The 72,089-nt window shown below is 40.8% G+C and overlaps 4 protein-coding genes across 4 annotated transcripts in view; all 4 read left to right on the forward strand.

Moving 5' to 3' along the window:
- TERB2 (telomere repeat binding bouquet formation protein 2) overlaps positions 1-951 on the forward strand; it is a 6,508-nt gene extending 5,557 nt beyond the window's left edge. The window contains exon 7 of the mRNA XM_053463730.1: positions 772-951. Coding sequence (XP_053319705.1) covers positions 772-878 — 107 coding nt within the window. The 3' untranslated portion in view covers positions 879-951. The remainder of the gene's footprint in view (positions 1-771) is intronic.
- A 22,820-nt stretch (positions 952-23,771) lies between these two features.
- Positions 23,772-31,272, forward strand: SCAMP5 (secretory carrier membrane protein 5). Its single transcript, XM_053464763.1, has 6 exons — positions 23,772-23,830; positions 24,206-24,334; positions 25,835-25,991; positions 26,717-26,818; positions 28,334-28,451; positions 30,714-31,272. The coding sequence occupies exons 1-6, from the start codon at positions 23,824-23,826 to the stop codon at positions 30,906-30,908; spliced, it is 708 nt and encodes a 235-aa protein (XP_053320738.1). The 5' UTR covers positions 23,772-23,823; the 3' UTR covers positions 30,909-31,272.
- A 3,202-nt stretch (positions 31,273-34,474) lies between these two features.
- Positions 34,475-47,866, forward strand: PPCDC (phosphopantothenoylcysteine decarboxylase). Its single transcript, XM_053464764.1, has 6 exons — positions 34,475-34,550; positions 35,589-35,772; positions 35,921-36,016; positions 36,334-36,462; positions 46,828-46,996; positions 47,395-47,866. The coding sequence occupies exons 2-6, from the start codon at positions 35,599-35,601 to the stop codon at positions 47,490-47,492; spliced, it is 666 nt and encodes a 221-aa protein (XP_053320739.1). The 5' UTR covers positions 34,475-34,550; positions 35,589-35,598; the 3' UTR covers positions 47,493-47,866.
- A 22,301-nt stretch (positions 47,867-70,167) lies between these two features.
- The window catches only part of C4H15orf39 (chromosome 4 C15orf39 homolog), a 7,016-nt gene continuing 5,094 nt past the window's right edge, over positions 70,168-72,089 (forward strand). Inside the window, exon 1 of the mRNA XM_053463731.1 lies at positions 70,168-72,089. This exon is cut by the window's right edge and continues 1,379 nt beyond it. Coding sequence (XP_053319706.1) covers positions 70,168-72,089 — 1,922 coding nt within the window.

Raw genomic sequence — 72,089 nt, forward strand, 5'->3', positions numbered from 1 at the left:
TACATTTAACCTACATTTAACACTTCCTCTATTTCCATCCTTGACCCTCGACATGGCTCTCTCTCCTGGCTAAAATCCAACCTCTCTGTAGTCACCTTTTCTGGCACTTACTCTTCTCCTTTACCACTTCTGTTGCTCAGCCTTAGTTCTGGGGCCCCTACACTCTACTAACTACTCATCCGCTCTAAGAAAACTAATCTCTTCTTTTGGTTTTCAGTACCACCTCCATGACAATGCCATGCTAATTTACCATTTCTTTCCTGAAGTCTTGTAACTCACCTCAAAGTCACTCTGAAGCTTGCTTCCTGGATGGCACCTCACTACCTGAAGCTCAACATCTCCAAGACTGAGCTTTGAGTTATTCCCTACTTTCACTTATTCTCTGGAAAATCCTACCCTGTTCTGTTAGACTCTATCCTACTTATTCTAATGTTAAGCTCTGTTAGGCATACAGCCTAGCCTCCCCAACGTGAAGATTTCTACATGACATGCCGAAGCAGTCACATCTTTTCTTTCATTCCACTCAACATCTTAATAGATTACAAACTCACAAGAGCAAGGCCCTCTTCTCCTACTGTACCTGTATACTGTATTTGGTATATTGTCAGTTTAAATGTTAGTTAATTTTTACTCTCTCCCATTGTACCAGCACTAAATAATCTCCTGTAATTTAATGTCACAGTTTACCTGGTGGCTTCCCATTTTGCACCTTTGCCCGATATGGTAGTGCTATATATATATATGAACTAATAATAATAATTTTCTCAGCAGGTTATGTGTCCATTGATGAAATGGAAAAGTTCACAGGGGAATTGCTTGATTTTATACCCAACGGTTCTGAGTACCTGGCATTCTGTGTTCATGATTTCTGTGGTTAGGAATAAGAACAACAAATAACTAAATTGATGTTGTGTTACAAAATATGAACAAGAAATAAATTCTAGTTCTGTTTGTGGTTGGTGTATGTAGGAATCAGAAATTTCATATGGTCTCCTTTGATATTTGATTATATATTTATATTATATAGCTTATCTATTGTATTTACACTCACATAGAATATAAAAGCTTAAAGGGGAAGTTTCAGTCCCTGCCTGCTGGCAACATAAGAGCTGCTGGAAACTGCCATCTTTTACAGAGTACATTGTTTTCCATACAGACCACTCTATGGACATGTCTGTGAGAATAGGGAGTCATGCAAAGAGATTGAGTGAATGCAAGACTGAAAATGTACAAGATACAGATATAAATACAAAGCAAATGGAAAGACATACACATAAACAGAGTGGAAGGGACACAAACAGAAGTAGCAGATGGCACTGATAACAGTTTTCAGGTTTTGTGCAATATGTTCTGCTGTCACTGTCGAGACTACTATGCAAAAAAAAAAAGTGCCATAAAACCGTCTATTATTAAACAGTATTTATTGTATTGGGCCAGTATATACACAGCTTACACGGTTTGTTCAACTGCCCACAACAACTGTAATTGAAATAGCCTTTTAAGTGCCTGTTTGACGGTACCAACATGCCAAAATACCGTAAGACTGCTCTTACAAGTACTGATGTACACTGCCTCCTAGTGTCGGCTATTGCTGTGAAACGGCAGGTTACATGCATGCAACTGTGGTGGAGATGGGGAATCTTGGAAATACTGCCTTCCATACAAATTCCTAGCTACTAATAGGCAGTGCTACCCATCTTTCTGGTTGTAAGCACTTTCTGTACATTTCCTTTTTAAAGCTACAGTTAAGTCAATAGAAATGTATGCTGTTACATTTTTAATATCATTTGCACGTATTTTCAGGATCATTTATTAACATTTTTAAGCTTGTAAGCATATATAACTAAATAAATTTTTATAACAGTAAATATGGCCATCAATATAAATAATACAACTCCAACTTCACAAATCATATTTTGTGTAATAACCTGATTTTTTCCCGGCGTATAGTGGCAGTACCAGAGGGTTTGCTCTTTCGCCGGGACAAACACTAAAAAGAAAACGAAGGGTTAAACTCCGCCCCCCCCTTACCCTATAACCGCCCGTAGCGGCATGGAGAATCAGTTCTTTTTTGTCCCGCAGGGACGAACACTTGGCTCCGGCTTCTCCGGTTGAAGTTTTCAACCGGCACACGGGTTGTGCCGGCCAAGGGGGTCGGGCAGTCCGTTCGCTCCCCGGGTGGGAGCTCGGCTGCCGCTCAGCTACTCCGCGTTACAGACGGGTTCTGTAGCGGAGGTTTTACAAACGCCAGGAGGAGGAGCATGCGCAGTTCAGTGGAACGCACGCCCGGGTGGCTATGCGTTCCACTGATGATCCGGCCGTGCTACAACGCATGCGCGGTTCGGATCATCCGGATTTGGCGCCAAATTCAAATTTTGGCTGCCTATAAAAGCTGTGCAAACCGGTCTGACCACAAGAGTGTGTGTCAGGACAGGTTTTGGCCGTGTTGTTTGACCCCCACACGGTTTTTTTGGTGATCTTGCTTTTGATACACCAAAGATTATGTTAACCCCTTCATCTCCAGAGAAGGACAAAATGCCTTCTGCTCCTCCTAAAAAGGCTTCATGTAAGTCTAAACATTTGGCGTGCCTTGAATGTAATACTCCTCTCCCAGACGGCTACAAGAGGAAGACGTGTCAGCCGTGTTTAGCAGATATCCTGGCTAAAGAAAAACAAAAGGATATGCAGTCTTTTCTATCCTGGTTCCAGGATAATTTGTCCCAAACATTCCAAGCATTTAAGGAGGCGGCCAAGCCAACAGTATATGACAAGCCAAGTAAGAAACGCAGGAGAGATAGTCCATCTACTTCGGAATTGTCATCTGGGGAATGTTCACGTTCATCCAGGGATGTATCCAGTTCGGAAGAATCTGAATCAGAATCCGGTTTTCCCCCTCAAGAGCTGGGAAAATTCATTAAAGAAGTAAATCATGTTTTACTGAATCCAGACACTAAGAAAAAGGGTTTTCCTGTTTTGCCTCATCTTATGGAGTTTGTACAGCGTGAATGGAAGCATCCTAGTAAGCGAGCTTTTGTTTCTAAGCACTTCAAACAACTGTTTAAGCTTCAGGATGACAGCATATGGGAAGAGCTTCCTAAAGTTGATGTCCAGGTCGCGCAGCTATCAAAAAAGACTACATTGCCAATTGGAGAAGTTTCTGGCCTAAAAGACGCTATGGACAAGAGAGCAGAGACTGCTAATAGAAGAATCTTCCAAGCAGCAGGACTTCAAAGTAAAGCAGCATCAGCTGGAGCAGCAGTAGCGAGAGCTCAAGGCTTATGGCTCCAGAAATTAGAAAACCACGTTCTGGAGGATGCAGATAAGGATCTTTCTCAACTCCTTAAAAATTTGAAACTCTCTAATGATTTTTTGATTGATACGGTAGAAGAATTAGTCAAGCTATCCGCCCGTAATATGGGTCTGTCTACGGTTGCCAGGAGAGCTGTCTGGCTTAGATCCTGGAACGCTGATTCGGCATCTAAATCTTCATTGTGTGATTTACCGTTTGAAAGAAAAAAGCTTTTTGGGTCTCCTCTTGAAGAGCTGTTGAGACAAATGTCAGACACCAAGAAGGCACTGCCTCAAGATATTAAGCCCAAATGGAACCGCAGGTATCCCTTTAATAAACAGAGATATTCCAGACCATCGGAGAAGTCTTCCTTTCGGAAACAAAATAAAGACACCAGATTTCGCCCTAAAGGAGCCAGACAAGATAGGGCAAGACGGTTCTGACAAAGTGGGAGGACGCCTTCGGATGTTTCGGGATACATGGTTCCAGACTACCAGCAACCCTTGGATCCGTCGGATCATTTCAGAAGGCTACACCATAATGTTTTGCAGACCTCCTCACAATGTTTTTCTAGTCTCCTCTTACCGGTCAGTAACCAAGAACACGGCATTGATTATGGCAGCGTCAAAACTCCTCAGTCAGGGAGTTATAGAAAAGGTTCCAAAGTCTCAGTTTTTTCAGGGGGTTTATTCCCGGTTGTTCCTAGTCCCGAAACCAGGTGGCACCTTTCGTCCAGTATTGGATTTGAAGTTTGTCAACCAACACATTCCTTACCAACACTTTCGTATGGAGACCATCTCTTCAGTTACCCAGCTGATTCAGAGAGGGGATTATATGGCCTCCCTAGACCTTCAGGATGCTTACCTTCATGTGCCTATAGCCGTAAAGTCAAGAAGATTTTTAAGATTTGCAGTGAACACAAGCCGAGGTCTCCTCCACTTTCAATTCAAAGCACTACCCTTCGGCCTTTCCACTGCGCCAAGAGTCTTTACCAAGATTCTCACCCCTTTGGCGGCGGAATTAAGATTACAGGGGATATCGGTGGTCCCTTACCTGGACGACTGGTTGATAAAAGCCTCATCAGCTGCACAACTTTTAATAGATCTTCAAGTGACAATCAATCTCCTAAAAAACCATGGTTGGCTTCTGAATGTGGCCAAATCAAACTTAATTCCAACAACAGAGATCAAGTTTCTGGGTTTTCATGTAAACTCAAACTCTCTTCGTCTTGTTCTTCCGAAAGACAAAGCCACACACATTCGGCTAAAAGTCACGGATCTCCAGGCATATCCCATATGCTCCATCAGAAAGGTTATGAGCATTTTGGGACTTATGACTTCCACCATACCGGCAGTAGCCTGGGCGCAGGCAAGAATGAGGCCTCTTCAATGGCACATCCTGTCCCACTGGTCCAGAAAAGACGAGGACCTGGACAAAGAGATTTTGATATCTCAAGAAGTGTTGCAGCAACTAGAATGGTGGAAGATCAAGAAAAATTTGACAAGCGGCCTGTCATTCCAGCCCAAACAGTGGCTGATAGTTACCACAGATGCATCCCAGACTGGTTGGGGAGCTCATTTCCAATCTCACTCGGCACAAGGAGAGTGGTCAACGCAGGAAGCTCGTCAATCTTCAAACTTCCGGGAACTACAGGCTGTCTTCAGGGCCCTAGTCTCCTTCAAGCCATGGATAGTAGGCAGATCAGTAAAGATTCAATCAGACAACGCCACAACAGTGGCTTATATAAACAGACAAGGGGGTACGAGAGTAGCCAGTCTTCAATCGTTATGCACCGACATCATGCGATGGGCACAAAAGCATCTGGAAGCTATCTCAGCGGTTCACATCAGAGGGCAGTACAATGCCCTAGCAGACGACCTCAGCAGAAACAGATGCTCTCAAGCAGAATGGTCCCTTCATCCGACTATATTTCAAAAATTGGTGGCATTAGTGGGCTTGCCGGAAGTGGATCTTATGGCAACACGACTGAACCGAAAGGTCCCTCTTTTTGCTTCCCTGTACAGTATGGATTACCCACCCTTTCTGGATGGATTGGGGATCAAGTGGCAATTCAGCCTAGCCTACATCTTTCCTCCGGTGGCGATGATTCCCCGAGTCTTGCTCAAAGTCAAGATGGACAAGGCAAGAGTACTAGCAGTTCTCCCGTTTTGGCCGAATCGGAGCTGGTTTTCGGACCTGTGCCAGCTAGCAGTAGCTTCTTGGGAGCTTCCGTTGTCCTCAGTAGTTTTGGAAACGAAAGGAATTCCCCTTCACATCCTTCGAATGTACAGACTGACGGCCTGGCTGCTGCAAGGCTAATCCTGAAAAATCAAGGGATAGAACCTATTATGACTGATCTCCTCTTGAATTCAGTCAGACGGTCTACATCAAGAATTTATCTGAGAACATGGAGAAAATTTTTGGAATGGTGTCAGTCTCTAGATCTGCAGTCTTCTCCTCCGTCCGTTCCGGTCATTTTGCGCTTCTTGCATATGGGATTTACAGCAGGCCTCAAAGTATCTACCCTTAAAGGTCAAGTGTCGGCTCTCAGTCATTTCCTGCTACTCGATCTGGCGTCAGATCGCTTAATTCGGAGATTTTTTAAGGCCATCACTATTAAAAGACCTCCGGTTAAATCATTTTTTCCACCCTGGGATCTTACCATGGTTCTCAAAGCTCTGTGTTTATCCCCGTTTGAACCTCTCCAGGAAGTGTCACTAAAATTTCTCTCCCTAAAGACAGCGTTTTTAGTGGCTATCACGTCGGCACGGCGCATTGGGGAACTCCAGGCGCTCTCAGCCTCTAAGGAATTTCTAGTTTTTCATCAAGATAAAGTGGTCATGTACCCGAGACCGTCATTTCTGCCTAAGGTATTATCCCAGGTCAATATTAACCAGCCTATTATCCTGCCTACTTTTTATCCGGATCCTACGACACCAGAAGAAAATGAATGGCACTCGTTGGATGTTAAAAGAGCTCTTACCATATATTTGGAACGTACCTCTTCTTTTCGTTCCTCTGACCACCTGTTTCTACAATTCCAGGGAAGATCTGCAGGGCAAGCAGTGTCAAAATCTACGTTATCTAGATGGCTCACAGATACAATCCGTCTGGCATACGACTCCTGTGGGGCCACAGTTCCTCCTCATATTACGGCTCACTCTACGAGAGCCGTCTCAGTCTCCTGGGCTTCCAGGTCTTCAGTCTCTCCGGAGGACATTTGTAAAGCAGCAACGTGGTCCTCATGGAATACTTTTATCAAACATTATAGACTGGACATTTCCTCTGCTTCAGCGGCTGAGTTTGGACGTCAGGTCCTTCACGCAGTCAAGCTCTAACTCCCTCCCCTTTTTTTGAGGGGGATCTTGCTACATCCCTCTGGTACTGCCACTATACGCCGGGAAAAACAGTAATTTTACTCACCGTAAATTCTCTTTTCCCAAGTATAGTGGCAGTACGGATCTCCCTCCCAATTTGGTATTAATACAGATAATTGTTTTCCATCCTTTGGTCCTCTTGTTAGTTAACTGATTCTCCATGCCGCTACGGGCGGTTATAGGGTAAGGGGGGGGCGGAGTTTAACCCTTCGTTTTCTTTTTAGTGTTTGTCCCGGCGAAAGAGCAAACCCTCTGGTACTGCCACTATATTTGGGAAAAGAGAATTTACGGTGAGTAAAATTACTGTTTTTCCATACTTTAATACAAATATATTTTAATACATGGATGTTTGGAAATTGATATAAGCAAAAATGTCAAAAATATGAGTAGGTAAATATTTTATTTGATGTTGAAATGGACCTTCTGGCAGTCCTATATAGGCAACAAAAACTCTTATGTCTTTAGTGACATAAAAAAAAACATTTGTAAGCCACACAGAGTAAAAATGTTTACAATAGTACTCAGTGTCATGCCAACTTGTGTAGTGCATACACGGACGTGCTACCCGGTAGAGATGGTATGGCCAATTTCAGTATCAGAGCGGTTAATTCGATTGTATAGGCATGTGGTGCCAAAAGGTCTTTTAAGATAAATTTGTCTTTTGAAGCTTGGACTCCAACCAGGGCCCTCTGCAAGGTGTGAAATCATACAGTGGAGGTGCTTCTATGTCTACTTGATCCACCATTTGCCTGTATCCCCTCATAGATACTGGATTCTTTGATATGCTAAATGACCACTAGCAGCCAGGAAAGCCATTTCATATCCAGGTCATATCCAACACATACGTCAATAATAACCCATAGATTCATAATCATACCTCCTTTTGTGCATATCTAGAACAGGGAAAGTGCACCCTACAAAAAGAATACAAATATTGTGGCACACCTTAAACTGTTTGGAAGGAATTGTGAAGTCTGTGATATTCAGTCAAGTAGCAAGTGTGACATATCTACGGACTTCAAAATTTACAAGAAATTCATAAATGCAAGAATTATTGCTGTGGCGAGCACAGGAGGGACGATAAAATGAAAATAAGTTATTTTGACTGATATGTTTTCACAACACAAGGGGGAGGTCACTTATGGTTCCTATAGGTACACCTTCCCTCCGCTTACACCACCTCTGGACGGGCTTGGAAACTCGAGATGAACTGCAAAAGGTATAAAGTTAATGGGAGGAAATTGGTCAGTGTGCTTACTAGGGGTCAAGATCAAATTTTGAGTAAGTTGCCATCTACGGACAGAAAAACTGTTACTTTACCATTCAAATGAGTAGTTTGGTTTTCTGTAATCCCTCCTTTTTTTTTAATCTGGTGTAAATAATCTGTTTATCATCTTTTTTGTATGCACCGTGACTATTTTTTGTTCATAATGAATATTCCCTTATTAAGTTCTGCCTTTGGTAAAGACGTTACCCGATTAGACCAATTTATTGGTAATTTGAAATCACAGAATTATTGTGTTAAAGTATATTGTGTGGGTTTTTAGTCAAATTCGCTTGGGGGACCAAGGCATCCCATTTATAAATTGCCTTGGTGGTGGCAGCGTTATGATATTAGTTATATCATTATAGTTAATTGCGGGTGGTATTAAGGGTGGAAATTTTTATTTTTATCACTACTTCCGGTCTAGGGCAGACAGATTTTTACCACCATAACCAAGTCACGCACACGCTTGGAGTAGGGTGCATTTGTGACACTCAGTTCCTCAAAAAAACAGGAGACAGGCCAGTACATCAGGAGACGTGGAGGAGGCCGTAGGAGGGCAACAACCCAGCAGCAGGACTGCTACCTCCGCCTTTGTGCAAGGAGGAGCACTGCCAGAGCCCTGCAATATGACCTCCAGCAGGCCACAAATATGCATGTGTGCACTCAAACGGTCAGAAACAGACTCAATGAGGGTGGTATGAGGGCCCGACGTCCACAGGTGGGGGTTGTGCTTACAGCCCAACACAGTGCAGGACGTTTAGCATTTGCCAGAGAACATCAGGATTGGTATATTTGCCACTGGGCCCTGTGCTCTTCACAGATGAAAGTAGGTTCACACTGAGCGCATGTAACAGACGTGACAGAGTCTGGAGACGCTGTGAAGAACGTTCTGCTGCCTGCAATATCATCCAGCATGACCGGTTTGGCGGTGGGTCAGTAATGGTGTGGGGTGGCATTTCTTTGGGGGGCCGCACAGCCCTCCATGTGCTTGCCAGAGGTAGCCTGACTGCCATTAGGTACCGAGATGAGATCCTCAGACCCCTTGTGAGACTATATGCTGGTGTGGTTGGCCCTGGGTTCCTCCTAATGCAAGACAATGCTAGACCTCATGTGGCTGGAGTGTGTCAGCAGTTCCTGCAAGAGGAAGGCATTGATGCTATGGACTGGCCTGCCCGTTCCCCAGACCTGAATCCGATTGAGCACATCTGGGACATCATGTCTCGCTCCATCCACCAACGCCACGTTGCACCACAGACTGTCCAGGAGTTGGCGGATGCTTTAGTCCAGGTCTGGGAGGACATCCCTCAGGAGACCATCCGCAACCTCATCAGGAGCATGCCCAGGCGTTGTAGGGAGGTCATACGGGCACGTGGAGGCCACACACTACTGAGCCTCGTTGTGACTTGTTTTAAGGACATTACATCAAAGTTGGATCAGCCTGTAGTGTGGTTTTCCATTTTGATTTTGAGTGTGACTCCATATCCAGACCTCCATGGGTTGATAAATTTGATTTCCATTGAGAATGTAAAGACGAAAGTATGTCATACGTTTAGTGCATTCATTCAGATCTAGGATGTGTAATCTTAGTGTTCCCTTTAATTTTTGGAGCAGTGTATTTCAGCCTTTCGGTTTTGGGTGCTATAATCCACCATGTGCAATGTTTTGAGTGTAGCTAGCTGAGATCTTTGTGGAAATGTCCTATTGCAATTATTAGAAGAGTATGGTCTTTCTCCAAGAAACTGTACTTAAAGGTTTTGCCACATTCTTTCAGAAGCATAGGGCCTGTCATGTGTGGAATCTTTGGTAGGTGATGAGTAAAGTCTTTGCCATATTCAGGACATATGCATGGCTTCTCCCCTGTGTGTAACCGAAGATGTATAATGAGTGCAAAAGTATTGTGTGAAAGTTTTCCCACACTCATTGCAAGTGAAGGGCCTCTCTCCTGTATGGGTCCTTTGATGGATGATAAGATATGAACTGATGCTGAATTGGTTACCTGTGTGGATTCTCTGATGTTTAAGCGGAGCTTTGAGTAAAGCATTTTGTGCACTCACTGCAGATGTAAGGCTTTTCTCCTGTATGAATTACTTGATTTCCCTTTAACAATGATTTCCCACATTCAGAGCAGTTGGTGATTCATTAGCTAAGAATGGAAAACAAAGCTTTTACCACACTCTTTGCATGTGTATAAGTATTTATTGGTGTTACTGCATCATAATTTAACTTCTTTGCCCAAAGAAGCCAACTTGCTCTCCAAGTATACAGTTGTGGCCAAAAGTTTTGAGAATGACAAATATTAATTTTCACAAAGTCTGCTACCTCAGTTTAGATGATTGCAATTTGCATATACTCCAGAATGTTATGAAGAGTGATCAGATGAATTGCAATCAATCGCAATTATTTGCCTTGAAAATTAATTTAATCCCAAAAAACATTTCCAAGGTATTTCAGCCCTGCCCCAAAAGGACCAGCTGACATAATGTGCTAAAATTATCGCTGTATCTTCCCAGAGTTAAAATAAAAGCATTTCAAATACCCAAGGGGTGTCTAATTTAAAAAAATGAATTGTTTGATGGGGTAAATTGGAGTGTCCGAGTTAGAAGATAGCACACTTCCCAAATGTGGCCTTTTAGCCCCCAAACACCAGACAAACCCATGCATAGGTGGTATGACTGTAAACAAAGGATGTTGCTTAACACATATGGGGGGGGGGCTTGACAGTGACATGTACCAGGAGATGTAAATTCACACCTGAAGTACAATTTGTGTGATAAAAAATAAAATACTACCTGGTAGTAAAATGAGTGCATGGAAAGGGTTAAAATACCACATTTTGAAATACCCGTGTGTATCACTGTACTCAGGAGATATTGCTGCACATATTGGGGTGTTTGATATTTACCTGGAGCTATAAATATATACCTGAAGTACAATTTGTGTGAAAAAATACAAAAAAGATTACTGTAACAAACTGACAAAGGCTGGTGGTAGCATCTCATGCATGGAAAGGGTTAAAATACTAGCATTTGAAATACCTTGGGGTGTCTAGTTTTCAAAAATATATGGTTTGACGGGGTAAATTCAAATATATAGCTTTATCGATGGCCCTATTAGTACATGGTGGCAGTAGGCAAAGATGTCAAAGTTCCAAGTAAAAAGATGCACACTTCCGAAATGTGGCATTTTACCTCCTAACAAACCCATGCATGTGGGGTATCACTGTACTCGGGAGATGTTGCTAAACACATATTGGGGTCTTCTTTGAAAGTGACGTATACCAGGAGCTGTAAATCCATACCTGAATAAAATAAAACACATTACTACCACAAAGGGTGGCAGTAGAATTAGTGCTTGGAAAGGGTTGAAATAACTTGAGGTGTCTAGTATGGTTTGATGGGGTAAGTTGCATTGGCCGGCTTTAAAGATACCCGAAATAGCACATGCGGCGGAACGACCAGATTTGGAAAAACATTGGTTTTGAAATAGCAAACTGCTACTTGTACTTATTGCCCAATAACTTGCAGAAAAAAACATTGGGTATTTCTAAACTCAGGACAAATAGTAGAAGCTATATAGCAGGTTGAGTAAAAGATTTTTCAAATAAAATTGGGAAAAAGTTTTTTTTTTCTTTTCAATTTTTCATCATGTTTTATTATTATTTTTTTTTCAGAAGTTATTTTATTGATACAGGAGATGTGTTCCAAAAATGCAATAAATGACAGGCATGGCACAAGGAATGCAGGAAATACATACTAAACATGCAGCTCACACTGTTAGTGTACATAGGCCCGACACCAGCAAATCTGTGGCCCAAAACGCAGAACAGAGGACCGTGAGCATACAGAAGTTATTGGATCTTATTGTAAAAACCATTCATAGCCAATGGGAAGCATCTCCAAGAAAATAGAGGAAAAATAGGAGAGAATGAGGGAGGGGGAGAGAGGAAGGGAGAGAGAGAAGAAAGAAAGAGAAGAATAGAGAGAAGAGAAACAAGGAAGAAGAAGAAGAGAGGGGGTAAGAAAGAAAAAAAAAAAAAAAAGGTACGAGGATCAGCAATGCCCCCCGGCCGTGGCCAGCCGAGCAAGGCAAAATCTCCCAGGACCCACTCCCTCAAATCCATGGCGGAACAGTAGCAGACGACGCAAACTTCTCCAGCCAGGGTTCCCAGGTGGCGAGGAACAGATGCTATGTATCACGTAAGTATGCCGTAATCTTTTCCAGCTTCAGCATAGTCCATATTTTAGCTTCAATATCGGGGATTGAAGGTGTACCAGATTTCCAGATCCTGGCGATAGTAAGGCGGACTGCCGTACAGATACGGAATATGAGACGATGTGCAGCTGCGGTCAATGAGTCCAAAGGGTAACGCCTGCAAAGAAGAGCCGTCCAAGGCTCTGGTTGTATGGGCTCCCCAAGTGCCTCACTCAACAGGTGGAAGAAGTGAGACCAGATCGGCACTAGCTTAGGACACGTCCACCAAATATGCAATGGTGTCCCCTCATCATCACATCCCCTGAAGCAAAGAGGAGAGTGCGTTGGAAACATGTGGTGCAGTCGTGAAGGTGTGAGGTGCCAGCGAGACAGCACCTAAAAACAGTTCTCCTGTACAAGTGTGCAAGCCGTGACCCTCCATACATTCTCATATATCTCCCCCCATTCAGAGGAGTCAAGGGAATGACCCAGGTCGGCTTCCCACCACTGTTCAAAGGATGGTGGTGATGAGAACTTGACCCCCAGGATGTGAAAATATAATTGTGAGATCGCTCCCCTGGGCTTAGTAGATTGACGACTTGCCCGTTCATAAAATGTAGATATATGGTCAGGATGGCGTCTAATAAACGATTGAATAAAATGGAGGAGTTGGTGATAGCGGAAGATTTCCATAGCAGGGATCCCCTGGAGCGATTGCAAGTGCTGGAGGGAGTAGGGGGCGGTTATGGAACAGCAGACCCCCCACTGTAACGAGGCCTTTAGCGACCCACCACTGGAACGGGCGAACCTGGAGGCCCATGGGGAAATCACGGTTCTGGAAAAGCGGAGTCATTCTGTGAGTCGATACCGACGTCTGACCTGGTACCATAAGGTAAGTGAGTGGAGGAGGGTGGGGCAGTGCTGAACTTGAAGCCTGTCAAAGGAGGAATGCCACATAAACCAGTTTAAACGTGTCCCTGAACAGAGATCCGATTCCAGCTGGACCCAACGTGCAGGTGAGGGACTCACTGAAAGAGATAGGAGCATCGCCAACTGAGCTGCGACAAAATACTCATAAAGGAGGGGAGCTGACAGTCCTCCGGCAGTCTTTGGTCTATAAAGGGTGGACTTGGCTAACCGGCTTCTGCGACCTTTCCAAACGAACCTCTCAATAGCACCTTGAAGGCTAGTGATGTCTTTCCGCCGGATTGGTAGAGAGATGGAGTGGAAAATAATGTCATTTTTACCATGTAAATTCTTCCCACAAAAGACAGAGAGTAAGAGGACCACGTGGACAGATCACGCTTAAGAGTCAAAACTAACTGTGGGTAGTTAGCGACATACATTTGCTCCAGGGAGGGGGTGATGTTAATGCCTAGGGATCGCAGAGATTCGTGCCGTCATTTGAAATCAAAATTAAGGGAGAGGAGCTTTACCATGGGGCATGGAAGGGACACATTCAAAGCCTCGCACTTATCAGAGTTAATCTTATGACCCGAGAACTCCCCAAACCGCCCCAGCAAACTATAAAAATTAGGCACAGAGGTAAGGGGTGACGTCAAGGAAAGCAGAACGTCGTCCGCAAATAGACTAAGCTTATATGTATGGTCACCAACCGTGAGACCCATGATGTCTGGATGCAGGCGTATGGCCTGAGCTAAGGGTTCAATGGCCAGCGCAAATAATAAGGGCGATAAGGGGCACCCCTGGCAGGTGCCTCCCTTGATATCAAAGGGTTTGGAGCGGAAAGTGCCAATATCCACAACAGCTGAGGGATGGGTATAAAGGGCCTGTACACCCCTCAGAAAAGCTCCGGTAAAACCAAAAGCCCGCAAAGTGGACCACAAATATCCCCAATCCACTCGGTCGAAGGCCTTCTCAGCATTCAGGGATAGAAGCATCATAGGCGTTCCGGTCCTCCGACACGAGTGGAGCAGGTTCAACGTGCGTCTAATATTATCCGGGGCCTCCCTGCCCGGGATGAAGCCCACTTGATCAGGATGAACCAAGCCGACAATAACCACATTGAGGCGAAGGGCCAGGACCTTAGCAAATAATTTCAGATCTATGTTGATAAGGGAGATGGGCCTATAGCTGGTACATAGGGACGGGTCCTTGCCCTCTTTCGGAATCATCACTATCTTAGCTCTCTGCATATCTGGGGATGGGCACGCCTCACCAGTAAGGAACGCGTTCAATAAATTAGTCAGATGTGGGAGAAGACACGCGGCAAAAGACTTATAATACTTGGCAGTGAAGCCATCAGGGCCCGGAGCCTTAGGATTCTTAAAATGTTTCAGGGCGGCCGATACTTTATCCACTGTGATGGGATCATTAAGAGTAGCAATTGCCGATGGAGCAAGTGAAGAAAGCTTGCAATCTGAGAGGAATTGTCGCAATTCAGACTGGAGGGATGACGATGAGGACGTTTTTTGCCATCGTATAGGAGAGAATAATATTCAGCAAAGCGGCCAGCGATAGCTTCGGGGTCAGACGTCGGGCAACCAGACCTAGTTTTAATGCTACGTATAGTCCGGGAGCGAGTGAGATTCGCCAATCTCCTTGCCATCATAGTGTCAGGCTTGTTGGCCTTCTCAAAGAACTTCTGCTTGGTACGAAGAATCGCCTTTACAGAGTCTGTGGATAGCAACATATTCAGTTGACCCCTAGTTGAGATGATTTCCCGGAGAAGACGTGGGTCCCCAGATTTCTTATGGGCAGCTTGTAAGGTAGTCAGTGTGGCTGTAAGAGCTTGAATTTGCGAGTGGAGCTGTTTCTACTTGGCAGAAGTCAAGGCGATGAATTGGCCCCGGAGAACTGCCTTATGTGCATCCCAGACAGTTCCCATAGTCGGCGAGAGATTGAGTCACGGTTTCTTTGACAGCTGGATCGAGAAGTAATGAATCATTTAGTTGCCAGAAGGGTCGCAAATTGGGAGGACGAAAGTCAGCTAGCGATATCTCCACCATGGCGTGGTCCGACCATGAAATCTCGTGGATTGTGGCGCTGAGAAGCGAAGGGAGGAGACACTGATTGAGAAAAAAATAGTCCAGTCTAGAATACATGGTATGAGGGTGCGAATAAAATGAATAATCTCTGGTAGCGGGATGGAGGAGTCTCCAAGCATCAAATAGTCCAAGGGACGTAACAAATCTTTGCAGAGGCTTTAAGAGAAGTTTCGGACAGGTCAGGGCTGAAGATAGCGTCCTATCCATATATGGATTCATCACAGAGTTAAAATCACCTCCAAGGACAAGGCCCCCTGGGGGAACCGTGAGGAGGGATTGTGTGAGCTTGTCGAAAAACGCGGAAGTCGGGGGGCTGGGAGCATATATGTTGACTATCGTTACTGGTTGGTCATTGATCAGTCCATCCAATCTAAGAAATCTGCCATCTGAATCGGAGAATGAGTGAAGGAGGCGGAAAGGAAGCCTTTTATGTATGAGGATGGATACTCCATTATGCTTATCCAGAGCCGCTGAGTGGAAATGCACAGGAAACCGAGGATCCCAATATTTGGGAATACATGTTTTGCGGAAGTGAGTTTCCTGCAGAAGAACAATATCCGCATTTGATCTGATGTAGTGACGCATCGCCATTCATCGCTTCTGCAGTGAAAGCAGCCCCTTTACATTGTGGGACATGATCCGCAGCCCCAATGAAGAAGCCATTTCTCAAGGAAGTGGGCCTGAGAGAAAAATGTAAAAAAAAAAAGGGGGGGGGGAGAAAGGAGCAGAGAACAGAAGAGAGGAAAGAACTCCGGCGGGAAAGACCACCAGGAAAAGAGTAATTCAACGTATAGGTAATAGATGGAACACCAGTACGTCTATTGGAGAGAAACACAGGGGAACCTGGTTGGAGGGATGGAGAAGACGCACTCCCAGCAACCGTCTAACAATCACATAATATCCATTTAACACGAAACAATGATGTTTTATTATTTTTATATGAAATTAGATGATATGCTCAAATAATATCTGAAAAAAGCTCTTCTTGTCCTGAAAGCAGTGCTTAATACAATACATATATTCAAGGGGTATGACAAGACAAGATAATTGACAGACTAAGACAAACCGATACATTAGGTGGAGAGAGCCCTGCTCGCAAGCTTACAATCTTGAGGGAATGGGATGACAAACATAAGGCACAGATAAAGGATGAGAGGTAGTGTAATGGTTGTATCAATGACAAGGAAGTTCTAGCAGCTAAGATGGTATGCTTCTCTGAAGAAGTGAGTTTTGAGATGTTTCTTGAATGTTGGGAGGGAGGTTGAATGCTGAAGATTCGGTGGAAGTAGATTCCAGAGATATGGAGCAGCCCAAGTGAATACTTGTAGACGGGAAAAGGAAGAGGTGATAAGTGAGGAGGAGAGCGTTAGCCCGTGGGAAGAACGTAAGGAACGAGTAGAAAAGTATTTGCTTATGAAGGCAGAAATGTATGGAGGAGCAGTGTTACGGAGGGCCTTATATACAACTTGTGTGGGTACACTAAATGGGTCAGGAGAAAATTACTAAACACTATCTAAATCTAAACACAAAAAAGTGTTAAAACCGCCTTGGTCCCAAAGGGAAAATGAAAAAACAGCCTGATCCTTAAGGGGTTAAAACGAGGGTTGTGCTTGCTTGAAATCATTGGATCAAAGGATTTTGCTGCTAGTAAGAGTGCATCTAAAGATTGCATCTAAATCAAACCTTTCATGGACATGGCATTTCAGCAGGATAATGCGCATTGCCACAAAAGCAAAAATGTTTCTGGGATAGTTTGAGGAACACAACAACAAGTTCAAGGTGTTGACTTGGTCTCCAAACCCACCAGATCTCAATCCAATCGAGCATCTGTGGGATGTGCTGGACAAAGAACTCCAATCCATGGAGGTCCATCTTCACAACTTACCTGCTGCTTATAACTTGGTGCCAGATACCACAGCACACCTTCAGAGGTCTAGTGGAGTCTATGCCTTGACGTCAGGGCTATTTTGGTGGCAAAAGGTGGACTTACATCATATTAGGCAGGTGGTCATAATATTATGGCTGATTGGAGTATGGTATCATCATTTTGTTAATTTGTGGGTCCTTCTTTACACAAAAAATATTGTTACTAAGGCAATTATTATAGTGAAACAGTGATATTACCTTTTTATGTCACCACCATTCATAAAGGCTTGAAGGAGTGGCTTTTTTTAAAGAGTTTTCAGTGATGGAGAACATCTAGGCTCTTTTGCTGTGGCAGGGAAATCTACAGATGAACAAATGGGTAGAGAGACCCAGGAAGGTTTGCCTGAAGGATTCCCCATGCTAGCAGTACACAGGTACTGTGATCAGCAGCACAGTGCTATAGAGCCCTGCTTTGCTGACCACTGTTTGATCAGTACAGAGGAGATCCAGGGGAAAAGCTTACTGCTTGTCCAATGGCTGTGCTGCATCTTTCAAAAAAAAAGCAGGCTAGTAATGAGGAGAGCCTGCAGCTGCAGGGGACCTGGATCCTCCTGTATAACCAACCCCCCCCCCGCCCCACTTACCGGTGCTTCTGAGCCCCCGGAGTATAGCCTGGGCAGTGTGTAGATGTCTACGCGATTCTCGTAGACAACTTACGCTGCAGCCGGAAGGAGGTGTGCCTAACAGCGGGGGTTGTCTGCGTCCATCGCGACCTTCCCCGGCTGTCAGAGATCAGAGTTCCCCGCACCGGTGCGGGGAACTCTGTCGCGTACACATCTACACGCTGCCCCGGCTGCATGACAGGGGAGTCAGAAGCACCGGTAAGTTTGGGGGGGGTGTTAAATGGGGGGCATAAGGCATTTCTGGAGGCAGAGTGTTCTATGAAATGCCTTTTAACTCCCTTAATGCCACTCTGCCTCCAGAAAAGCCTTTTTAACTCTCTATACGCCACTCTGCCTCCTGAAATGCCTTAAACCTCCCTAAATGCCACTCTGCCCTATAATATGCCTTTTAACTCCCTTAATGCCAGAGTGACATATAAGGGTATAAGGCATTTCTGGAGGCAGAGTGGCACATAGGGGGTCAAAAGGCATATCATGGGGCACAGTGGCATATAGGGTTAAAAGGCATATCATGGGGCACAGTGGCATATAGGGGATATAAGGCATTTCTGGGGCAGATGTGGAAAATAGAAGGAAATAAAACCAAAATATTTTTCTCAATCATAGCTTTTATTAAAAAAATAGTTTACATGAATAAACATTTACTGGTAAAACTTTTTTCCTATAGGGTCGTCTTATATTCAGGCTTTTTCTTTTTTCCTAAATTAATATTCACATTTGCGGGGTCGTCTTCTAATCGAGCAAATACGGTAAATCGATCTAGAGCTTTACTTCTGGAAGTGTGGGTCTATTTTGCATGCAACTGTTTTAACAGCAACAGATTACCTTTAATTGCTCATTGCTTGAACATGTCTTCCCTCTGCTGGAGTTCCTGCATCTTTTACCCAGATGAGGCTCAAATATCATTGAGGAGTTCAACAGGACTATTCAGAGATCTTTTACATCTCTTTAAACTAAAACAATTTAGAAGCTGCAAGATTAAAATAGTTTTGGTAAGTTACATATCATAGAAATCGTCCACTGCATTAACATTATTTCAACATCAATATATACAAAAGCTGTGTTGCCATTCATTGTCTGTAAAGCTGACGTTACAGCTTCGCATAGAGCGGCAATAGGTGCAGACGTGGACCTCACCGTGTGCTTCCTTGGCTTGAGCTCTTCTGGTGACCTCTCTCACCCCTGCACTGTATAATTTTAATTACTGGCACATCATCTAGTAATTTCCATCACCCTATGTCGTAACAATTAACAAACAAGCAATACCCTGGTGACAGAAAACAATCAAAAACCAGTAAGGCCGTCAGAAAAGCAACAGATAATACGCATAGGACTTACCAGAACTTCAATACATTACCATGATGTTATTTTAATTTGTTTATTCTCCTCATTTAACTCACCTCACATTGTTTATTTGTCTAAACATATATATATATATATATATATATATATGTGAATTTTTCTTACAATGCCATTATCACTCCCTCTACCCCCCAAATTAGCTAAACTAATTTACAACCACCGTAAACTGCTTTGATTTATCCCTTATCAGTTCTTATCATTCTCCTTAACCTCTATACTGTTGCCCATGGCTTTTTTTTAGATATCTGTGGTTTGTATTGCTTTTGACATTATAAAAAAAATCAAAAGCGTGTCCTTTAAATGCAATGTTAATCCAATAAACGGGTATTGTTTTATATTGCAATACTCATTATATATATATATATATATATGCCAATCAACAGAAATTGGGGCGCACATACATATGGGAAAAAAATGAAAAAATAATAGTGTAATATTGTAAATAAATACAGAATGTTGTGTGAAATATCACTCACAAACAACCGTAGAAAATCAGGCCCATCAGAGTATTCCGATAAAATGTGCGTCCCAATTTCTGTTGATTGGCATTTTTAAATATCTCGAGGAGTGTTCTCTCTCTCTCTATATAAACACACCAAGGTTATTTAAGTACTCAGTCATATACATTTTTGTTATATTGGTCCATTAATTTGAGTAGCATCTCCAATTCAGTTATATGATCTCCCCTGCGTTCAATCATTAATGAATTTGCAAATATATTACAGCAGGGCCCTCCTCACTCATTGTTTCTGTATGTCATCTTGTTAAGTTATATACTAATTGTTATTCCCTGTCTACCCATTGTACAGCGCTACGGAATTTGATGGTGCTATATAAAACAACAAATAATAATAATATTAGTTTGATGATTAAATATATTTGGTGGGAAGTACCTTTGTCACCTTTTAACTGTAATAAAGTTTTGTGTAACACTTGTACCATATTGTTTGTGGATTTTTTCCCAGTTAGTATTTTCAGCTTTGACATATGTTGCACTCAGATTCCTCTGCCTTACACTGTAAATACCCCCTTCCCTGGTTTCATTCACAGTGATCCAATTATGGTCTTAAACACATAATGCACAAGCAAATACACAGCGCCAATCTGTTAATCCAATGGAAAGCAGTTAGACGTTATTATCGCAAACATTTTTGGATATAACAAAAAGCTGTGCAAAGTGCGGATCATTTGAGTTGCTTGTGGCCTTTGGTTGTGTGATAGGATGTACAAACACACACAAAAGTCAAATTGAAGCACAATGTGTGGTGGAAGGCCCTTAAAAACCAGAGTGATCTGCACACTTTGATCTGCCAACCCCAAGGGTTCTGCTGCATTGCGCAATAGCGTTCATGCCATTAACCTAACAGTGTAACGTACTTTAACAGTTGGTGCTTTTAATTGTATAACTATGATGCATGCATGTTTTAGGACACAAGATTTTAGCAGCAGTTGTAACCAATATAAATTATCATATATTCAATGGGGTCTTAGTTAACAAAACTTTATCCAACACTATTCTAGCTGTAACCCTCAATCATCAGACACCAGGGATAGAACATTTGCATCTATAAGTGCCAGGTAGCATATGTGAATGTGTAAATATATATATATATATATATATATATATATATATATATATATACATACATGTCAATGATTCTGCGAACAGACGGGTATGCAGTGTATTTCAGTTATGTATTTAGTTTTTGATTACAAAACGTTTTGGATGTGTAATTCTCATGGTGCACTTTAATATAGGTAGCCTCCTATTTAATTACAGTCATGCACACACCTAGGCGGTTGTGTTCTACGTCACCCAATACAAAATAAAATAATCCACCGAGGAAATATGGGACATGTATGCCAGGAACGAGAACATATAGACGCTAGAACACTGTAAACCCTCATCTGAAAGAATGAGCCAACGATTGGTCACAGCAATACCCAATCACAAAGCGCCCAAGAATGCTCAGCGATGGTTGCATTCGAGAGCAGTAAATAGTTCTAAACACTAGAGACTGAAACACCTTTTTACGTTTGTCCCCGTGTGGTATTTGACTGCGTGCGAGACAATTTTAGTAACCTTTAACTATTTTGCCGCCGCCAGTATCTCTAGCAAATTACAGTAATTTCAGCATATAGGTCATCTCATTAGATGCAGCATTGTGGCTTTTAAAATAGATTGTATTGGGGGGTGGCATTAAATCTGGGCGTATAAGCGTTTCTCATACTATGTTTTCGTCAAATACAGACCATCACAGACTTTTCAAGCTGTCTCTATGATCAAATCAATGTATAAATTATTTCTTAAAATGGTGAAATATACGTGAATACATTTATTTCACTTTTACTTTTTAATTTGAGGTTTAAATATGTATTTTCAAAAATAACAAGCATTTCATCACATGACACTCACATACAGATACGCTTCTACATTTTTTTTTAAGGCCAACTTTATTGATAATTTCACAAAGCACAATGTGACATAACGCCGTCCTCCTCCTTATCCTCGCGAGGTTAGATCCGGTAGAGGTCCAGGAGCAGAGACGATAGTCGTAGCGAGAGGGAGAGGTTCTTCGGGACACCGATAAAGACGTCACCGGTATGGCGTCATGTGATATATGCTTTCAGAAAGATGTGTGCTTTTGAGTTGAAAGGCGGTGGAGGGGATATATAATAATTGGGTTATTGCCGTGAGAAGCTATTTACTGCTAGCTGTTCGTATTATAGCCTGAGGTTTCCGTGCTGTGTGGGTGGGGGATTCTGTCACGATGTGCGGAATGCTGTATACTGTATAAGGGCACCGTATGTCATTTTGTTATGTATTGTGATGATGTGGCAGCCGATGATGTGATGACCAGAATGCAGTCTATTTCAGCCTGTGCTGGTGCTGTGTCTTCTCACGATATAAATAGCAGAGCGTTATGATGGGATCTCCGTTACCGATATTTGTCATGATAATGCTCTGACACGTACAAGCGATATATTGAGTCATCTGATTATTTGAGATATGAAGGATCTGTCATCAAGGTCACCGTTCTCATAACAAGGCAAAAAATGGGGAAAAAACAGCGAGAAACACACAGTACAGTATGTGACCTTCATGGCCTGGTGTGATAGAAACCTTTTATAATAAAAAGAGCATTTCAGTTATCTGATTGAGAAATACACCGAAACAGTGTTATCTGCTACTGTTCTTCCTTTTAACCCCGTGTGCGGAGCATTACTTCCCAGCCGGAGCAGGACCCGATGCTAGCGTTGTATATTGTTGAATTAGATCAGTGTAGTCCAACTTAGTTGGCATGGCTGGCCAGATTTTGTTGGATGGAACCAGACCCGTGAATACCAACACGAGTATTCGTGCATGCGTGTTACTAGTAGTTCAGGAAGACACAGTAAAAGGTAGTGGATATGTAGAAGAGCCTTTCAGTGGAAGTAGGGCAGGCAAAACACATTATCGTTACATAGGCTGAAAAAAGACACCCATCAAGTTCAGCCTTTCCCACAACTGTTAATTACTGTTGATCAAAATTTTTTTTGCAACAAACTAGGGATAAAAAATCCTTCTTGACCCCATAATGGCAGTCAGATCTCTCCTTGGATCAAGAAGCTATTTATAGTATGATAGTAAGGTGATATAAATTCACAAAATTAGTATAGAAATGTAATTAAACAATGCATAAAATCACACATTTCCATATACACACTCACTCTAACCTTCACATCTTCACAGCCTTTCCTTACATTGTGTTACGTGACCGTACTGTCCTCCTGCCCACCCCAGGCCAGACTCTCCCTGCTGCTGGGTGCCTCGTGCCACAAACAAGCGCATGGCAGGCTGGGTGCAGCCCATGGGCCACCACATGCAGCTCTGTTTAAGATCTTTACACATTACATGGTCAGTGAACACTGATGCAGAATGCTACCTTACAATTTGCTATTCAGTATACAGACTCTTGTTAGCGGTAGTGTTGTTAACCAGCACATTGGCCCGTTATTCAGTGGGCAGTATGGACATTTGCTCAGAGACCACCATCAAAGGGGGACCAACTGTTGAGGCCATATGTAAGGAAAATTGTCCAAACATTTGCACAGGGTGTTACGCTTTCCCTTCCCTGTTCATTCTTTTTTTTATGAGTTAATGGGAGGAGGAACTAATAAGAACTCACGTTTCGTTGTATCTGCTTAAAAATATTTAATCTGCATCATATTCTGATATGAATGCAGTGTTCTTATTCAACCTCATATGAGGTTCTAGGTATAAAAGGTGAACTTTTTCTGCTTTGGCCAGTGCCAGAGCCTGGCAATTATTTAATTTATCTGTAAAGGTGTAGTATTGAATGCTGGTATTTTTTCCTCTTTTACTGTGATGTATATTTAAATAGATGAAAATAAGGCTTTCAAGTAATTTATGTAGTTTAACCACCTTGTCTCCATACACAGCCTAATAAAGGGGGGCTCTCTACCATATGTTCAAGAGGGAGGTCTGTGCAGCACCTTGTTGTGTTTGCGTGGCATCATGCCGTAGAGCGTGTTGTCTATGAGACCCCTTATGCCCTAGGCGGTGCCTTAGGCCTAAATTATTATGTGTTCCAGTATATGTTAGTTGTGGAAATGTTAAAATTGGAATTTGTGGCACAGTGGAGTTGAACGCCATTGTTTTATTGTGTTAATATGTAACTATGCCATAATAAGTTAATCTTTTTTTTTTTTTTTTTTAAAGGATATTGAGACACAGAAACATTTACATCTTGAGCCTTTCTTGGAATCTCCAGTGACCATGTCAGGTGAGCCATGATTACTACAGCTAGTGTTGCCTCAATCACATATTTGATATTTTTTTCCCTTTTACAGCTTTTCATGGACAGGGAAGATAAATATTTCATGGTTATGCAATAATACTTACCATTGCCATTGCATACTTTTTAGTTTCAAAACACTGGTATTGTTTATGTTTTCTTTTAAGCAGAAACACAAAACTAGTGAGAACTTGGCTAAACACATCCCCTACTTGCTGGTGTCCACTGCCAGCCTACTCCATTTCTTTTTCACACGGGAGCTTCAAGGGGTTTCTTATATCTTAGTTACTCGCTGCCATGTTGAGCTCTGTATCCCTCCCAAAAACTGGTGTATGTTTCAAATCTGTTTTGCTCTTTGTGCAGAGAAACAGAATAACTTCCCCCCTCTGCCTCGCTTCATACCACTCAAACCATGCTTCTACCAAGACTTTGAGACGGATATTCCAGATGGGCACCGACCTTTGACCAAACGCCTCTACTATCTATGGATGCGTAAGTATAGGTCTTAAATTGTCAGCGTTAGGCAGAAATCTGTTCATCCACAACCTGGAAATACAGGATTGGCAACTACAATAAAACAGATGCCAGGACATGCCGCCTGAGGATTAGGAGAGTGATTTCATAGGGGCATTCGTTTTTGGAAACGCTCATTTTCTTACAAGTGTAACTGGATTTGAAAACATTTTTAATTGTGGCTTCACTTTTTGGACCCTTACTCCTGCATGTTCTTCATTTCCCTTATCGTATTTCATATTTTCTATTTTGTTGACCATTTGGTTTTTTTATGAATCTTCTCCATGTCCCCATTTCTTTTCTATTTACAGTACGCTTTCATACCATTCCTTCTTTGGATTTTTGCTTAGCTCCATTAGCCGTCATTTCTGCCTTTGCCTTCTGGTTTATTTTCCATGTCTTTAAGTTGTTGGTTTGCGTTCAGCACATTTGTCTCCCTCCCTTGTTTTTTCTATTTACCTTTCCATTGCCATCCTATTTCTTCTCTGCTGCATCGTAACTGACATTCCACTGGGGCGTGATTTTTGTTTTACATCCTGGCAGCTGCTTTTCCACCCCCTCTTCCCATCTCATATATCATTATACACCATTGACCCTTTCACTTACTTTTTTTAAAATCCTTTTTTCACATGCATGTGGTCAATTTCCTTTTAAGGATTTAAAAGCAATATTACATTAACCCTTGATATTTTAGCTACACTTCTTTCATGGAAAGACTTTTGTTTATAACAGCCACATTCTTGGGTAAACAGCACTTTTTATTTATTTTTTAAACAAGCCCTGCATTGTAAAGAAATCAGAGGCTCAGAGTTCCAGACTAATAAAGATGAAAAAGTTGGCATATTTAAACTGCAAACTGAACTATGCATGGCTTCTTGGTGTCTCCAGCCATGTAGGGATGAGAACAAAGTTTACTAGGAAAGGGGCTTATTAAGTACATCGTAGATAAGCATCAGAACTTGAGGGATGGCATACATTAAAGTTAGTAGTTACCTAGAATAGACTTTCAATGGAAGTAGTACAGACAAACCCAGTAAAGAACTCAAGAAAGTTTGGGGTGTGTGTAAGTACTCATAGTGATGCAATCTATTATTTCTAGGAGTGAGTTACAGAGGTCTCTGCTCTGATTTCTCCTTTCTCCTTCACTCTCCCTTAGGACTGTGAGAAACAAAAGATCTAAGAGGTCATTTACTAATAATGTATACGATTAACTACATGAATCTGTTTTTTCTTCATGGTCTCAGGATGTTCAGCATTTCATATTTATACCATTTTCCTTACTTTGCATTGGAAGCTGAGAGGCCCATTTTATGATAACTGTGTTCTCAGTGTATTGGTAGCTTCAGACCTTAGAAAGAGATACAGGAAAGGGGAGTATATATCCCTGTTCCTTGGGCCTGTCCCCAACCTCACTCATCTTTGGCTCTCTTCTCCTTGCTGCATGCGTGTGCCTCTGCGTGTCCCCGTGTGTGCGTGCAGTGAACAGCATCACGCTTGCGGTGAATCTGATTGGCTGCCTGGCGTGGCTAATTGGAGGAGGTGGAGCTGTTAATTTCGGCCTTGCGTTCCTGTGGCTCATCCTCTTTACTCCCTGCTCCTATGTGTGCTGGTTCAGACCTATTTACAAAGCTTTCAAGTAAGTATCTGTCTATCTAATTCACATACTCTGTCCTTTTCTGCACTCTTTTTTTTTTTTTTTAGCTCTATAGCCTTTATTTCCCTTTCTCCTTAATTTCTTATCTTTCTTATCACTCCCTTATATTCACATCTGTTTGCTATTCTCATGTCAACTAGGAAACATTTCATTTAAATTATAGAGAAACAAGGTAACAAAATGATTGCTCTCATTTGTGACCATATTAACATCTTTACCGTTCTTTGTATGAGAATAACCACTGCATAATTCGTAGAATCCTTTTGGGGATCTGTTAATGACTAAAATGGCAACTGAAAAAAATCAGCTATTTATACATTAACGTGACTGCAACAAGACTCAGTAATTGAACTTGTAGTATCACTCAACAAGATCTCTGTTTATCCTCAATTAATAAGATGGTCTTTATTGGACCAACTGAGACTCTCAGTTCATGATAACGAACTGGATCAACCGGTTTTATAGTATTTCTTTTTATACGGATAGTTATTTCCCTTTGGCAGTACATGCTTTGCGACCTGGCATATTAAATTCCACAGTGCAGATTTAGAGGATATCAGTCCGGTTGATCTAAAAGTAGATTTTCACTGTTTTAGACAAAATAAAATGCTGATGGGGGGGTCTAGCATTTCAGTTTAATGTTTTATGTAAATGTTGCCTAGAGAATAAGATAGATCTCTGTGACATGTAGCATTCTGATCTGACAGGACGGACAGCTCCTTTAACTTCATGGCGTTCTTCTTCATATTCTGGATTCAGCTGGTGATCAGTGTAATCCAAGCAGTTGGCATCCCGGGATGGGGAGTCTGGTGAGTATGTGTCTTCTGTTATGTTCCTTACTGCATGGTAACTGGAGTAAACTATTACTCCTCACTGCAGCATAATCATATTAAATGCAAAACTAGTTTTATAACAAAACAATGTGTAATCAATGGCTTGAGAGTTGAGATATCTGTAGGCTCATCTGGTTTTATTTCAAATTTGTTGAATATGGCTTTCTGTTAGAACCCATTTTCCATCTATGTAAGAGTTGTTGGGTGTACCGCTTCCAAATTTTGAAAATTGAGACTATAACATGTTACGTTCTTTTCTACTTTAGATTTTGTGAATTCTGTTTTTGAGCTTTTTCTCTGACGCCATTCATTTTTATTTAAACTGTTTAAATAACCTTACTCATAGCAGGAAGTTACATAAAATAAGTGCCCTATGAACTTGTTTTTCTTGCATGTCTTGGCTTCTGTTTAATCTCTGATCTGTGCACACCTGTGTAGAATTTAAGATACACTGAGGAGTCAAATTGATGGCAAGCTGTTCAGGCACAGAGGCCGCAAAGCAACCCTGAATCATGATCCTTCTTGCACCATACTTCACCATTGGGATGATATTTTCATGTGGATATGCTGTGCCCTACTGATGCCATATGTAGCACTGTGTTTATCCTGAATCAACCTCAGTTTCATCAGCCCATAAAAAATTTTTCCCAGTAGTTTTGTGGAGTGCCAAGATGCTCTTTGGCGTACTTCAAGTGAACAGCGATGTTAAATTGGAGAACAGCGGCTTTCTCTGCAGTGTCCTGCCATGGACACTATGCTTGTTCAATGTTTTGTGTATGGTAGACTCATGAACAGAGATGTTAACCAGTTCCAATGATTCCTTCAAGCCTTTAGCTGCTACACAAGGGTTCTTTTTTTACCTCATTGAGCATTCTGTGTTGTGCCCTTGGAGTCATCTTGGCTGGATGCCTACTTTTGTGAGGGTAGCCACAGTAGTAGTATCCATTTATAAACAATTTGTCTAACTGTGGAGTGATCAATATGTAAACTCATTGAGATTACTTTGTAGTGTTAGGGATATTAATGGTATTACATTGGCAAAACCAATATCCTATCACATATGCAAACTGCGTTTGTTCATTATTCTAACATAGATTAAAATCATATCATATTTTAAGACACGTCTATACATAAATTCTAATGGTTCAAATTGTTCACTTACTTTTTCTTGCCACTGTATATGGTTATCCTTTTAAAATTGTTTAACTCTTTACACTTACTATTTGGTATTGGAGGCATGAGATAAACAATACAAGGGGAAGGTAGAGGAGCATTCTGTCAGCTAAAACAGCGCTGGGAAATGAGTGTTCTTGGCTCCCAAATCTTTAATGCACCATGCTGTTGTATGTGTACGAACACATATATATATATATATATATATATATATATATATATATATAAATATTTAATGTATATATAAACAGCATTATTTATACTGATTCTTCTTCCCTCTCTCTTCCTTGCCCACACTTTGTTTCTCTTGTACCTCAGCGGATGGATTGCAACAATCAGCTTCTTCGGTACAAATGTAGGATCCGCAGTGGTGATGCTGATCCCCACCATCATGTTCACAGCAATGGCTGTGTTATGCTTTGTAGCCTTGACAAAGGTAACGTAGTGGAAAGTTGGAATATGTTTTGTTAGTGGGAGTTATTGATTGCGTAACATAGAACTAGTAATGTGTAGTGAGATTTAAATAAATTAGATGCATGGATAAGTATTTGAAATACATTTATCAGTAAGTAAGCGTTAGGCATTTACAGCTGTTTCACGATGGCATAAAAAAATATTTCTTTTAATTTGTTTGTCTAGCACTTTGCCCCCATACAATGCATACCATATATGCATAATACATTTACTTTACCAACTTTGCATTCAAGGTACTGTGACAAACCCTGTTGCATGAGGGCCATACGTGTCACTTTTAGTGGTCCTAAGCACAGTCCTCTAGGGCAATCAGAGTCGGGAACACCAGCTTGTAACAAAACAGCGCTTTATTTTTAATTGCTTAACCCCTTCAATCCCAGGTGGTTTTGGTACCTCAAAGCCCAGAGCAATTTTGCCACTTTTGGGGTATGTCGGTTTAGCGATTATTCTCTGTTCCTGTGAATAGTGTACCCATGTAAACTATATATTGTTTTTTCAAGGAGAGATAGAGCTTTCGTTTGATACCATAGTTGGATGATTAGCTGAAAATTTAGAATGAGAAATTTAGTAAAAACTAGCGAAGATTAGAAAAATAAACTAATTTTTTTTTACATTTTCCCTCTGAATCCTCACAAAATTAGGTAAAGTGATGGAAAATCCGCTCCAATTTTATTAATTCAGGTGTCCTGATTTCAGAAATACCTAATTTATATAGATTTTCCAGACTTTCCCAGCACCAGGGAGCATACTATAAGGTGTACAATTTTGTATAATTTTTATGCCTATGGCTTAACGGGTTTGGGGGTTGTGAACGGGGGCAGGAGGGTTACACTGGGTAGATGTTATGCTAGGGCTATGGGATGTAAGGTTTTTTTAAGAATTTTTTTATTATCTTTTTTTATATATTTTTTATTAATTTTTTTTATTTTAATATTTTTTTCATTTTTTTGTATTTTTTATATATTTTTTTTTTACACAGTAATGGTAAGAGGTCCTCCTAGGGACCTCCTGAACATGCCAGTGATGTCACAATGACATCACAGCTCACATTATAATTTTTTTGTGTATTATTTATATTATTATTTTAATGATATTTTTAATATTATTTTTTAAATTAATTAACTTTTTTTTTCCAGCTTTTCTGTTACTGGACGGGAGGGGGAGTGAGAGAGATGGTTTCCCACTCCCCTCCCCGCGATCCCCCTGCACCGATCACACTGTGATCTCTATGCAGGTCCCCACAGACCTGCATAGAGATCGCAGCGTCTCTGTGCCTCATCGGAGGGCAGGATATCCCCACAGGGGATATCCTGTCCTCCAATGACCTTCCGGGTTATGTCAGCAGTGACGCAACCCGGAAGGGAATGCCCGATCGCGCGTTTGCAACTGCGCGATCGCGCGATCGGGCAGTTTACAGTGTAACAGCTTACCGGCTTTCATGCCGGAAGCTGTTACAGGCGATCGGACAGCAGAAAGCCGGCAAAGCCGGCTTCTGCTGTCAGTGGGGAGTCCAGGCTGTCAAACGACAGCCTGGTCTCCCGTGCAGCGGCAGGGATGTGTCCCTGACGCTGCACGAAGGGCTGGACGTACCGGGACGTCCATAGGGGTTTCTTTGTGGGCGTTTTTTGGACGTCCCGGTACGTCTATAGGGGAACGAAGGGGTTAAACCCCAAAACCAAATCATAAAAAGAAAACCCAGCTCCCAATTGGAGCCCTCTCTACCTAAACTATGCTGGTCCAGACTGCCCAGCCTAATTACCCACTACCTCAACCTCCCAGCCAGGCCCAGCTATGCCAGGCTCTGGTAAACCTCCCCCAGACAGCACACAAAAGGTCTAGGCAGGTATTGCCTCACTTGGCTCAGGGATGGTCTTCTTCAGGGCCTCTCCTTGCCCTGGGAGCACAGGGAAAGCTTCCTCTTCCCCCAACAGTCTCTCTGATTATCAGGCTCCAGGGGTTTTTAATGTCCAGCACCTGTGCCTGATGCCGGCTCCATAGGAATCCTGGACCGGATCCTGCAGACTTCTAGCCTGGAAAAGCCGGCATGGATTTTCCACAGAATGGGGGAACGGAGCATTTATCTTCCTTATGCTTTTGACATGACTTACACAAGAGAGACAAAATATTGTCAATCTGCGTGTAGGAATAGCTGGTTTTGGACTGAATGGTTCGATACACGAAGAATATGTATTTAAAATGAATGCTCACAAATGTTTCCTGACAGGTACATAAATTTTACCGCGGCTCAGGGGGCAGTCTGAGCAAAGCACAAGAGGAGTGGACTACAGGTGCGTGGAAGAATCCTCATGTGCAGAACGCAGCCCAGCAGGCGGCCCTTGGAGCTGCGCAAGGTGCAATGACACAGAATGAACCTCAGTACTCAGCCACACCAAACTACGGTTATACCAACCAAATGTGAAGAGGTCAACAGGCTTTAGGAAGTACAGTCCCGTGGGTCTGAAAGTACCCTGTCCTCTAGTAGTTCAGTTGTCTCATCAAATCTTACATCTTTTTTTTCTCTTTGATATGGTGCATTATGATTGTGGTGTGTATGTTGTTGTCCAGAGAGAAGCCACACCCTGGTTAAATTATAATAGCTCTGTGCAGGTTCTGCCATCATTTTGTGCCCTCAAACCAATGTATTCTGCCCTTCAGCTGCTATGTTTTACAGCCATTATTTAATTGTAGAGTTGTACTAAAAGGCAGTTTAGTAACAGCTAATGTCTGGTTGTTTCCAATTCAGAGTGGGCATAGAGAGTCAGGAATTTGCGACACAGTCAAAACATCTTTTGGACAGGTTATTATCCAGATTATGCACTCGTTTCCCCTCCTGAAAGTGTCCTGCTGCCAATTAACCCCCTAGTTATTCTCTAGCAATAGGCTACTATAGTCTCTTCAGATCCATGTTTGGGGGTCAGACATCATGGGGTTGTTCTCCTCTAGATGTGTGTTTTAAAATGAGCATTACGAGTGCAAAATCCTCCTGTTGTGAAATTCAGCCATTCAGGTTGTATTGGGTCTATTACATGAAACGTTGGCAAAATATTTATACAACATATTTTTGCACCGGCTTTTATACATGTAGAAGTTCTTGGCTCTAAAGACAAACATTCCACGCTAGCACAGGGGTGATGCCTGTTTTCTACACTCCAATAAAAGCCAACATTTTCTGTTTTCTTTTAAATAAGGGTATTTGAAAAAGTATTGACTGAGCAAAAGAAAGTTAGTTGGTGTAGTGTTTGAATGAAAGTTTCCTACTAACAAAAATCTAGGAATTGTACAGAATGTAATCGCATTATATAGCATTATAACAGGGGTGCTGGGATCATGCTAAATGTTACTGTATATTGTTTTTACCCTCTCTGGATATTATAATGTTTAATATATGTTAACTTTTCTGTTAAAGGACCAACTTAGAACTGGCTGTATCATTTAATACGTGGTTTTGTATGAAACAGTGGAACTTAAATGTATATTATAGGCAGCTTAATGGGGACAAAAGATCATGATCCCCTCCTCAAAGATGAAAAGAACTGGACACCAGTTGTTGAAGTAAGAATATAATTAGGTGCTACCTGCTGCAGATGTTTACAGTAGTGGTGTGTTAAAATAAATTGGCAAAGTAGGATCTCCAGTGAGAGACAGAAACAGCTGGAGTATTGCTCTCTGCAGTCTGAGTCTGCAGTTTTACAGTATTACCGCTGTAGGGGTATTCTCTTGACAGCGTGCAACCATATTTTTACAAGGTAGATTATGAGTGAGAAATGCAGTAAAACACCAAAGGTAATCTGTAATCATGAAGAACTGCGCCTTTTTCTGGCTAGTGTTGAGAGCCACACCACACCATCATCTCTGCAGTATGGAATGGACACCTCACCACTAATGTAAATACTGATGATTTTGGTTCTCGGATGTGGTATTTAAGAAAAAAAAAAGTGTATTTCATAACTTCTTAACTAATGAAATTATCATTCCTTTGTGTCTTCATCTCAACCTCTGTCTTCGTAATGGAATCCAGGAAAGATACGGAGGAGTGTTGGTCTGACTGTAGGAGAAACGTTGGCTTGAGCACTAGAATAGCACTCCTGGAGTTTAAAGGAGACAGGGAATCCAGGTTGGAGGCACATTTGTTATTAATTCAAGGATTCTGCCATTAGGTTAATTATGTTGTAACTCTGTGTCTAGTTCCTCTTAAACCTATTGACATCTTGTGAGAAAAATGTGGAAATGAAGTGTGTGATTTAAATAAAGAGAAATTTCAAAGTTCTGCTTACAGCTGATTTCATTAATGAAGACCTTATAGCAGTGGTTACGTTCTCAAAGTGATATTTCCGTTCACTGTGTAATGAGGGAATTGAACAGTTGGTTGAGAACTGGCGGTAACCTTGAAGGGTACTAGAAATATGGATTGCCCTGATAATGACTATTTTTGGATTTCACTCACTATAGAGAAGGCATTTTTTTAAAAACTGGAGATAGTTTTGTACTGTGTGCTACAGCTGTTCTATATCACTTATACCTTTTTTAGGCATCTTGCAGTAAAGATCTTCCACTCTTCTTTCAGCTGCACATATACAGACATGTGATGCCAATTCATCACAATTCATATGATTTCAGAGGTTGCCCAAATTAAATAAATAACTTGCCATAAAATAGAGAGTTCTAATATCAAACCATTTAACCCAAACGCCCCATTTTAATTTCTTAAACATAATGGAAATTGACTGATGCCACAACAAAGTTTATATATTTTAAGGTTTTACAAATACAGATGGAGGCTTTGGTAGCCACCTGAATTACTTCAGTTATAGGAAAAACCCAAATGTATTATTATTTATTGTTTATAGTATATCACGTCCAACTGTCTTCCACAACTTAAATATAGAACATGATACTCAAACTCATATCAGCAGGCTGCAGGGTTGGACTAAAAAAATGTGGCAATATGTGACTTGGGATGGACCTGTACATCCTGCCGGTATCTTTGATGCTTCCCCTGCTGTTTGATCATGCACAACAAAGTTTCTCCCTCTTCCAAAAACAAATGGAAATATATATAGATTATAAAGAATAAATGAAATGTGAAGTGAAATATAAATGAAAAAACTTTCATGAAGTGCACTGGGAATAGGGAACAAAAAAAAAATGAAAAAACTGACACCCTTAAACCAGAAGTAAAACGGGATAATGCGTAAAGGATGTGGCCCTCTAGTCTATCTAAGCTATGTAAATAGAGTATGACTAATCAGTGGATGCGGCCAGGTTTGATAAAAAAAAGACATCGGGAGAAGTGAACAAGGAAAGAAGACAGAAGAAGCAAGAGAAGAAACAGCTGCGGCAAAGGAGACACGGAAGCAGTCGGCAGATATAGTGTGGGAATGAGCGTGTGAGAGAGAATGAGAGGAAATGTATTAATCATGATATAACATAATGGATATGGGGTGGCTTTTGGGGGACAACATCTCATCCTTGGACCTTAGGCCGACCCTGAAAGGGTTAAGAACTGAGCTGCCATCCTTCGGTTCATATAAAACCAAAAGGATTCAACAAAACAGGCGCTCACTACATTACACTACATTACTCATGCCCCCCATATTTAATAAAGAGCGAAGGCTGGGGCAATTGCCCATTAATAAAGGGGTAGGAGACCCTGAAACGTTGGTGTAAGAGTTCGGACTCTTAAGTAAGTCAGTGACACGAATGCACCAATGTAATGACGGTATGGACTACGAGCTTAACTGAATGTTATCATCCAAGTGTTCATCTAATTCACGGCAGCTAGCGGGTATGTAGCCTGTCGTGTACCTTTAAGGAGCCTCACATTCGATTCTGTATCCATCCCTCTGGATAAAGGAGAGTACAAATAATGCTGAACACTGGCAGTAAATAAATACATTCATAAAACCGTACATTGCCTTACAACTCCTGAACCCTCGCCGCACAGAATGCTGGGTAGTGTAGTCCTGGACGCAAAGGACGCCGGGTAATTCTTCCGTATTCCGCCACTTCCGGTTTGGTGACAGTTTCAAGAGGAACGTGTTTGGTTTCTACACGCTCGGAGGTTGCCGTACATAAAATATATATATGTATAATTGCATAACATATATTTATATATAATATGTAATATTTGCATTTTAATACACTATACCGCAAAATGTACAAATCGTTGGACCTAACCACCTTATGACCCGCCCGGGCATCCCATGTTAGGTTAAGCCTAAATGCGCAGTATCCGTGCGCAGCGGCTATTAGTGTTTCAATTACGATGTAAGGGTTCATGGTTGTAGTCACAGGGAAATAACTGACTCCTATGCAGTGCCAGCTGTCAATCATCTCAGTCATATATGTTTTCTCCATATAGGTGGCTGCTATAGATTTATAAAACTTTATAAAGTTGCTGGCAGCTATCAGGAGCTTAAAGTATTGGGTGCCAGATTTATTCTGAATCAAATTATTATTTTGATCCTTCTCTTTCATACAATAAGCAGCGTTATTTCTTTGTGCAAAGCAAAACTTTTGGGATCAAGGTGAAAAATTCAGTTTAATATTATATTAAGAAACGCTACGTGTCTAACATGCCTAGTGCTTAAATGAAAGTAGTTTTATTTTGTTAATGGTCATGCCTAGGAATGGCTGAAATATTTACTCCTTTTGTTATAAAAGCAAACTATACACAAATAAATAATCCATTTTTAATCACCTGATGACCTGCAAAGTGTTTTTTAATAGCAACATAAAAAGAAGGTTACAGGGAGCAGTATATTAGAAAATGTATTTTAATAAATGTACATGCAGTGCGGGAGATGAGATGGGAGATCACTGGTATGGGTTAAGATCTTGTTCATGCGACATTTTTTATGACCTGTGCTACCGCAGAAATACACATCCATCAATATCCTGTATATTAGCAAAAAACATCCATCAAACCAATCAAGATGGCGCCTTCGAGAAACATTACTTTACAAGTTTGATTAATTTGTACAAAACCGTTTAAACAGAGTTTGCCGACAAAACATGCTGGAGATTTTATTAAGCCTTTAATGCTATGCATGTATTTTTTCTATACTGCATCTAACGTTTTCTGTCTTTTCCTGTACAGGTTTTATGTAATGGATGTTCTTGCCAGCTGTGCCGATACGGGCCAGGATGGTTCTCGGACTTCCCACACGCTTCCTGGGAATTCAATCCCACCTTTTGAAGCCCATGTACTTGTGGGAGTTACAGGCAGTGTGGCTGCATTGAAACTGCCAAATCTAGTTTCTGGTCTTCTGGAAATACCTGGGGTAGGTCCTGTATTAATGTAAATTTTGTCTTACTGGTTGTTTTTGTAATATTATAACTTGCTACTTTTCTCCATCTCATGTTCTGCAAATTATCTCATTGTTAACACCATAGTGTTAAATATATATATATTTATTATTTTTTTTACAGGTGCAAGTACAGGTAGTAAGCACAGAAAGGGCTAAGCATTTCTACAATGTGAACGATGTATCTGTGCCGCTGTATAGTGAACAAGATGAGTGGGAAGTAAGTTTTTATTTATTTATTATTAAAGCCCAGCTCAAAAACAGTGGCAAAATGCCAGGGGTGTCATGTGGCAAACTCTATGAGTACTAGAGCCACATTGGACAATTGGGTTCCAGTAGAATCAGCCCTGTGGTCCCCGATACTATGTAGGTTCCAGTGGCCCTCCGTTCTTACCCAGCCAGAAGGCCAGGCAAGAGGGTTTGGTTTTTGGTCCCCTTCCAAAAATGAAAACCACCAACATTTCTCTGCTTGCTGTATTGTCTCTCACGGAACATGTATTTTTGTCTGTACAAACCAAACTTTCTCTTTATTCACAGATGTGGAAGCAGCGTTCTGACCCTGTACTGCACATTGAGCTTCGTCGCTGGGCTGACCTCATGCTTCTCGCTCCTCTGGATGCCAACACCTTGGGGAAAATTGCCAGCGGCATCTGCGATAATTTGCTGGTGAGAAATATAGCATATACATAAAAACTCTATTCTGTATTGTTAACTCTAAACTTCACAGTAAGTAATATATGACTGTGTATCAGAAAGGATGGAGCTGTACATATACGATATACTTCCTTGAAATTATATTGACATTGAAATGATATTGACATATCTAGTTTTTGGTCTTCTGGAATAACCATGGGTTGGCCCATGTACTTCTGACAAATAGTAGAAATGACATCCTGGTTTCCCCTCTGACAGCTCGTGCCAAAATTTGTGGCCCCAAAGTGGCGGATTGAATGTGATGGAGCTGTAATGGAGCCATTACATTCAAAAGGGATTTAAATGCCCAAACAGAAACTAGGGAATCCCTGTCATGCGGCAGAGACCTGCAGGATCTGTAGAGACCCCGATCATGCCTTCTGCCACAATACATACCCTGCAATGTATATGTAATATGCAATCAGGTAGTGTGGGTGTGTGTATGCTGAACATTCAATGACACGGCTGTCATGGTGCTGCCAACAGCAATCAGAGGGCTCCCCATGTGATTGCTGTATAGGGGAACCCTACTGAGGAACCTTCTGACTGCTTTACCAGGGAAGTCTATTGGTGATGCCACTCCTGACATCACATGGATTCCCCTGTGCTAAGAGAGATAGGTGGTGTCGTAAAAGGCCCTTAGTGGACATCTATACATTGTCCACTATTCTCTTATAGACTAAAATAAATGTAAATATATATCCATTGAAGTTTTTTTTTTTTTTTTTTTTTTATAAAAATCCCGTCTTATCTGTCCCTGCAAGAAATTTTAAAAAAGAAGGAAAAAAATATCCAATGAATGTTTTATAAAGAAAATAATTCAATCCAGCCACTGACGTGTGTGTGTGTGTGTGTGTGTGTGTGTGTGTGTGTGTGTGTATACATGCATAAATATAACTATACATAAGCAGTTCAAGTCAGTATTTAGCTGCATGTATTGGTACTATGTTAAGATTCTCAAGGAAATCCTCATTCTTCAGTAAAAAAAATAAACAGCATAATTACCTTGACAATATTTTGTATAATGCCAATAAATTCTCCCATAAACCTTTGTCAGCGTTCTTTAACCTTAATTAATGGATGGTCTGCTATTAACTGTAATGTGTTACTCTTTTTTAAATATCATTAATTTACATAACATATCTATAAATATTTCATGGCACCCTCCTTTGTGTATCAAATTGAAGTGTGATATTTCACCGTTACTTTTAAATGTCAGTGTAGTATTGATTGAGATATGTAATATCAGCTTCCTTCTCTGTATGCTGGCATTATGTTTGTGTGTAGTTAATGTATATAATCAAATGGGGCGTAAGGATTTATGGTCAAATGGCAACCAGGTCATCAATTTGTCATAACTGACATATTGTGTAATAAGATGATTATTCAACTTTTGTTATCCTGGCACCCGTATTTGCTCGATTATAAGACAAGGTTTTTTTCAGAGCAAAGCCTCTGGGGGCCTCTATGAAGGAGCATCTGCATCACATGACCTTCCGGTGCTCCTCCATAGAAGCCCCGGCGGAGGTGCCGGCAGCAGCGGAAGTTGTCTTTGCGCATCCCGCATCTGGTGAACGTTTGCGGGGTATGCACAGACAACCTCCACTGCTGTCGGCGGTAGTATTGGCCGGCAGCAGCGGGGGACTGCATCGCACGGATCTCCACCGGCTGCCCCACTAGACACCAGGGAGTATGAAGCACAGGTCACAAGTAAAGGAATGCACTGGTAAGTCGGGCGGGGGGTGAAAGTGGCATGGGGGGGTTCAATGGTTTTCTGGAGGCATATCAGGGAGGCAGAGTTGAATATAGGGGTTAAAAGACATATCAGGGAGGCAGAGTGGAATATAGGGGGTTAAAAGGCCAATCTGAGGGAGAGTGGCAAATAGGGGGTTAAAATACATGTCAGGGAGGCGGAGTGGCATGTATGTGTGTATAAGGCATATCTGGGGGGCAGAGTGGTAAATAAGGGGTTAAAAGGCATATATGAGTGCAGAGTGGCATATAGGGGGTATAAGGAATATCTGGAAGGCAGATGTGCATAACTGGAGTAGAGTGGCAAATAAAAGGAAATAAAAAGTCATCGTTTTTATTAAATATGAACAAAAATAGTTTACATGTGAATCAATATTTATAGAGCTGAAACAACGAATCGATAAAATCGATAATAATCGATAACGGAAATCATCGATAACGATTTCCGTTATCGATTAATCGAGTGATCAATTCGTTGTTGGAGCACTCGGCTCCTTTTACTTACCTCCGCGAGCGTTCCCCGCTTCTGCTACACGCTCTGCAGTCTCCGCCTTCTTTTAGCTACGTGACGGATGTGACGCGTTCCGGAGGTAAGTATTCTTCATGTCTATGTGCACGGATCGCACAGAGCGAATCGCTCTGTGCGAATGGAGCCACTCGCACAGAGCGGTTCGCTCTGTGCGAGTGGCTCCACTCGCACAGAGCGGTTCGCTCTGTGCGAGTGGCTCCACTCGCACAGAGCGGTTCGCTCTGTGCGAGTGGCTCCACTCGCACAGAGCGGTTCGCTCTGTGCGAGTGGCTCCATTCGCACAGAGCGGTTCGCTCTGTGCGAGTGGCTCCATTCGCACAGAGCGGTTCGCTCTGTGCGAGTGGCTCCATTCGCACAGAGCGGTTCGCTCTGTGCGAGTGGCTCCATTCGCACAGAGCGGTTCGCTCTGTGCGAGTGGCTCCATTCGCACAGAGCGGTTCGCTCTGTGCGAGTGGCTCCATTCGCACAGAGCGGTTCGTGAGTGTGGGTGCAGGGCAGAGTGGGGGTGGGGGTGCAGGGCAGAGTGGGGGTGGGGGTGCAGGGCAGAGTGGGGGTGGGGGGTGCAGGGCAGGAGACTGGGTGCAGGGCAGAGTGGGGGTGGGGATGCAGGGTGTGAGTGTGGGTGCAGAGCAGAGTGGGAGACTGGGTGCAGGGCAGAGTGGGGGTGGGGATGCAGGGCAGGGTGTGAGTGTGGGTGCAGGGCAGAGTGGGTGCAGGGCAGAGTGTGAGTGTGGGGGCAGGGCAGAATGTGGGGGCAGGGCTGGGTGCAGGGCAGAGTTAGAGACTGGGTGCAGGGGCACAGTGCAAAGTGCTGGGTGCAAAGTGCCAGTGCTGGGTGCAAAGTGCCAGGGCTGGGTGCAAAGTGCTGGGTGCAAAGTGCCAGGGCTGGGTGCAAAGTGCAAAGTGCTGGTGCAAAGTGCTGAATGCTGGGTGCAAAGTGCTGGATGCAAAGTGCCAGGGCTGGGGCAAAGTGCTGGGTGCAAAGTGCTGGGTGCAAAGTGCCAGGGCTGGGTGCAAAGTGCTGGGTGCAAAGTGCTGGGTGCAAAGTGCAAAGTGCTGGGGCAAAGTTTCTTGAACAGTAATAGTCCACCTCTTTTCAGAATGTTTGGGGTTATTTTGTTTCATAAATATTGTGTTTGGGTTCTTGTACTTTGAAAATATTGTTTTTTATTACATCATAACAAAATAAGAATGTTAATGTAAATTTTAAGTTGTTTTTTAACATCCAGTTCATTAAATTCTTTTAAATAAACGAAAAATTTGCATATTGTTTTTTTTTATCCGATTAATCGATTAATCGAAAAAATAATCGGCCGATTAATCGATTATTAAAATAATCGTTAGTTGCAGCCCTAAATATTTACTAGAAAAACTAGAAGCAGGAAAAATGTGCAAGCGTAAGGATCTGAGCGACTTTGACAAGGGCCAACTTGCGATGGCTAGACGACTGGGCCAGAGCATCTCCAAAACTGCAGCTCTAGTGGGGTCTTCCCAGTGTGTAGTGGTCCAAGGAAGGAAAAGTGGTGAACCGACGACAGGGTCATAAGCAGCAAAAACTTATTGATGGACGTGGGGGGCAAAGGCCGGCCGGATTGCTGAAAAAGTTAATGCTGTTCTGATAGAAAGAACACAGTGCATCGCAGTTTATTGCATTTGGGGCTGCTTAGCGGCAGACTAGTCAGGGTGCCCAATGGGCACATGAGAATAACGACTGGATCAAGGAGCAATGAAAGAAGGTGGTCTGATGAATCACGTTTTATTTTACACCACGTGGATGGCCGGGTGTTTCCCTTACCTGGAGAACACATGACACCAGGAAACATCCATGGAGGCTTACAGGACGTAAGGGATCTGCTGCTATGTCTTTAGTGTCTAGTGGAGTCCATGCCTCGATGGGACCGTGCTCTTTTGGCAGTAAAAGGAGGACCTACAAATTATTAGGCAGGTGGTCATAATGTTATGGCTGATTGGTGCATTTTGCTAATTTGTTTAAGGTTAAAGGATACTAAACTTTGACCTGAGCATATTTTCTTTCTTAAATTCTGAGAACAAATTAACTGTAGTATTAGCGTATTAACTTTAAATTGTCAACTGGCACACCAAAACAGCCAAGGGAGGGCTTGAATTACATTACAGAGAGCCACCAGATTTAGTGAATTGGACAATGTTAACCCCTTGATGACAATTGATGGTCCAGGCACGTCACGCAAAAACAGACAATTGGCGTGCCAGGACCATCATCACTTTAAACAGGTGTGGAAAGCGATGTCGAGGCATTCAGCAACACTGAGCTCAGCATCAGGGGCCATATCTGGCCCCTCCCAGGGGAATCAATGTCCGCCATGGTGGCGGACATCCGTTTTAAAAGAGTTTCAATGGTGTCGCTGAAATGCGTCAATAGCGAGGCATTTAGCACTTCTGGCCACTCGCGCCTCCTTTAAAAAAAGTAAGTTTCCAAGAGGGTCTCTCCAGACCCTTCTGAGAACTCTGGTTCCCCTTGTAGGTTGAATACAGGTACTGCATTCAACCATGCAAGTCAATGGAGCCCACCTTTCTAATCACAATGTGATTGGTAAAATTTTAAAAAGAAATGGTAACATGTAACAATAATCTCCATTGATGTCACCATCAGGGGAACCTTTCAGGTCCAAAAAATTTAAAATATATAAAATATATTAAAATAAAAAAATCTATATTAAAAAAAAAGTTAATTATAGTTCTAAAATGAGGGCTATATCGTCAAACAATTCTCACATGGAAAGTGTTAAAATACTGGCATGTTAATTGCCCATGGGGTGTCTACTTTGAAAAATGTATGATTTGATGGGAAATTGAGCTGTAAATTCATACCTAAAGTACAACGTGTGTGGGAAAAATACACACAAAAAATTACTACTGCAAACTTTAACAAAGGCTGGTGGTAAAATGTGTGCATGGAAAGAGTTGATATACTAACATTTGAAATACCCTGGGGTGTCTGTTTTTCAAAAATATATAGTTTTATCGGGCACATTGAATTGGCCAGACTCAAAGATGTACCAAATAGGGCATGAGCACAAGATCACCAAATGTCAAAGTTCAACTGTAAATTACTACCTGAAGTAAAATGTGTGTGGGAAACACCTCAAAAGAATGACTACTACAAAGCTTGAAAAAGACTGGTGGTAGAATAAGTGCATGGAAAGAGTTAAAATACTAGCATTTGAAATATCCTGGGGTGTCTAGTCTTCCAAAATATATGGTTTGATGGGGTAAATTGCATTGGCCGGCTTCAAAGATACCTGAAATGGCACATGGAGGAAGAATTACTAGATTTGGAAAAAATGGCAAAACGCTACTTGTAATTATTGCCCCATAACATGCAGAAAAAGCAAAAAAAAAACATAAAAACATTGGGCATTTCTAAACTCCGGACAAATAGTAGAATCTATTTCACAGTTTTTTTTCATTAGTTTTTATAGAGCCTTTTTTTTTCTCAATTTTTCAACATGTTTTATACTTTTTTATAGTAAACATGATAAATCAAATAATGACATCTAAAGAAAGCCCTTCTTGTCCCCCAAAAAACAATATATAACTTGTGTGGATTCAGTAAATCGGAAAAAAAAATTACAGCTACACCCACGCTCCGCAGAAATGTTATAACAACAATTGTCACAAAGGGTACAAAAAATAAAACCAGCCGTTGTCACGAAGGGGTTAAGATTGACTGTATGCAAAATAGACAATAATATCAAGATAAGATATTTGTACAGACATATTTTTTGGGTTGTGCGGTAGCACCCATAATAAAGTTATAAGATCCTTGCCCTTAAATATATACATAAATAGTCAAGTGAGAGTACTCACGGGACTTAAATAAATAAATACTTTTTTTTGTACATAATCATGAGATCAGTGTGTCCTTGTTTTCAACTATTTCATCTTGAAACTTTAAATATGTTTTTTTTCAGTGTTATTGCTCAGTGCAAAGACAAAAACAAGTTAATCTAACCCCTTAGAGCCACATGGATATGTATGTGCCGTTTTGTGCCTTGGTGCTGTAATTACCAAGTTCTTATTGTGGCGTGTGTTCGGTAGTATGTACTGTGTTGTGGTTATGCTTGTCCCCCTTTTTATTATTTTCTACCTTTCACGTGAGAGGTTATTACATTACATTTATTTATAAAGTGCAAGCTTGCAATCTAGTCAGTGGTTGAGGAGAATGAGACAATAGGAGAGGACTGCTTGGATGGGGATGAGTTTTTCTGGTTCCGTTGATGTGTTGTAGCCGCTTTCTGCAGTGGTACTTGGTATGTGGTTTCCCTCCAGTGTAACTCTTAAATACCCACTTATGATGAGGCCACAGCAGCTACATATTCAAGCAAGCTTGTTTCCAAGTGAGGCCTAGGAATTTATAGGGCTGCCTCACAAGTGGTCAGATAAGGTAATTGCATACAGGAGGCAGATGTTTCACACCTTGGCTGGCAAATGCAATTTAGCTAGACTAGAGGGCACCACATTTAACCATTTGATAGCAGCAGGGTATGGACACAGGCAGGATACAGACATACCGGGTGGAAAACAGGGGTAACAGCAGGAGATGAGGGGTTCAAATGAAATATGGGATATTTGTATCTGTAAGAGAAGGAGATATGGCAGTGATTGCCAGAGGAGTAGTTGGATGAAAGCATGAAGATCCGGAAGTCCAGTGTAACTCTTAAATAGCCACTTATGATGAGGCCACTTGTGGATAGGTCACAGCAGCTACATTGCCAAGCAAGCTTTGGACCTTGTATCATGTTCATAAAGGTTTATTTCAAAATCACAAACTACTTCCCAGCTGAGGTGTACTTTTTATCATCCAAATTCCGCACATAAAAAATAACCCTGATGTAAAAGAAAAAGAAAAAAAAAAACTGTTTTACTCCAATATATGTTTAAAATGACTTTTACTTAATTTAAATACAATCTCTATGTAATTGATTATTGGTGGGTTAAAACTGGTTCTCAATCTGTGCTTGGCACATGCCGACTTTTTTTTTAATGTGTGCAAAAATTATTGCATTTGTGGTTAATAATGGGATGCCTGTTGATTTCATGGTTGTGGTTGACACAAATAATGCCACTCGATACCATGGCTGCTAAAATATGTGAATAACCACTAGATGGCCTTCCAATAAAGAGATACTAAAAATGAACTGCTGCCGGTATCAGCGAATATTCGTCATTGAATGCACAAGTTCCTCCTGCCTTTTGCATAGTTATATTGGCGAGGTGTTTTAAGTAAATCTGGCCTCGTGCATTATGCAGGACCGGCATTGTCTTTCATGCAGGAGGAAAGTAAAGCTTACTAATATCTGGGATCAGAGGACGATTTAATATTGATACATTTTGCGTTATATTACTACTTTGTTCAACACACAAGAAACTACAAATAACAGCATACAGAAAAAATGTTTCTTTCTTAAAGTGAGCCTTTCATTTGCATATTACTTGGCTTTACTTTAAAAGCACAGGTTTGGTTTACACATAGAACTAGCTAGAGTGCCTACCCTAGATCTCTGTGTGTGTGTGTGTGTGTGTGTGTGTGTGTGTGTGTGTGTGTGTGTGTGTGTGTGTGTGTGTAGGGGGGGGTGATTTAGAAGCCTGGATAAGGCAAAGGTCTATGGTGCATTTTAAGCCAAATAAGATAGAAAACACAGAACAGAAAGCAGATACATCAATAAATAGCAATACATGGTTACACCCTGTTAGCATAGTAACATCTCTGAAACACAATCCAGGGGAGTTGTGTAAAGTGGTGCTTGAATCATAAAAAGGATTGAGGCTGAGTAGTGTAAGAATGAAGAGATCTAAAGTTTTGGGACACCTGACCATTACATCAACAGGGACTTTAATGACATTGCATTCTAAATACATAGACAAAATCTATAAAGATATGGATGAGTTTGGGGTGGAAGAACTTGACTGGCCCACACAAATGCCTGACCTTAACCCCACCGAACAGCTTTGGGATGAACTAGAACCGAGATTGCAAGCCAGGCCTTTTCGTCCAACATCAATGCCTGACCTCACAAAAGCTCTACTAAATGAATGGGCACAAATTGCTGCAGAACACTCCAAAATCTTGTAGAAAGCCTTCCCAGAAGAGTGGAAGCTGTTATAGCGGCAAAAGGGGGAGCAACTACATATTAATGTCTATGTATGTGGAAAGAATAAAAGTCTATGACGTGATGTAAGTTGTCACTGTATGGATTTCACAATGCTTGGCACATTGTAGTGAAAAGTAATACTAACTGCAAGTGTTTAGTTTTGCTAACTGTGCATCTTTCCTGTGGGACTTCAACAACAAAGGGTATATTTAAGAGCAGTGTCAACCAAAATTAAGTGCGTTGTGGTGTACACAAAAATGTTAGCTGTAAGGAATATATTGTTTTAGGACAAGCTCTGTGATTTTGTCAGCATAATTTCTAAATGTCAGTTGGAGAGTGAAAAGGCAAGATGAGAAGCCACAGAGAAAGGTGGAGAGGATAAAAGTGACACAAACAAACCGAGCCAAAAATAATGTTTAGGTATGGAGAGTGGCAAAGCCGAGCAGGGTGGGCGGGTGAGAGAGCCTCACGGGAAAGCCTTATAATTATAGCTGGTAATGTGTTGGGGAGCGAGGATCCGTATTATGTCCTATTTCTAGTGTGACTTGTTTTTACCAATCTACCTGTTTTTGTGCTTTAAAAAATTGCCATTGAAACACTTCGGAAAGACACAGAAAACCAGCAAAATATTTGTGTTAAATCCTTTTAGTGGTTGGTGCTGAGAACATGTCCCATTGGAAGATTAACACATCTTTCAAAAGACAAACACTTAGAGTGGACCTGTCACCTCAAATAAACCTGACATTAATCAGTGAAGTGTAAAAACTGCTTACATTATGTTTCATTTTTTAATCACACCATTTGGCAGTTTGTGTGATATAGGCTTATATTTCCTCGCTCTACTGCAGTATGTAACTGAACCCTACCTTCCTGATTGGCTACTCAAGTAACTTTCCTTTTACTTGATGCAGGAAACAGGAAACAGAAGGTGGTTTTAGATAAATACCTGAAAAGCAACAGGTAGGACAAACTATTTCATTACAAACTTCCATATGATATATTAAATGACGTAAAAAAGTCAAGGGGCAGTTTTTATGCTCTAGATTATTGTTAGAATTATTTTTGGTGATAGGTAAACCTTAACTCTTTTTACTTTGCCTCATTTGTCTTTTATAATAGTACGGATTAGTGATTTATATCCTGGCACCCTTATCAGTTTTTATATTGTGTTGCATTAATATTGTGATTTAATTGGCGATTTAAAGGTATAGCCATTTAGGAGCGATATGCCGTAGACATGCAAAGAGTCTGATTGTACGGGCAAAGAGTCTGATTGTACGGGCAAAGGGTCTGATTGTACGGGCAAAGAGTCTGATTGTACAGGCAAAGAGTCTGATTGTATGGGCAAAGAGTCTGTATAACGGACTCTTTTGCCTGTCCAAGGCATATCGCTCCTCAAGTCACGTGAGAGCCCCAGAGAGCTGGTGGTTTTGAGGGACCAAAAAGTGTTACAACTCTGTAACTAAATTAGTAGCAACATAAACTTTGTCAGCCCTAGCAATGGGCTGCAAGTTGGCCTAGCTCTTCCCAGAAAAAATCTGTTAATCATGTAATATTGTAAAATTATTGTCTCATTCATAAACTTTCATGGAGAGCTTGGTTGCCATAAGACACAAAAACTGACTTTAATAGTTACAGGCTGATCACCCACAGAAATACAAGCATTTCCAGTTCAGTAAGTTCCTCCATTCAGTCCCACAAAACCACCAGCTCTCTGGGGATCTCAAGGTACTTGACGAGCTCTGTACAACAGACTCTTTGCCTGCCTATGGCATATTGCTCCTTTACGGCTTGTCTAACTGGCACTAAGTCTAGAATGTAATTACTTACAGGGTAAGGGTTTGATTTTTAACATCATCCTATTTAAAGTAAAAAGGATGGAAATGATGATGGTAATAATTTTACATTTTCGGTCATTTGTAGACTTGCGTTGTACGGGCATGGGACCTTCAGAAGCCACTTCTGTTCTGCCCAGCTATGAACACAGCAATGTGGAATCATCCGATCACAAAACAGCAGATAGCACAGCTTCATGGTTTTGGTTACACTGAAATTCCCTGCATTGCAAAGCAGCTTGTATGTGGAGATGAAGGTGAGTACATATGGAGACATTGTACATATATTAATATACATACAGTAAAGCAGTCTTTGGATCCTAAACTTGCTCATGTGGCCTTTATTGACTGCGTGTCAATCTTACCATATGGTCATGCCGCTTTATACATTGCAGTATTCTGACAATATCAGATCAACTATGAAAAATGAGGAACATGGACAGAAGCAACCAACCCTATAAATAATTTGTGAATGTCACACAATTTTTGTTACCATTTCTGTACATCCCTAATGTATGAGTTGATCCATTGGTAATGTGATGCTTATCCATCTGACCTTCAAAAGGTTACAACATATAACTTTGATAAATGTAATCAGGATGTTCCTGTGCAATGCAATATCAGTATATAAGCAATTGTTTGTTATATCCCACAGGACTTGGAGCAATGGCTGAGGTAGACACAATCCTTAACAAGGTCAAGCAAGTTCTTTCAGAGCATCCGCTGATGCAACCATGCCCAGGAGGAGTGTAGCAGTGGACACGGTGTCTTTGGATGGAAGAATCCATTTTCCGCCTATGAACAGGTCCCTTGGAAACCCAAAAATGGTTAAAAAAAAAAACAGTTAAAAGTTTTCTATGTATGATAAATGACAGCAATTATATCATCTTAAAATAAACACATAACTTTATTGTGTTTAAGAGCCTGAAGGCAATCTGGAGGCTTTCACTCAGAACTTTTATGAATATCAGCCAAATCATCATTACCGCAGCTTACAATGTAAATAAAGCTTGCAGCTTGGGTCATATAGTGTAACAATGTGATGCTTTGTGCGGTGGGAAAACTTGTATGCCGTACTTTTTGTGACAAAAACATGTTACATAAAAGGATTGCAATGCTCCAATGTATGAATATTTGTATATTATATATATTTTAATATATTCTGGTACTATAGGTAAATATACAAATCTCCTTATAATATTAATACCAATCAATAGAACATTCGGCTGCTTATATATTACGACATTTAATCCAGTATATATTAAAAAAAACAACAGGATAATAAACCAATTCAGTTTCACATTGATTGGTGCTTCTTCATGTTGTTTATGCTGCATAGAGAAACAGCATTAATAACTGCATTTTGTGTTCTGTTTTGCCCTCATTTCTTTTGTAAATGTCTTTAAAACTCCATTATAAACCCCAAGGAGAAATGTTAATCGAATATGGTAATTAAAGTGCATTTTATATAACCCTGTGTGCACGCTTCTTTCCTGAAACCTAAAGTTAGGTTGGTTTTTAAATGTGCCCCACCAATGGCCTAATTTCACATGCCATGTAGCCATGACACCTCACATCTTGCAACCTCAAACTATTGATCTATTTGGATTCTTCCTAATCCTACGACAAAACTTTTTAGGTTCTGCATAAAAATGTTCTGCTTAATCCGTGTCCCACACGGATTAAGAATTGATGTGGATATAAACCAAGCCTAATAATGATAATTTTGGCATCAGATCCAGGATATAGATGGCTGATATTCTGGGAAACGCACATATATTTCAGGACGTTTGGCACAGGAGTAGATACAGGCTCCTCAAAGGCAAACATTACATAAGCAGGTAGCCCTTAGGCATGGAACGGTGGATACAAGAAGCCAATTTAGTATATATGAGAATATACCCAAGTCTTTTATAGCTGACAGCAGTACAGGAAATAATGATTTATGTTTCTGTAGTACAGTAAACATGTTACAAACATTACTCAGATAGCCCTGGGCCTTGATGTATATTGGTCTTGCCATCTGCATGAGACATTCATTGGGGACATGGTCTTTTTTGTACATTTTGTACATTATATTGTACTAGGAAATGTACAGGAAACTTTCTATACCACAAGTGCTGTGGCTCAGTGAGAACAACTGGGTATTTTCTTTTATAATATTTAACAAAAGAAAACTCCTTTGTTCTGGAATAATCACGGTGTGTATAAAAGCAACATATTACTTCTATAGCCAGAAGAGATTGTTAAAATACAACCGTTCCAGAACAGGCCAGTCATTGTCTTTAAAGTCAAGAGTCCATAATCACAACGCAAACTTTATGTACCGTATTTGCTCGATTATAAGACGAGGTTTTTTTCAGAGCAAATGCTCTGAAAAATACCCCTCGTCTTCTAATCGGGGTCGTCTTCTAATCAGACCTCAAATAGAGGTCTGATTAGGAGACTAAGATCCAGATCCCCCGCACCGCTGCAGGGGACCTGGATCCTCCTGTCTCACCCCCCCCCAATCATACACACACTTACCGGTGCTTCCTGCTGTGTTGCCGGGGCAGCGGGTTGACGTCTACGCGATCCGCGTAGACAACGTCCGCTGCAGCCGGAAGGAGGTGTGGCTAGCAGCGGGGGTTGTCTGCGTCCGTCGCATAGACCTTCCCCGACTGTCAGAGATCAGAGTTCCCCGCACCGGTGCGGGGAACTCTGATCTCTGACAGCCGGGGAAAGTATACGCGACGGACGCATACAAACCCCCGCTGCTAGCCACACCTCCTTCCGGCTGCAGCAGAAGGCGACGTCAACCCGCTGCCCCGGCTGGAAGCACCGGTAAGAGAGGGGGAAGGGGGGTGAGAGAGGGGGGGAGAGAGAGAGAGTGTGTGTGTGTGTGTGTGTGTGTGTTAGTTAGTTAGTTAAATGGGGGTATAGGGTGTGTGTGTGTGTGTTAAATGGGGGCATAGGGCATTTCTGGAGTGGCGTTAAGGGGGCATTTAATAGAGCACTCTGCCTCCTGAAATGCCTTATACCTCCCTATATGCCACTCTGCCCCATAATATGCCTTTTAACCCCCTAAATGCCAGAGTGGCATATAGGGGTATAAGGCATTTCTGGAGGCAGAGTGCTCTATACAATGCCTTTTAACTCCCTTAATGCCACTCTGCCTCCTGAAATGCCTTATACCTCCCTATATGCCACTCTGCCCCATAATATGCATTTTAACCCCCTAAATGCCAGAATGGGATATAGGGGTATAAGGCATTTCTGGAGGCAGAGTGGCACATAGGGGGTCAAAAGGCATACCATGGGGCACAGTGGCATATAGAGGGTTAAAAGGCATATCATGGGCCACAGTGCCATATTGGAGTGGCAAGCCTGGGGGCAGATGTGCGTAACTGGGGGACAGGTTGGAAAATACAAGAAATAAAAACAAAAAAAAATATTTTTCTCAATCATAGCTTTTATTAAAAAAAATAGTTTACATGAATTAACATTTACTGGTAAAACTTTTTTCCTTTGGGGTCGTCTTATATTCAGGCTTTTTCTTTTTTTCCTAAGTTAATATTCAGATTTTGGGGGGTCGTCTTATAATCAGGGTCGTCTTATAATCGAGCAAATACGGTATTTGCGATCTTATGTAACGCTGTTAGTTCACAGGACAGCATGTATCTGTCAAGATTTTTTTCTTCAGAGAAAAACCATGTTACGATATGTGAAAAGTACATGCATGTGAGCCCAAATGATTTAACGTAAAACATTTAAGCAAGTACAGTATAACAAGATAAAGTAAAAAAAAAAATGTCTGATAATTTGTGATGGTTTATATATGTGTCACAATTTTTATACATAAACCCCTTCTTTACCGGAACAAACTTAAAATCAAAGATATATACCATCATATAAAAAAGTATTTTGGACACCAATTACTGCCTAAGTTACCCATGATATACATTTTCCCTATTTCTTTTTCCAAATCACTTTCATTGGCGTGTGTATTGTTACCCTTAATGTATTTAGCATGTATTTCTCAAATTAGTATTTATTGCTGTGTACCAGTCTGCATTGTTCTGTAATCTTAAGATCCTCTTACATCATTTGTCTCATTAGGTTGTAAGCTTGCTCTGTGTATCCCCTGGGCTTCTTGCCTGCAGGATCCAAATAGGGATACCTCCAGGGATATACAGACAAAATGTTTTGTTATCCTCTCTTACTACTGTAGGGGCCATAGTAGATATGACACGATCATGAAAGATTCAAGGCATACCAATGGCACATTTGCATACTCTCATTTCTTAGTAAAACTACTCCAGAGACTTGACATCAACTTAAGTGTGAACTCTACTAACTCTTCCACTTTTAGTTATACCATACATATATTTGTTTCTTAAATTTCTTCTTTATAAAGCAATTGTCAACGACAGACCAAATATCCTTCTAAGAAATCATGATATACAGACATAGCTATATTTCATTTGCCTAGCCAAAGCTCATAATAAACATTTTGTTATGTCAACTAATATTTACCCGGAGGTTTAACAAAAGCAATTTATAGTTGTGGCATGTGATCCATTACTGAGCAGACATGGGAATTATTTTTTTTCTATGCTTAAAAGACTTTACACTCAATATATGTCTCCTGTCGTGTAGTTTATTTCTTTTAGAAGAACTTACGTATATGTATGCTTTGTGTGTGTGTATATATAGAGGGACCTGATCTTGCAAGCTTACAATGAATTAGCACAGGTGTGTATAGTGTGCGGAGAAAAGTTGACAATCTATATATACAGAAAAGGGGAGTTATTATAAATCTGACTGCTGCGTCCTGTTCAGGCACACACTGCTTAATTTTAGTCTGTTCATTGATAATAAGCCTAAGGTGTTAATGAGGAGAGAAGCAGATCCCAGTGGGCAAAGTGATGGCTGATGAAACCACCAGCAGCTTTCTGAGGCAATAGCCAAGCCAATTACAGCACTTCAGACAGACGACAGATTTACATGATTGGGAGTAGATGGATATCTGTCCTATAGACAGAATAGGAAAGAGTCTGTAGTGTTCTGTTCTGAATGGGGAAAAGAAAAAATGTAGGTGCGCTAAGCTAGTCACAGGCTCAAATAATACAAATGTGTAATACGAGGCCTACCAAACAGGTGTAAGCATGCTGCAAAAACAGTGTATTGGCTGTACAATGTATACAAAAAACAAAAACTGTCTGCGCTTCTCACCCTAATAAAGTTGGCAACAAATATATAAACATAATATAAATGAGAGGTTTTGGTTATATGAATTGGCCAAAGCAAAATTAAGCTCACCCGCCACGTCAAGGCACACTCTCAATAGGATGAGAACCTCCTCTCACCTCCTATATAGTGGGCACTGTGTTCTGAATGCACAGAGGAGAGCGGATCCAACAGTTTATGTGAGGTTACAGAGCAAAACAAACAAAACCTTACAGTCAATATCTACAAGCATGACCGAGATATACAGTATATCAAGGAAAAGAAACAGATTCACAGTGGATAAGAACCATTTAACCCATCTAGTTATTCCATTTTCCTAAACTAAGGTATTCATACCCCTATCAGCTCTTGGTCTGGTCCTATAGATTTATGTCTATTCCATGCATGCTTAAATTCCCTTACTGAATTAGCCCCCACCACTTCTGTGCTGGGAGACTGTTTCATCTATCTACTACTCTTTTGGTAAAATAGAACTTCCTTACATTACATCTAAGCTCCTGACCCTCTAGTTTTAGGTTATTACCATCTCCAACAATATACTGACACATTGGATGGAGTTCAAAGGAGGGCCACAAAAAGTGATTTGTAGCATAACAATTATCAGTAAATAGAAAAGGGAGAGAGAAAGAGGAGGGACAATAAAGAAAAAGGGTGGGGGGTAAAGATAACAGGGATGCAAAAGGGCAGAGATCAGATATACTAATAGATGATCAAAGAGAATGAGGAGAGATAAAGATAAAATGGCAGAGATAATAAAGAGGAGGCTCATAGAGACGCAGAGAAATAAAGGGGAGGGATAAATGGGGTAGAGATGGACAGAAAGAGGAGAATGAGAAAGAGAGAGAGTGTGTTTTGAAAGTGTATGTTAGGGTAAGTATGCCTAAAATCAAGGGGATACAAGGTCAAGTGTAAACCAGGATGTTTATGTGTTAGGGCAAGGGTGAATGCGCGTGTGTATGTTTGTGTGTGTATGGGCACGCATTTGTAAAGGTAGTGTATATGTGTGTATTTTAACAACCTATCACCTTTTTTGGGCCTAAAGGGTATATAATGATCCACTCTTATACATTTGGACCCAGGGGCACTATTTCGTATTGTTTTAATAAATAATAAATAAATAGTATCCTTTGCTGATTCCAGCAACTGTGGAAAAAAACACCATGAACCATCACCATGCCTATCCATGGTCAGGGTTCACGTGACCTGGATCAAAGTGTCCAGAAAGAATGGGGAACACTCTACAACAAAACAGAGGTTGAGGAGGGCTTGTCATCATGAACACCACAGACTTAGAACAAGAGGCAAATAGGCAACTGATTAAAGGCACTATGTGAAACTACAAGAAGATCCCACAAAGGAATATATAAACAATATGATAACACAAATACTGCCTTCTGCCATTAAACCCTGATACCTGAAGATCCAAAATTGGGCCCCTTGCAAGTGCTACCAAAAATATACAAAGAAGGCAAATGGCATAGTTAAATCAGAAACATGTATTGAAAGCGACCTTCCTGATTAAATTATAGATCATTCCTGACCAGCTCAGGAATTCTTGCAGGAAATACTTGCCATGGTTGCAATGATAGCCAAGGTGATATCCTTTATTAGCTGGGTAGATTTAGAGGGCAAACTTCCAAGGCAACCTAAGTCTCTTAAGGCTACAAATGTAAACACATTTTGCAAACAGTTTACCTTTATCGGGTAGCTGAATTGCATTGGATTGGAAGATTTTGATGTCATGTTGTACAGTCAGGGGCAGTTTACATTATTGCTGCAGTGAAGACAGGGCTCTATGCCAGCTAAGGCAAACAGGGAGGAAGACCATGCAAGCACTGAAGTTTGAAGAGTGTATGTGTATGTATGTATATGTATGTTTGTACATATTTACGTGTAAGTGTATGGTGTTGGCGTACGTGATAGGATGCTATTAGCATCTGTGCATCTTACTATATAGTGTTGTAGTGTGTGAATTAGTGTATGGTGGAAGTGTGTGAGTGAGTGTGTCAGTGTATGATTCTAGAGTATCCGGTGGGCCTAGGCTAGTGCAACAGGGGAGAAGAGGGAGAGAGAGTGTAAGTATATGGTGTAAGAGTGAGTGGTAGTTAGAAAATGCGCTTTTGATTTAGTGAGGATCAACCCGAGGCTCACCACTACATACAGTTAAAATTGGAATTGCTCATACAATTATCCAGTATCATTCAGTCGCCACAAAATGCAGAATGAGTGTAAATTGAGATTGGATTAGTACAGTAGTGTCAGAGTGTTTGTGTGAGATGTAACATCTGTCTCTTTTTGTATTTCAAACAATATCAAACTATCTTTCTATGTGAGATTAGTTATGTGGATAATGGTGCATAAACTTGATATCAGGGTTTAAACCAGAGTGTCACATTTCTGCGGATGCTTGTTTCTATACCAATACAGTGAAACAGATACGATCTGTAAAACCTAGGTTCTTGATCAGTCATTAGGAACATTGTGATATATAAACTTCCCATATGATGTCAAACGTCCCTGGAGGTGTCAAAATCTTCCTCACCTCTGGCAGGAGTCAGAAAGTCAGAAAAGGTTTTTTTTTTAATATAATCGTATACTGAGAAAGAATGGTACCATTTTGTGGCTAGAAAAACAGAGGGAGTCAAGGTACTATAGTAATAAATCAAGGCCGTGAGAGAAGGGAAATGCTAATTTATACATATGTGCGAACAGTGTAAGGGTTGTTATAATATGTATAAGTCTCACATATATCGTTATATACCATAGTTGGACATGAAGACCAGTTCCAGATTTTTGTCTGTTTTAATGAGTCAAAGATGTCCATGAGTTGGATTTCCCAGACCTATCCTGCTCCATACATGTGAAGTTCCCAAGGCAGGCTACCGGGAGCTCTCCCTCCCCTAGTGGAATGACTTTGTGAAAGGGTAGGTGAGACATGTGTAGGGGTCCTGTGTATAATGCTCTCCGTATCCCATCACATAAGATTCTATCCTATATTATCTGCCTAGCACTGATGTCATCTTTATCCAGTACACATGAATGCAGAGGAGTTAAGATTATGTCTATTCTTTCTATTTTACCTACTTCCATAAAAAGTTCCACTACAATCCCCAGCAGCAGACCCATGATGCTCTTAATCCGGCTCTGACTGTGACAACCTGTTTTGTGGGTGAAAACAATTCCAGACTTCTAGAAAGTAAATATAATTATTCTTTTGTGTGGCCATTAGCTTGGGAATGCACCGACACCGGTGATGTGATGGTATATACATTGGTAGTTAGGTATAAAAATAGGTTATCACTATAGTAACCAGTGAAATGTTTATGCCGATTGGACCATTCCTTTGTTAAAAATAGCACTTTTTTTGCCAGAATCAGTTTTTTATGTAAAGTTCACATGCTGATTATATTTCCACTGCTGTATGGCAAAAAATGCAAATTAAGTTGCCGCCTTCATTAGACCAGAACCGATTTGGCGATGAAGGGTGGGGTGGAGAAAATGCTGTTTACACCGTTAAGCAAAGAATCAGTACTACGAGATACATTGTATACATATACTTGTATACATGCAATTTCATAAACTCTGATAATTAAACAATTAACATATGTTGAGATTTCAAACAGCCACTACATCATATTAAGTGTGATGTTTTGCCCCGCTGTCTCACACAAAGCTATCCTTTGTCAGGGAGAAACCTGGGATTTGAAAACGGGACTTTATTGTTTCCAAATACCCCTCTGCCTTTTTATTATTATTTGTTTAAGAAGTAGTGCATCACATAGCAATTGGTCTTTTGGTCCCACCAACATAGTTAAGATGACCTATACACATGTAACCTCATCACCGGGTGTGCTAAATCTTATATTCTGGCATTTATTGCTTGGGATGTATTGACATCATTGGAATTCCTACATAGTCTTAACTTCAAAGAAAAAAAGAGAAATACCGGTATACTAAATCAAAAGTATCCTTAAAATAACAGGATCCAAACCGATGCATGCAAGGAAATGTAAACACTCAGTGCCTACTTTCATGTCACAAGAAATGTTGGCCTGCTTGCCCCTTGGGCGGATCATTGCCCAACGGCAATTTTTGTTTTCTTTTATTGCTATAGAAGCTGCTGATCAGTCTGTGACTGGTCTGCAGCAATCTTTTTAGGTTACGAGCAAAGCCAACACGTTTAATGACAAAAGGGCAGCTTTCCTCTATAACGGAAGCCCAGAAAGCTCAAAGCTTCCTCTAGAGGAGGCAACATGGCTGCTGGTTGGCTCAGGAGCTAATTGGCAGCCTCCACTTGGCTACAGAAATGGTTCCTTCATTTTACCAACCACAAATTACATCCGTTATTGGCACACAAAGGGTTACATTTTTATTTTCACGCACCGCAGAGTCTCGTGACCAAAAAGTGGGAACATTTTGACCTTTTATCATATATGACAGTGTATGTGAAGCTGTTTACATAAGTATGCTTGTTCACTCTTATTTAGAAATTTTGTGGCTAGTTCAAACAAGAATATGTCCCCATGCACCAGGACATACTTCTTTGATATAAAACCCTTCCTCCAACAGCCTTTATCATACCATCATACAAATTTTCCCCTATCAGGGGCCTGAGAAAGTTTCTGAGTTTTGCTTTAGTTACATATAGTTACAATCTTATACACCCACTTACACTTTAGCTAGATTAACCTACCGGTATATATTATGTTTTTCAAGACAAGTTCAGCTATTCATAGAGTTCATAGTTTAGGCTAAACTGTGCATTCTATCACATTATATATTGGTAAAAATATACATTTTGCTATACTTTCCAAACCAAATATAGAATAATAAACTGAATAATGTTCTTAAAACTCCTCGCCCTTCATTGTAAATGTATCAAATAGATGTGGTTGTACATAGATTTAGAAAGCACACACTGCCTGTAAGGGTCACTGGACACAATTTAGTACAGGGTAGTTAAATACAGTAAGGGGTTAAGTTCTGTTATATAAAAATGCTAACTTTTTACACCTCTGATGCACCTATGACTGTGGACAATGACTTCCACCACTCTCATCAGCATTCTGGCTAAGAGCTATGGGAGTTAAATAAATGTAAATATAAAAATTACATTTATTTTAATAAATTAATGTGTTTTTTATTTTTAGATTTTATATATTTTTTTAGATTTTATATTTTTGTCTTAGTCTGTCAATTCTAGTCTTGTCATAGTCCTTGAATATATATAACGTAAGAAGCGCTGCATAAATTGTTGGCGTTATACAAATAAAAGATAATAATAATGCAGAACGCAGAAGTGTAAACTTTGGGCTGCCTTCCTTCTGCAAGTTGATGGGGAGTGAAATAACTTGTCTTCTAGCAGAGGGGATCTGGGAAATTTGTGTTTCATCTGCGAAGCGTGCAGAAGAGTATTTTTAATGTGGAAAGGGTTAATCAAGATGAAAAAAAACCTGCTGGTGAGAATGTGTCTATTTGGAATGCTTAAGTGAGCAATAGCTGGGGAGTGTTTTGGTGTGATAAGTCTTACTCCTTATCAATGAGAACATTTGGCCTGTCAAGGTTATAATCCTGCACTACAAAACTGATGAATTAAGTGTAGTCACAGTTTTATCTCTGGTTGAAATTAAGTTCTCAAGTAACCTGTAAGAGTTTTTGTAACTCAGATAGATTATGTTTCAAGCTTTATAATTGCCCAGCAGCCACCCTTGTACTGTATCGGCTTCATACAGAAAGAACCTAGGATGTAAGCATATTTTACATGCCTTTTCTGCTGTATGTTATGTGCCAGATTACTGTTTGTATTAAATCTTGTTGATTATGCATGTTATCATCAGTCATTAATCCTAATTAATACATTTCCATACAAATTTAAATGTATTCATCATTTAGGTATCCAGAAATCCAAAAGGGACACTGCTAAAAAAACGGTTGAGCTGAGCAATTTTGTAGGTGTTGGACAGACTGTGAGCTTATCATATATCTGGGGATATAGATGCATCAGATGAATTTAAATGTGGATCTAAATTTTAGTTTGCAACAATGGGAGAAAGAAAAAATTGAAACGTCACTAAGAAGCTTTTAAAGCTTCAAATGCCCATAAGAAAACCAGGTGGTGATGAAATTGGAGCTGGGGAATAAACTTTCAAAATACAATTACTTAAACTGTACCTTGAGTAAGGTGAGAATATTCTAGGTCTGAGAAGATGCTGTGAAAGAGTATACAAGTAATGGTTATTACAAGGAGATACTCATCTAAAGCCATAGCATGTGGTAGTGGATTATTAGACCAAAGCTGACCACATTGACAAAAGTACAACTAGGCCACACATTAAAAAACAGCATGTTTTAATACTTTGTGAAAATAATACATTAAAATTAAATAAAAAGGCTTTCAACATAAAATGCGGTATCGTTTTTAAAGGCATTCTCAACAGTATTTTTTTAATTCCAGAATATGTAAACAATTATGTTTTATTAATTATGTCCTTGTAAACCATGAGTCAATTCTAGTGTTTAATATTTATTAATGAATTAAGACATCCTGACTTTCGGAAAAAGCCTCTCCTCCTTTGGATGATCAGGGAGAGGATATAATCGTGAGTGCCGCCGCATTGCCCTCAGTTCAAGTTACGGCAAAAGACTGTGTTTTCCGTGACGTTCTCTCCCCAGATTGGAGGATCGGGGAGAGAACCTTACCTCAAGCCCCGCCATTTTTGAAGATTTATGATAAAAGAGAGAAAGAAAAAGGTAAAAGATAGAATATGAAGAAGAAAAAGAAGATGTTTAAGTGGTCGGCAGAGAAAGTACGAAAACATTTAGAGAGCATAAGAGAGACACTGAATGAGAAAGAATGAGAGTGTGAGTGAATGTTGGCCCATGAATTTCAGACAAAAATTCAGAGCTTCTGGCCTTGTTTAAATCGCAGAATTTACCAAAATTTGGGAAAGTCTAATGCTGAGTATGACAACTGCATAGGTATTTCAGTAAACAAGTGGGGCCTTAGCAACTTTGTTAAAGAGAGACATGGGTACTTTTTGTTATTAGGTTATATTTATTTTGGGAGCGTAAGCACTATTAAATAGTGCTGTTACATACGCAGACAATTAACAATATCATCAATATTCACAATATACAAAATGGACAGTAATGATAACACATGTAAAAATGTCAGTTGTCCACTATGAAAATAAATTTACATTTCTGACAGTGTAACTGTAACTGTGAAGATACTAGCTGCTTTGTACCCGTTGTGACCCCAGTGCCTGGTCCCTGTCAGATTTTATTTGGTAAAGATGATACATTTATTGGCTAACTGACATATAATGGATTGCACGCTTTCAAGACTATCTAGGTCTACTCTTTAGGCATTTAAATGTTAAGCAGAAATTGCTCATACATTTATACATTAACATGCAGACAGTCACAGCAAGGTACAGAGATTGTGAATCAAGATTACATTCCTGTAGTGATGTTAAAAGGAAATGCAAATGTGGTGTTAGTATGTTGGTGTGAAACAAAGCATTTTGCCCCAGCAGTCTCTGTTGGTGTTGTAGACAGACACAGACTACGGGTCTATGTGTAAGATTGATTGTGTGGGTAGTGTGACATAAATACTTTATCACAACACTTCAAAATGTAAAAGAGGGACACTTTTTTTTATCGCTCTCCTGGAACTCACCAATACAAGGATTTGCACTTTACAATGTCGCACTTGCATCGCCACTTAAAACACGCTTCATTGTTGTCAGTCATACATATTAAAAATAACCAACACATTGAACTGAATTCCCATGAGGCTCAGACATACTACTTACATGATGCTGGCTGAGCATCATGGGAAGTGCAGTCAACAGTAAAGCTGTAGATGATAATTGTGAACTACAATTCCCATGATTCTCAGCCAGCCAGGTATCCACCATAATGCTGGCTGAGTATCATTGGAAGAGTAGTCAACAGCGGCAGAGATTTTTTTTTTAATTGAAAACAAGGCTAATGTTAGCCCCCTCCCAGGACCCTTACACACACCTGCTCATAAACACACACATATACACATACACTGCCCTTACACACACCTGCCTTTACACACACATATACACTGCCTTTACACACACACATATACACATACACTGCCCTTACACACACCTGCCTTTACACACATATACACATACACTGCCCTTACACACCTGCCTTTTCACTTCAGACCTCGCTTTACTGCTCCCTCATCACTACTCACCGGCTATTGATGTAGAGCGACGTCATATCCCCGTGCTCGGCATCATTTGATTAGGGAGCATGGAAGCCGAGGCCTGATGTGACAGACCTCGTGCTCCCTAAAGTTGAGCCGACTAGAAGGAGACTGTGATATCCCCAACCAGTCCTGCATGCTGCAGCTATTGATTGGGGGGCTGTGCGCCCCCTCGCAGCTGCACCCGAGGTGAGTACTGCTCTCCTTGTCCTGCCAAATCGCGACAGTTGGGGGGGCATGCAAGTTAGGTCTGAATTAAGGGTGTAAAACTTTGTTATGAAATTGTATTCCCATATCTTCCAGGGTTACCTTCCTTGTGGATCATGGGTTACATATATAAGGAGTCTTGGTTCCTCTGGGATTAGTTATTTTAAGTATAGATAGATGGAAAGTTTTGTATGGTTTTGGTGAGTTACTAGGGTTTGTTGGGGTAATCATTTCTTCTGCTGAAGCGTCTGTTATCAGTGAGCTGTCCGTGTGCATAGGAGTGCGCCTCTCCTGTGTAGTCTCTGGTGTTCATAATGACTACAGCTCCTCCTTTTTGAATTTCTGTATGTATCTGTCTAAAGTCAGATTGTGTCCTGTTGTGGGGTCTAGGTGAATCTCTTTGTGGCTGTTCCACTGCTGTGCTTATGTTCTGTGGTTATACATGGATCATTATCATTTCTGTTGAAAAAGTATTCTCTGATCCTGAGTCTTCCATGTAACTACGGCGCACTATTTTGTCCATTTGTTGTTGTGGGGCAGAATGACAGTCCCTTGGACAGTGCAGACAGTGTTTGTCTCTGCTTGGTTTGTATGCTGAGAGGCTAACTTAAAAACTAAAAAGTCTGAGGAAAAACACCGGACATGAAAAAGAACCACCAATGGAAGAGTACGGTAATAGAACTGTGTTGCTAACCTCTCAACATACAAACCAAGTAGGGTTTTATGGCACCATGGACAGGACATCTGGCATCCTTTGAAGATACTTTGCATGGATGCTCTTCATGGTCCATGACTTTATGACAGGGTCTGGACAGGTTTCTAGATAACATTTGAGGCAGGATCTGCCCTAAAAAAAGTTAGATTTTCTGGTATTCATGTGAGATGCTTTGTTAACCATTCCATTACCCCAGATTTGCATCCCCTATTTTAATAATTATGTTGATTTAGTATTGTAATTGTTGTATGAATTACTCATAAGGTAATACACCTTAGTAATCCAGTGACAAATAATTTCTTCTATTATTGTATTAGATTGAAATCAAATTACATTAAGCCACTTTGTAAATGGCATAGTAAACAGAGTTCTGGATTTACTAAGGGCTGAGGTGAGTAAACTGACTTCCCTAAAGTGCAGCGTTATGTACCAGCTCAGCTTTTCTCAACACTTGGTCGAAAAAGTGGGGGGCCTTCTGAGTTCTCATGACTCCAACTAATCTTGTTGAAGATCTGATAAAATAAAAAAAACTTTGGAGTTTTTTCAGCTTTAGGGAAATTTACAATCCTGCATTATTGGAAACAGCTTTGAGGTAAATTATTTTAATGAAAAAAGTGTGGTCGCAGTCAAACACAGTTTGCAAATTATTACCCGGAATTCCTACAAGAGTAAATCTCACTGCAGATCACATACTGAAGATGCACACTCTTATTTACATGCACACACTATCCAACAATATTCACCGAGACACCCACTGACTCTAAGTATATATATATATATATACACACATATATATCTATATATATATATACATACATACATATCTATACAATTATGCACGTCTATGTATGTATAAACTGTGTATATACATACATGCATATACATAATTATGTATGTGTGTGTATATATGCATGTATGTATAAATATATATAAATATGTATAGTGCTATAGTCAGTGTGTATATTATAAATAAGGTACACACACTGACTCTTTATACACATATGACCATACCTGGGAACTCTCCGGGTTTGACCCGGAGTTTGCCAGGTGAGCACTGCTTCTCCGGGTCAAGACCCAAACCCTCCTTTAAATGGGGGGTGTTTCCCACTGCCGTCAGCGTGCAGTCCTGGCCGTGTCTGGCAAAGGAAGGCTAGCTGGAGCCCAGAAGTTTCCAGGTATGCATACTCTAAAAGACAGTACCTATGCACAGTAACATAATGGCATACTTATGCACATATGCTAACATCCTTACTTACACATACTTTCACACATAACCTACCTTTGTTAGCTCAGGAGGGGTATGTCTGTGCCAGCTCTTCTGCACCTCACACGTTATATAAAAGTGCTGTGAAATAATGTCATATTCAGCGTGTTGGGCCCGAGGAAGTGTGGCCCGCAGGGGTCTCCTTTACACCAGTGTCCATACTACCTCTGGTCATATAATGTACGTTACATGCCCCCGCTGGGTGCTTCCCTTTGGCCAAGCTCTCTCAGGTGACCAATGGAGGCCCTGGCTGCATATTTGTCTTGCGTATCTGCATATTTGTTCTAGCTCTGTATTTTTTTTTTGCTCAATCTACTATACATATGAAATAGATTCATCAAACAGCATATAGCGAGACGTCTTACGGGTGCAGCCCACACGGGCTTAATCATAGCTATGATTACGTGCGTTATTCTCCTCCGGAGTGTGCCGCAAATATTCCAGATTCGAAAATAAAGGAACAAAATGAAATAAAACCAAGATTTCTTTATTTCTAAAATACATTTCTATATACAGACTTGTATTTAAATATTTCCCCTTTAAATTCTTTGTTTAGCCCTCCCTCATATCTGTACAAAATAGGAGAAAGCTGCGTGTTGTCATTGTAGATCCATATATTTGGAGTTATTATGAGGCCATCAATTTAGTAAGTGAACCTTTGAAGTTAGGACAGGGTGTTGCCTGGTACAAGATTAAAAAATCAGAAATACAAATCAAGCAAACCACCACCCCGTAAAATATTTAAGGGTTAAATGGGTACTATTACTAAATGTATTAAACCTTCTTTAAGTCCCTCTAACATAGAGTCTAATGTAAGTATCCATATCACATTACATATAAGGTAAGTGTAATGGCATTTGAGTAAAGGGGCAACCCTTCATGAAGAAAGGTTACTTGCTGTCATCAGTTGTAACGAGTGGCATCTTTCTTCGCATGTATCTTGAGCAACTGTTCTCTTGGTATAGGTTACAAAACCTTAGTTTTATATATATATATATATGTAGATTTGTCTCAAATGTATTAAAATTATTGGGTGGACTAGATGGGCTGAATGGTTCTTATCTTACATTACATTTATGTCTCTATATAGAGTTATAAATGTGTTCTATACTGCCAGAATACAAACTAATCATTCCCACTTGTCCTTGAAATAGTTTGTACAATAGTAGAAGAAAACATGATGTGTTAAAGACAAAATAAAACTGTTTTTCTAGACACTTGGTTAGTTAGCATAATATAGCTATCTGAGATTTATATATAGCAGATAAACCTTCATACTGTATATTGTTAGTAGGCTGTTACTTGTAGAAAATGGTTATCAGTGATATATTGTGGTTAACATGCAGATAAAGGTCTGATCCCTGCCAACATACAAGGATCAGCAATTATGATGCCACATGTGCCCCCCCACTGTTGTTATTATTTATTGTTTTATATAGTGCCATCAGATTCCACAGTGCTGTACAAAGGGTAGACAGGACATAACAATTAGTATATAACATAACAAGCTGACATACAGGAAACAACAAGTGAGGAGGACACTGCTCAAATGAGCTTACAATCTAGTTAAATACAAAAGCATGCATAACATAAAAATTCTACAAATAAATTGATTGACTCCCGGCACCGTCAGCTGGGATGATGGTGGTGATTAGAGTTGTAGTCCAAAATGTGGGTGCACTTGGGATGTAAAGAGTTTTTGCATCCCAAGAGGTATTGTATTCCCATATTTTTTCTTTAGTATAATTCTAGAATTTAACCCCTTCTTATTTGTGCCTAACCTGAAATATGTTGTGTAGTCATAGACATGGGCAGCACATGCTATCTGCATGTATTTAGCGCCAATTGGCTAACTGTATAAAGGGGACATGGGGACTTTCAGGCCAATTATTTAGTTACCATTACTTTTTACATGTTAGGTATATAAAAATAGCGAGGGTTCCCTAGGTAACGTGTAGGTTGGCAAAATTATGCTCCGGGTTTAAATGCTCCAGTATAAGCCTCTGGTCCAGTTCCAGGTACCAACGACTTCCACAGACCTAGCAATGGATGATGGACAACTACCCTTCCTCAACTCTCAGCATCCTCAAACATTTCCCGCCCAGCTTGCCTTCCTAGACCTCCAGCTCCCTGGGCTCTACCTAACCAGCTCCATGGCCTCCTACACACAGCCTGCCACTTTCCTCCATTCCCCCCACGCTGCAACCTCTCCCCACTATCACAGCGCTCCCAACAGGAATAAGTGCCTCCTCCCTCAGGCTTCCTCTCAGCTCTCGGGTTCCCAGCTGCTTCCTCCCCTCTCTAGGACTTCTCTCCCCTCCCCCATCCCCTCCCCTGCCACTCATGCTTTGCACTTCCTCACCTCTGTTCTTAGTGCTGCTTCTCACCGTTTACCTGCAGGATGTACAGACCAGCAGTATACTCAGCTCTGCCGCGGACAGCATGATGGTCTACGGCGAATCTCATTCTGCTGAGGAGTACAACGGGCGGTATTACAGTGCCCGCCACTATCTACCGCGGAGTGCCTGGGACCGCAGCACAGTTTGTGGAAGAAATCACTATTTAGCGCCTCAAAGGGCAAAGCGACTCAAGTCACGGTGCGACGTTTTGGAGTACAGCGCCGTCCACACTAGAACCAGGAGCAAAGCAAAACTTTCTCCTTTACTGGGAATAACAAGTACTCAGGGGAAAACAAGCCGCACATTGAGTGGGGAGAAAGCACATGTGAGTATCTGCTGACCGACGCGCGGAGCTGCGATGTGTGTGTGTCAGTGCGGAGTATGCATGCGGCTCCGCTAGCCTGGGTCATCGCCGTGTGTTAGGAGATGCCAAGTGAATGATGATCGTAATGCTTGGAAGCCGATGCTGCTGCTGTACTGGCATCAATGTCTGCGCTGAACACACGTGCTGCCCACCCAGAGGTGAAAGAAGAGCTGCTCGCCTTACATGTTTAACCTGAGCTCGGCTTATCTGCCACAGATCTATACAATTATACGTTCTAGTTTCATTTACTATAAAACAAAAAAGTGTGAAAAATGTATAAAAAGCTAAGCCTAGCTCCCTGAGCTTTACAGTCTGCAGGGTATGAATGAGTATTAGTGTGTGTGTGTGTATATATATATATATATATATATATATATACACACACACAGAATATGTGCCCGTATAATGAGGCAACATGATATGTTTTGCTGTTCTTCCACTTGTATTCAGGTTTTGGAATCTCATGGGGCCTCCTCCGGCACTCTCAGTCAATCAGACTGTATGTATACAATGTGCTGTTGCCATGGGGATACGTTTGGGAGGAAGTCGTGCAGCTGGCACATGCAATGAGTATATGTGCTATATATGGGCTATACAGCAGCCTGTAAAGTACTCATTTCATGCTATAGGTAGAAGGACTGGGGTACAGTACAGTTTGGGATCTCAGGATATGTTTGTGATTTCCCTGTATGCCTTTGCATGTTAATTAAATAAACACAGACTTTGGTAAAGGAGATACCTTTATTGGTGAACTGATTTAACATTAGATTACATGCTTTAAATATCCCCATGCCTCTTCTTCAGGTGTATATGCACTTAAGGCTGGAATTGCTGCTACACCAAATCCAGTAACCTACAGACAGTCACAGCAAGTTACAGACATCACAGGGGAATGCAAATTACTTTAGAGTGTCAGTGTAAAAAGTCTGTTTTGGCGTCTGCACAAAGCAGAGTATACTGTGGCCGGTGTGTATATTGGCTCAGGGTGGTATATATATCGGGGCTACCCCGCAGCACAAATGTGGTCATGTTTTGTAGCCACACAGAGCTGTATATATAATATTATCAGAGTAAGATTCAGAAATGATGATTCCTCTATTGGCTAATGTCATTGTGTTAGGCAATGAGAGGAGAGATTGCAACCTATCATACAATAAGCCTGGGATCACTCATACATTTTAAGCATGTTATGTGCAGACAACTGCAAGTATAGTGATTGCGAATTAAGATTACATTAGCACAGGGATGTTGCACGCAATGCAAGTCTTTTAGCGTCTGTAGGAGATGTAACAGAAGCTTTTGTGTTGCAATCTGCCCTATAACATGTCGCTTTATGTAGTGTTTGACGTTCTTTTGATATCTTGCACACACATACGCATTGCAAGCCCGGGAGGAAAAAATAACACCCAGATGGCAATTGCATTGATTTTTTTTATCGTTATCACTTTAGGGAAGTGTTTGCATTCGATCCTTACGTATTCTTGCCAGTGTATATTTCTGTTTCGCTTTTCTCAGCGAAAACCTAAATAAGGAAGCTTGTATTGCGTAACAAGAGGCAAAAATAATCACATGAATGCAAAAAAATAAAAGTGCACGCTTGCTGTAATTGTTGCACTACAAGTGCCATACTAGTAGGAAACTGTATTAGGTGAAATATTTACTAAGACTATAACTATTTGTCAGGCATTGTTTTTATTGTTTTTACCATGGTCTACCCCTTGGGTTTTTATTTATTATTATGAATGGGTTTAATTAGTGTACCGAAAGGTCTGATTTAAAATACTCCGGTTTCAAGTTATTAAATGCTATTTTATTTAAAACTGTATTTATTTTAAAGATGGGTTTGTGTGTGCCATAGGGAAACAATATACCTGCTGTGCTAGGGCAGCATTGTATTTACTTTGGGTGACTGACCCATTAGGCAGCCTGATCACCTAAATTGTTGATCTAATCCCCCCCCTCCCCGTTAACCTTTGGCTATACAGTAATGCTCCGATACTTGGTTTTTACTTTTCAATATAATATTTGTTACGTTCCCCAAAACATTTCTGTGATGCTGTCATTGGTCCCAAAAAGAAGTGTCCTGATAATATTGTTATTTGCAAGTGTCCCAGTAAACTTTTTTCTCTTATAAGTTGCAAACTTATCTGGTTGCATTTACATATTAAAAGTTGTATGTGGTTGCTGTTTTGGAAAATTGACAGGAAATAACTGAAAGGATGAGAGGCTGTAAGTATTTAATTAGTGCCATCTAGGCTGATAAGTGCTTTCATATGAGAACTATTGATTAACCTTGGTGGATGAAAAACAATGTCTCCTTCATATAGCAAAGTGTTACCCAAAATTGAGAGGCTATAGCTGAAATCAAACTTGGCATCAAATAATACGTTTAGTAAACAATATTATAGCCTTTACGGATCCATGGAAAATAATGAAAAACAGTCTTCTTATATTATTTCATAACCTAATTATATCTATACATTATGCTGACCAAGCAACTAGCTAATGTATAGTTATTGAATTAAGTATATGTTTGTACATTTGTGTGCTTTTAAATAAGGGAGACACCTAACTGCTTTGAGTGACTGTCCCTTTAATTAGCAGGAGTTAAATGTCTTCTACATCCATAGAACTCACTGCTTTTAGTGTTCACTAAATCATTTTAATGTGAAGTGGTGCTTGGTGCGATTTAATTAATTGTTCTGTTTAAGAAGAATTTATGCAGTGCCGACGATTCCCCAAGTGCTGAAAACAGAAGTTGAAAGCTATTTTAATACTAACTTGGCTGGCTGAAGCAAGCGGACACAGTAGCTTGTGTCTTGCTCACAAGCTTACAATCTAAATTATTGCTGCTTCTTACATGTCCCATTGCCTTTTGCAAGATGGCAACTCTTATTAAGCGTAGCTTCTCAAAAGCTGCTGGACCACTGTTGCCGTGTCTTGATCTACAATAAGCAAATGTAGAGTGATTGTTGGTTAGCAATTGGAACAGAACACAAAGATCATGAATCCAACATAAGACGCAACCTAACAGTTGTAAGCGTGGAACATGAATCCTAGGGCTATTTTATATATATATATATATATATATATATATATATATATATATATATATATATATATATAATGTGTGAGTCACAGACACACACACACTGTATGTGTTGTTACTGAAATAAACAACCCCCATATACATGTCCAGCGTTACATATTAGAATTCTATCTCAGTGAGCATAATCTTGCCAGCGATTTGGGCTTTATCTTATTTACCTGTTAGTACTATTTATGACTTAGGAAACTTAACCTCTGACAACTTGTCTTTCTAGAACTACATGGCTGCCCATTACACATATTGCTCTTGCTAGTTTGGTGTTCATACATGTATGATTTCATGCACACCGCTGGTTTCTGAGCTGTAGCATGTCCAAGTCAACTCAAAATGCTGGACATAGAGTACTCGAATATGCAGTCTTCTTTAGTGGGGCTGTCAGGGACATTAAACTGTCCCTTTAAGAAAGCAGAGTCTGGTACTAGAGTGACCTACGAACAAAGAGATATTGTATGCTAATTTAGCAATTAAAATTTATTAAAACTATACATGTAAGCCTAGTTAAAATAAATTTCGTTTGCCATCTTCAGGTGTTATTGTATACACAATATATGTAACAATAAATAAATAAAAGATGATGATAATATGTAACAATGTATATTGCTTAGACAGCAAATCGAAAGAATGTTCAAAGAGATAGGAGACCATGGCTCCCTCTACTCCTACACATCTAGTGTCCAAGACAGGCAGTACTATGAATACTGCAGATAGTGTGCTGAAGCAGCCAGAGAAGGTCATTATTACAGCAGATGATTTTTACCATATTGTGTGAATAAACGTAATGCAAAAGTATCTCCTAGCCAATTAACTGTGTTTCAAGGCTCTGTCTCAGTCAGACAAAACATTACTTGAGATCTCTAGCATGCTAAGGAGATATATTTGAATTAGCTTTTTTCAGTGGCGACAATCTGTCACACGACAAGTTTACTTTACTGAGAGGGGGTAGATAAGTGGAATGGCCTCCCAGCTGAAGTGGTAAAGGCTAATACAGTAAGGGATGTTGAACGGTGATCTTGGGTCAAGTCTTTGCATCACAAAAAGATGCACACTAGATGGGCCGAGTGCTTTTATCTACCTTCAAAAAATATGTTTTTAGTAAGCAGCCTCTAACAAATTAAGAACGAGACAAGACTTTAAATGATCAAATAATTGTATTTTTGATGATGGCTTGTGCCTTTAACTGTATCAGGAGTGATGTTTGTAATGTATTGCATTATAAAAGTGTTGAATTCAGCAGTGGGGGTGGAACAACACCTTTTAAACCAAAGGTGTATTGAGATTATTCAGCTAATTATACACACTTTGTTAAACAAAAGCCGGATAAACAGACCAATGACAGTCCATTAATATCTTCGGGGTTGGGGCTCAGTCCAAGGTCAAAAACAAGATATGGTGTGTGAGGAGGTACAAACTATCCAGGGCATTTTACCCCACTGAACGTTCAACAAAAGGCTGATCATATGAATCCATTTACTGTGTGACATGCAGTGCTTTGTGTGCATTTTTAGTTGGCTGTTTTTAACTGTCTTGTTTGTTGCATGTGTAGTTATAGCTAGATCAGACTAATTTTTCTTCTTGGCAGCTATTCCAAACTATCGTGGGATCCTGAAAAGCTCCTAGGGGCATATATCAAGCTGGGATTGTGTGTGCTAGTTTTAACTGTACATGTGCCAGCCTTAGTTCTGCAGCCCTTACATATACACTGCCTAGTGTGCATTGACTAGGGGTGCCAACAGTCATCTTGCAAACTGTCCCTTGTATGTGGTAATTATGTGGCTTATTAATTAATCATTGTTATGCTTCACACATGTGTGGTTTTGATTTTGATATACATTTTTTTTTCTTACAGGGGAAGGGTTTCAGTCCCAAAGAAGACCTACAGATACAGTAGTCAAGATGGCTGGCAAAAGGCAAACAAATGACCTGGATCACATGTCCTTCGGTAAACTGCCACGGGTGGAGGTGGAGGCACAGAACTGTTCGCTAACCTTTCCTGGGAAGACTTCCCACGAGGAGATGCTAGCTTACTCATCTGTTATGGCATGCTCCCTGCCAGCTCCTGAGCGGCATACAACACCTTGGAGTTCTGCTTCATCCTATTTGCTGTGTGCAGACAGCGCTCCAAGCCAGCATTTACAGACTGAAGAAACCTCTGCTAGGTGTAACAGACCAGAAATAGAGAGGTTAAACAACCACGCTCAGTTACGTGAAATTCCTGGCAACCATCTAATGATTCAACCACACCATCAAATTATGAGGTACTCCATGCCTTCCACACAAGGATACCCTCCACTTGTAATGCCAAGACCTGTGTATAGAAGCCCTTCTAATTTTGTGGATGCAGGCTATGGTACACATCGTCCACCTCTAGGATTTCCAGTAGGATCACCTATACGTACTCATGCTGTTGAATGGAACTCAACAAATCTTGCATATCCATCTGTATGTGCAACTGGTGGAAACAAAAAGCTTCCCCCAACTCGCATAGGCCCCCCAGAACATGTCAAGAGCCCTCATGTTTTATCACAGGGCATGAAGGAACTTAGCCCTGCCCTTAGACATAGGGGGGATACAAGAATTTCTGGTTCCCAGGGAGAGCCCTTTAGAGAGCACTATGGTTTGTTTGCACAGCCTAGTACATCTCTTCACCATTCTCAATTTGATGCTTCCATTGGGTGGCAAAGGGGCTCTGCATTCAGCCCCCTTACTCCTGCACGCCATACCTACCTATCTAGTGCTTTCCAGGATAGTATGGACAATGGTTTGGGGAACTTTCAAGGGATGAATTATTATAGCCCTACAGGAGCTGGTTATTCTCATAGACCCTCTTCCTATAATTATAGTATGGACACTACTTTACTACCTCCTATTGCTAGGACATTGCTCACCCACTCGAATGGAGAACTCATACAAAGTCCAGCCTATAAAAACAGGGACCGAAGAGTGAGTTTACCTAATAGGAGAATGAATGATACTAATGCAGACCGTATGCTGCAACTGGAGACACCAAATTTAGATCAACGTTCATGCTCGGTGCAGATGGACAAGGATGTGCGGGTTGCATCTTCCCAGGCAGACCAGGATCTACAAGTGGGTTTGGCTCGCATAAGCAAGAGCCCTCGGGTTCAGTATTCACATTTGGACAGGAACGTGTGCATGGTCTCTTCTAAGGAGGGGAATGGGCTTGCTCTTGGCTTGAGTCAGTCAGGGAGGGAACAGCAGGTGGGGGATGTTCTCGGAGATCCTTTAATGCAGAAGATTGTCCAGAGCCCACCCCCTTCTACTGTGTTCACTGATGGCCATTTGCATTATTCTAAAACTTCTATACCCTCACAGATGCACGCTGTCTCTGATTCTCACAGTACCCATATTCAGCAATCCGATGTGGATGGCGAAAACGTTAGACATTCACCTTCAACTCCTACTAATATTTCTGGGGACCAAATTAGTATAAGTCATGAAAACCAGAGGTTGACTCCTCAAGAGTCGGCAATGTCGAGTACTAACTCTGCATGTCACTCAACTCCACCGGCAACTGAGGTTAACATTAATGGTCCCCACTCCCCTCCTATGCCAGTCATTAATGACGTTTTCAGCCTGGCTCCATATCGAGACTACCTGGAGGGTACAGCTCCTCATCCTTTTCCATTGTTGAAGGAAAACATTGCTAAACATAAAGCATTGTATTCTCAGCCTGCACCACAAAAAACAAAGGAAGTTGGGAAGGGATCTGATGAGTCCCTGCAATTGAACAGTGTTAGTGAGCATCTAACCCCTTCTGACATTAACCTTACAACTAATATACAGGAGAAAGATTT

Source organism: Spea bombifrons, chromosome 4 (assembly GCF_027358695.1).
Source record: "Spea bombifrons isolate aSpeBom1 chromosome 4, aSpeBom1.2.pri, whole genome shotgun sequence".
NCBI lineage: Eukaryota > Metazoa > Chordata > Amphibia > Anura > Pelobatidae > Spea > Spea bombifrons.

Bases quoted from the DNA above. Each gene is read 5' to 3' on its own strand.
- SCAMP5 (XM_053464763.1), top strand. The intron at 24,335-25,834 runs GTAAGTATAGGT...GTGTGCGTGCAG, and splicing joins CCTCTACTATCTATGGATGC to TGAACAGCATCACGCTTGCG. The intron at 26,819-28,333 runs GTGAGTATGTGT...CTTGTACCTCAG, and splicing joins ATCCCGGGATGGGGAGTCTG to CGGATGGATTGCAACAATCA.
- PPCDC (XM_053464764.1), top strand. From the start codon at position 35,599: ATGGATGTTCTTGCCAGCTGTGCCGATACGGGCCAGGATGGTTCTCGG. The intron at 35,773-35,920 runs GTAGGTCCTGTA...TTTTTTTTACAG, and splicing joins GTCTTCTGGAAATACCTGGG to GTGCAAGTACAGGTAGTAAG. The intron at 46,997-47,394 runs GTGAGTACATAT...TATATCCCACAG, and splicing joins GCTTGTATGTGGAGATGAAG to GACTTGGAGCAATGGCTGAG.